This window comes from Capra hircus, chromosome 20, assembly GCF_001704415.2.
Source record: "Capra hircus breed San Clemente chromosome 20, ASM170441v1, whole genome shotgun sequence".
NCBI lineage: Eukaryota > Metazoa > Chordata > Mammalia > Artiodactyla > Bovidae > Capra > Capra hircus.
In genome coordinates, this window is record NC_030827.1 from 70,115,316 (window position 1) to 70,187,404 (window position 72,089).

Genomic DNA, 72,089 nt, shown 5'->3' on the forward strand with positions numbered 1-72,089 from the left:
AACACTGGGTTGAGTCACCTATACCTAAACTTCACAGCCCTTATTGAAACTCGCTACACGTCCAGATACAATTGAATGAGTGGGTTGCAACATCATACCTAGAACTTAAAAAGTGCATTGTCGGAATCAAGTTAATGGGACTTCCGAAGCCTTTGAGAGAGCAATACCCACAGTCCGAGTGGTGCCCGAGGGACAGCTCATCTCAACTGCTGCAGCACCTTTGAAGGAAAGCTACCCATTTCTTTGCCTGTCACCGTGAGCTCACAAGTTTACTGGGGCACCCTCTTCAAAGCACGGACGGGATCACTTGCAGGAATATCTCCCCTATCTGGGGTGGCCCTTCAGTGCGGTGCTGGGCGTGAGGCGGAGCCTGTCTGCTTCAGCCGGCCCCGTGCCCTGCAGCCCACAGAGGAGGGGGTGGCGATGATGCCATTTTCCCAGGTCCTCTCTTGGTCATGTCACCCTCCCCGCATTTTCCTGTGTTTTAAATTAAAACAATTGATTTAATTTTAATTTTACTTTTTTAAAATTGAAGTATATTAATAGTTGTTTATAGTGATTCAGGGGTACATTAAAGTGATTCAGTTTTATGTATATCTATATAGATAGATCGAGAGCACTTCCCAGGGGGCTCTAGTGGTAAAGAACCCGCCTGCCAATGCAGGGGACGTAAGAGGCTTGGGTTCGACCCCTGGGTCAGGAAGATCCTCTGGAGGAGTGCATGGCAAGCCACTCCAGTATTCTTGCCTGGAAAATCCCAAGGACCCAGGAGCCTAATGGGCTACAATCCAAGGCTCACAAAGAGTTGGACACGACTGAGGTGACTTAGCCCATATGCGTAAACTCTTTTCCAGATTCTTTTCCATTACTGTTGATTATAAAACATTGAATACAGTTTCCTGTGCTATACAGTAGGTCCTTGTTGGTTATCTACTTTATATACAGTTGTTGGTGACTGCTGATCTCATACTCCTGGTTTTTCCCTCCCCACCCTTGGGTAACCATAAGTTTATTTTCAATGTCTGTGAGTCTATTTCTGTTTTGTAAATAACTTCGCCTGTGGCATATTTTCAATCCCACATATAAGTGATATCATGTGGTATTTATCCTTCTCTGTCTGCCTCATTTCATTCAGTGCGACGACCTCTATGTCCATCCCTGTTGCTGCAAACGGCGCCACTCACCCTTTGTTTCGGCTGAGCAATATCCCAGTGTGTGTGCACATGTGCACACTGACTTCCTCATGGAGCCTTCACAGCCTGGCCCTCCCAGGAGGGGCCTACACTCCTGCTGAGCTCAGGGTGCATCGCATTTCGGGCCCACAGAGCCTCCGGCGAGCCCAGGACCCCAGTGATCAGTGGCATCTGACCAGAGCCTGTGTTCTGCTGTGCATGGCTGGGGCTCCTGATGGCCCGTGTTCTCAAAGGCCCCCAGCTGGGGTCACTGAGCACAGAGCAGATGCCCGGTACAGGGAAAGCAAGAGCTGAAAGGCACAGACAGACCCCCAGATGGGGGCGGCCGTTTCCTGGGCGCTGGCTGCAAATCCTCACCAGTGCACAGCCTGCTTTCAGGGTCAGGCTGCTCCTCGAGGAAGGGAACCGGTGGAGCACGGACCCCCGAGGGGCGGTGGTGTGGAATCCAGGAGCATCCGTGCAGCTCGGGACCCGAGCCCAGGCTGCTTCCACATGGAGCACCCAGGTTTCATTGTCAGGCGCTGTCTTTGGATTGATTTTGAGTTCAGTTTGCACACAACCGCCCAGAGCAATAGGTGCTGCCTGGAAGAAAAATAACCTGCCTGAGACCCGTTTTCAAGCTGAGTATTGCATGGCTTGTGGAAGGCAAGGAGCTCCAACCAGTCCATCCTGAAGGAAATCAGTCCTGAATATTCAGTGGAAGGACTGATGCTGAAGCTGAAACTCCCATACTTTGGCCACCTGATATGAAGAGCTGACTCATTGGAAAAGACCCTGATGCTGGGAACGATTGAGGGCAGGAGAAGGGGACGACAGAGGATCAGATGGCTGGATGGCATCACTGAATCAATGGGCACGAGTCTGAGTAAACTCCGGGAGTTGGTGATGGACAGGGAGGCCTGGCGTGCTGCAGTCCATGGGGTCGCAGAGAGTCGGACAAAACTGAGTGACTGAGCTGAGCTGAGCTGAACTGTGGAGGGCAACAGTGAAACCAGGCTGGAAGTGGCAGCCACCAAGCAGATAGACCACCGTTGAGTCACAGGCCCCCGTGTGGGTGACCTGAGGTCTCCACAGACACACTCGTGCCAGTCTGGGACTCCAGAAGCCTAGGCCACTTCGGTCTGTCTTGTGCTCGTTGGCACAGGCTGACCCAGGCAGATATCGGCCCCATGGGGCAGGAGGAGGAGGAGGAGGAGGTCCTGAACCTTGTGGTGAGCCCTGGTCTCCAGAAGATGCGCCTCCTGGATTAGCAGGGGTGCAAACACCACGTGCGGTGCTGGCGCGGGCAGCCGGGGTCCCCGCTGGTCCGTCCCCATCAGAGCGAGGGCCGCTTCCTTGTGCGGTGAGTCAGCACAAGCATAGTTCCCTTGCAAAGAGTATTTCATGGTAAGTCTTTAGAAATTCTCGATACACCTTTGCGGTACCTGCTGTTTGAACTCTGACTTACTGTGATGCTGCAGGTAAATAACAGTCCAGGCCAGAGGCTCCAGGCCCCTCTGAGCTTGTGGAGAGGACCTATAGGCACCAGAAACAGCAAGAGGGGAGGTTCTTTCACCCAGACTCCTCACTCCCGGAGATAACGGAGAAGCCCCCTTCCACCTCTGTAAGGACAGCCTGGGCTCACCCCACCACCCACGGGGGGGATGTCACCTTTTTCCTCCTGTGATGGGGCACCAGGGAGGGACCACACGGCTCCTCCAAGGGGACCACATGAGGAATGCCCTCCCTGGTTTGCACAGCTTCCTGTTAGCTCCTCACTAGTAAGTATTAGACACTGAAAACGAGATCCTGGATAAAGGAAGGTTCCTGTTCCTTCTGTGCCACCGTTTCCGGTCCTGCTGACGGAGGCACTCCCCTGAAGGGGAGTTTGTGAGCAGCCAGCAGAAGGTGGCCAGGCAGGAGCGGCTGGTCCAGGAGGCATGTCCACCCTCCAGAGGACCCTGTCCCATGGACCCCGCAGCGGAGCTCACACCCCATCCAAGCGAGGAGCCTCTCTAGCAAACCCCAGATCCTGGCTCTGCTTTGACTCTGTGGTCCCACGGGAGTTCTCTGCTGGGGTCCTGAAGCCAAGCAGGATCCCGGCAGGAAAGTGTGTTTGGAGCCCACGCGGGAGAGCTGGCCTGGTGGACTCGAAGCGCCTTCTTGTCCTGCTTCTCTGGTGGCTCGGAAGGTAAAGAATCCTCTGCAATGCAGGACAGCCAGGTTCCATTCCTGGGTCAAGAAGATCCCCTGGAGAGGGAAATGGCAACCCACCCCAGTATTCTGGCCTGGACAATTCCATGGACAAAGGAGCCTGGTGGGCTACAGTCGATGGGGTCGCAGTGACCAATACTTCAGTTCACTTTCACTGCCCGTCTGCAGCAGGAGCGTGATGGACGTGCGCACTCGCCAGCTGAGTCCAGTCGGGGGCCTCACCCAGGAATTTCCTGACTTTGCCTCTTAGTGGTTCTGCAACTGCCCAGTTCGTCATCACTCCCAAATGCACACCTGTAGGTCCCAGGACTGCCCTCAGACCTCTGACCCGACCCAGAGGTTGTATTTCACATTCGCCAGGAGTCAGCTGCGGTTTTCCTTAGCCTCAGTTGCATGCTCAATAACTCAGCTGTGTCTGACTCTTTGTGACCCCATGGACTGTAGCCTGTCAGGGCCCTCTATCCATGGGATTTCCCAGACAAGAACACTGGAGTGGGTTGCCATTTCCTTCTCCAGGCCCGAGGTATCCTTGTTAAATTGCACATTCAGTGAACGATCATTTAAGTGAATACTCAGTGTATGTATAATACAAAATATTGATATGAGTAAGTATGAAGAGTGTTTTTTTGTGTGTGAAACTTAAGTTTCATGCTTTGTAAGGATTTTATCAAGACATCATTTAAACATTCTTTCATAAAACTCTACAAATTAAAAAATAATTCTACTTGGTAATGACAGATTGCTTTGCAAATTATCTTAGCAAATCACTAGACTCTTGATGAAAATGAAAGAGTAGAGTGAAAAAGCTGACTTAAAACTCAACATTCAGAAAATTAAGATCATGGCATCTGTTCCCATCACTTCACGGCAAATAGATGGGGGGAAACAATGGAAAGGGTGACAACTTGATTTTTTGGGCTCCAAAATCACTGCAGCCATGAAATTAAAAGACGCTTGCTCCTTGGAAGAATAGCTATGACAATCCTAGACAAAATATTAAAAAACAGAAACATTACTTTGTCAACAAAGGTCCGTCTAGTCAAGGCTATGGTTTTTCCAGCAGTCATGTATGGATGTGAGACTTGGACTGTGAAGAAAGCTGAGCGCAGAAGAATTGATGCTTTTGAACTGTGGTGTTGGAGAAGACTCTTGAGAGTCCCTTGGACTGCAAGGAAATCCAACCAGTCCATTCTAAAGGAGATCAGCCCTGGATGTTCTTTGGAAGGAATGATGCTAAAGCTGAGACACCAATAGTTTGGCCACCTGATGTGAAGAGCTGACTCACTGGAAAAGACCCTGATGCTGGGAAAGATTGAAGGTGGGAGGAGAAGGGGATGACAGAGGATCAGATGGTTGGACGGCATCACCGACTCAATGGACAGGAGTTTGAGCAAGCTCTGGGAGTTAGTGAAGGACTGGGAGGCCTGGCGTGCTGCAGTCCATGGGGTCACAAAGAGTGAGACATGACTGAGCGACTGAACTGAAGACTTTCCAAAAAGAAGCTAGAGATCACAGATGCTGGTTCTTCAATGAGGCAATTCTTGTCCAGAGAAACATATTTGACTCTGTATTAAGATTGGTGATTGGATGGATATTTATGCTTTTACATGTTTAGGGCAAGTTTGCATCCTATATAGTTGGCTTGCTTTTTAACAACTAAACACGGCTCATTCCAGCAGGGTGGACCAAGATGCACCCTTGCGTCTGGGACCCTGTGAATGGTGTGGCTCAGCCATGGGGATGGACCCTCCCTCTGGCTCCTCTGTGGAGCCCCTCCCAGGCGATAGGCATGCATGTTTTGCCCTATTACATCATAGTCGTTTTCCTTGTAATTAGATGTGCGTTCTTCACAATGAAAGGTTAGAGACATCAAGAGCTTCCTGGCAGTGTAATTGACAGGGATGAGGAGAGAAAATCCGTGTACACACAGAGCGGGCAAGTCACTGTGTTTCAGGGATGGCAGATGCAAAGAGCAAATGTTAAAGGAGCTGTTTTCCAATATTGTTTGAAAAGTACATATCTAATTAGAGATGAATCTGTTTAAATTCACCAACAAAATAAGCTGATGAAAGGAAGGAAAAAAAAAAACTAGGTCAGTTTGAGATCTGTGTAAGTTGGGTCTCTAATGGGACAATCATTAAAAATAATTTCAATTATTCACGTTTGAATGACTTTTATATAAAGCTTTTTAAATAATGTGAAATCTGCTGTATGAAGCCTAAATGAAAGAATGGCCAAGTTAATCTCTGACATATTATTTGAGCTTGTACATTGCAAAAAAAAAGGCAGAGTAGAATGTTAAATTTCACATAAAATATTCTGGTTTCCTCTGGTTTATTTCAGAGCTAGGGTGTCATTTACGATTACATTTTATGAAAAGATAATTACAAGCAGAACTGCTTTTCTAAGCTTGCAAAAGGTAATCTAAACGCTAAGATTAACACATTTTGGGACATTAATAAGCTCAGTTCTCTTCAACTTGATGGATTAGTAACGTTCAATGGCAATGCAGCTGCTTTCTCTCTGGAGCCAGTACTATCCGCAGGATTTCCTCCCACTGGTGGAGAGGAAGACAGTCATCCTTGGCTCATCGTTGGGTAGATCCCCAAACTCTAATAGGGATGCTGGCAGATCAGGGTGTCAAGTCCCACAGAGAGTAAAGTGCTCTGCGAACGGTGTATGTCTTGTGGGTGTCTTTCGCTGGGAACACCAGTGATGTTCTACCCAAGGAAAGGGGTCGGGGCAGCAAACAGAAGGTTAGAGGTTTTCAGGACTTCCCTGGCAGTCCAGCGGTTGAGGCCCCGTGCTTCCACTGCAGGGGCATAGGCTGGATCTCTGGGCAGGGAACTAACATCTGCCTGCTGCACAGAGTCAGCTCAGTTCAGTTCAGGGGCTCAGTCATGTCTGACTCTGTGACCCCATGAATCGCAGCACGCCAGGCCTCCCTGTCCATCACCAACTCCCGGAGTTCACTCAAACTCCTGTCCATGGAGTCAGTGATGCCATCCAACCCTCTCATCCTCTGTCGTCCCCTTCTCCTCCTGCCTTCAATCTTTCCCAGCATCAGGGTCTTTTCCAATGAGTCAGCTCTTTGCATCAGGTGGCCAAAGTATTGGAGTTTCAGCTTTTACATCAGTCCTTCCAATGAATATTCAGGACTGATTTCCTTTAGGATGGACTGGTTGGATCTTCTTGCAGTCCATGGGGCTCTCAAGAGTCTTCTCCAAAAGCATCACTTCTTTGGTGCTCAGCTTTCTTCATAGTCCAACTCTCACATCCATACATGACCACTGGAAAAACCATAGCCTGGACTAGATGGACCTTTGTTGGCAAAGTAATGTCTCTGCTTTTTAATAAGCTGTCTAGGTTGGTCATAGCTTTCCTTCCAAGGAGTAAGTGTCTTTTAATTTTATGGCTGCAGTCACCATCTGCAGTGATTTTGGAGCCCCCCCAAAAAAATCTGTCACTGTTTCCATTGTTTCCCCATCTATTTGCCATGAAGTGATGGGACCAGATGCTATGATCTTAGTTTTCTGAATGTTGAGCTTTAAGTCAGCTTTTTCACTCTCCTCTTTCACTTTCGTCAAGAGGCTCTTTTGTTCCTCTTCACTTTCTGCCATAAGGGTGGTGTCATCTGCATATCTGAGGTTATTGATATTTCTCCCGGCAATCTTGATTCCAGCTTGTGCTTCATCCAGCCCAGCGTTTCTCATGATGTACTCTGAATATAAGTTAAATAAACAGGGTGACAATATACAGCCTTGAGGTATTCCTTTTCCTATTGGAAACAGTCTGTGCCCAGCATAGCCCACCCCGCTCCCCACCACCAAAAGAAATTTAGACATGTTCAAAAGAGTAAAGAGTGCAATAAAAAATAAAACCTCTCCTACTAGTGAAGATGAGGCTACATGTAGATTAAATGAATGAACATCATAAGCAAACTTTTAGAAATTTGGGCTCAGGGGAAATTCAGGTTTCTGGGTCTGCAACCCTAGGAAAAGGACTTCCCATTTCCCGCACTCCTGTGTCCATTGAAGTGTCATTCACAGTAGCCAGGACTTGGAGACAACACGCGTGTTCACCGACAGATGACTGGATGAAGGCGTAGGAGGCACATGTATACACATGTATATGTATACGACTCGGCCATAAAAAGGGAGGAAACTCTGCCACTTTTGACATCATGGATGGACCTTGAGGTCATTGTGATAAGTGAAATAAGTCAGATAGAGAAAGACAGGCATCCTGTGACCTCACTAACACGAGAAATCTAAAAAAACTGGACTGGAAGGACCAGTAGACCGGTGGTTTCCAGGGGCTGGGGAATGGGGGATGTGAGTGACGGTGGTCAGAGATATAAAAATCCAGCTTTCAGAGGAGTAAGTTCTAGCAATGTACGGTGCGGAATGGAGGCTATAGTGAACAGTGCTGTATCGCCTGTCTGCAAGTTACTGAGAGCGCAGATTTTTAACGTTCTCACCACACACACACACACACACACACACACACACACACCCCTATGTGAGGTCAACGGGACTAACTAAACTTCTTCTGGCGACTGTTTTGCACAATGTGCATGTGTGCACACCTTAAACTGACACAATGTTATACGCAGACTGCTGTTGTTTAGTCACTAAGTCATGTCCGATTATTTGTGACTTTAGGACTGTAGCTTGCCAGCCTCCTCTCTCCATGAGATTCTCCAGGAGTGGGTAGCCATTTCCTTCTCCAGGAGGTCTCCCGCATTGCAGGCGGATTCTTTACCAGCTGAGCCACCAGGGAAGCTCAGGAAGGTGATAAGAGCATCAGATAAGACATTCTAGCTTACTAATCGTTAACTTTACAAGAAGCCAGGATTTTCAAGCCCTCTGTCAACACAAATATAGATTCCCCATCAGCTGATGAGGGGGCCATGAGGGGAATGTGCTGTTCATTGCCCCACTGTGAGTCTTTGGTGACACCCAGCTGCTCCCGTGAGCCCACAGAGAAAGTTTAGGTGGGAACAAGGCTGTCCTGCCCTCCAGGAGCCACCTAAAACTCCCTCTGCTCCATCCGTGTCTGATCGCACCCGAGAAGGAAAGTGGTTGGCTTGACCCCTCACTTACTGTGTGTTCCCGAAGGGCATCTCAGGTGGGAACTGTGGCCCTAGGATTCTAACAACAATCAGTTAAAAAACCCTTTTGTTTTGTCTGTTGAAGAACGAACAAAGGCGTTGACTGCTTCTGCTGGAACTGTTGAGGCAGCACTGGGATCTTCATCATCACCCCTGTGATCCCTGAGTCTCCACTGCTTTCGGGACTGGACCCCGGGGGGCCTCACTCCAGGCCTGGTGGTCCTTGAGCTGACTTTGTTCCACGGGGTGGGCCAGGGGCCCCTGCTGGGACTCGTGTCGCTTGTAGCCAGCAGAGAGTACGTGAAGACTTAGGATCAAGGGCCTCCTATAAGCAGGAGGTTTTTAAGCAGATTGAATGTTTCCACTTTGGAGGATTTCTTTCTTTCTCCTCTTAAAATGTGAGTCAGCCTTACAGCAGCACTGCCAGCATCTTCAGTTTTGCCTCAGGAAGGGGATACTGAGGTTGGCAAAGGCTGTTTTCTTCTGCTTTGTAACCTCCAGGAGCCTCTGAGCCTCCGACACACATAACAGCGTATACATTAGGAGCTGAGCAACTGCACCTCTTCAGCTCTCACCCCAACTGCACCACTTCCCCAGAGGACCCCAGACTCTGCAGCCCAGACACTGTGATTCTCCCATCCAACCTCAGGGGATTCGATTGGTGCAACTTTGCTGTACACCAAATTGTTACAGAAGCTTGGAAACACTAAGGAAGATGATGAGAGCATCGGATAAGATGTTCTAGCTTACCCTCAATTTACTTTAACACTTATTATCTTAAGACTGGCAGTGGAAAACCAGGCTGCAATTTTTAACCACAAGGAGAAGTATTTTGAGTTTCTACTCTCTGCCATGTTGCTTGGTTCTTCGGTTGATTTCTCCCAACACATTCTGAGACGAAGACTTGCCCACGATGAGTCAGGAATGACTCTCCAGGTGTGGGGAGCTGGATTATGCAGGGTGAGAATCAGACTCCGCCTGACGCTGCGGGCATGTCGGGAGTGGGGGGGTCTGGTCCCAGGTTCCTTCCTCCTCAGCACTGGAGGGGGCAGGCGTCCCTCCTCTGGGTCAGCACCATGGACAGAGGGCTGCCCTGGGGCGGGGGAGGGTGGCTTTGGTCTTTGGGGCAAAGTGGCTTCAACAGTCTGTTGAGGTTGTTTCCGACTCTTTGCAACCCCACGGACTGCAGCACGCCAGGCTCCCCTGTCCTTCACTGTCTCCCAGAAGTTTTGCCTAAGTTCATGTCCACTCATTTGGTGATGCGGATACTGGAGTGAGTGGCCATTACCTTCTCCAGAGGATCTTCCTGACCCAGGGGTCGAACCCAGGTCTCCTGCATTGCAGGTGGATTCTTTAACAGCTGAGCCACCAGGGAAGCGCACGGAGCTCTTCAGACGCAGAAAGTCGATGCGGACACATGCGGGAGACACATGCGCTGCTTCTCAGGGCGGCTTCGGAGGAAGTGAACCAGCGAGCGGACAGTCGAGCACAATCACAGTATATTCAGGACAAGTTCAGCAGGCGCTCTGCAGTTTCCAGTTCTAAGAATTCATTTCATCAGGGGACAAAGGCGTCAGCAGAGGAAAGCCATTAATTTATGTTGTTGATACATCTTAGTTGATAAATGGACGTTTCTCATACTATAGAAAATGCTTTTGTGATTTTGCTAAGATGATAAATGTCTTTTAAAACTTTTTCAAAATGAGCTTGACTGTATCATGCTCATAAATAAACATAATTTGTGTTTCTTTGATTGTAAGAATGCATATGGAAAAACAACAACGTTAAAAAACTGGCCAATGTATTGCACTGATAGTTTTCATATGTCTCAACTCGGTATGAGTTGGAAACTTTGCGGTGATATTTGCTTCAAATCAGTTATTTTTTAAACCAATTGTGTATGTCGTGGGAGGAAGATGATGGCAGTGGAGAGAATGGAGCCAAGCACAGGCGAACGATCTGCCCCCTGAATAAAGGGTCCGTCTCCGACTGAAGCGCAGAGGATGAAGAGCTGGGTCATGTCTGAGCAGGTGAAACTTGGCGAAAGACTCAGAAGTGCAGACACTCCAGGAAAAGCTGCCCCGGCTGGCTGTCTCCCTCAGAAGCCCTCCTGTCTACAACCAGCTGCCTTCAACACCCTTCCTTACTTTTAGTCTCTGAAGAGATGGAAATTCCAGCATTTTAAAAGCAAAACAATTGCTTTCAAATCCCATAACTGCCTTAATCCTATGATCTCCCACCTTTCCGCCTTTATCTAAGAAATACATGTTACATTCATGTTTTACAAATGATTTTCTAGATGTTCTCTGAAGTTATATTCATAAGAATATAAAGTGAGTCACATTATTGAGCTATTTTCCTAAAGGGGAAATTCAATATTCACATTTTAACACATTTTTAAAAAATGGGTATGTTATTAGCTGCCTTAAATCCTTTTATGGAAAAAGTGTGGAATAAATAAATACAAATGTCAAGGCGTAAGCAAACGCTTTTGAGCCTTTTCTTGTTCATGTTGCATTGTCCATGCGTGTGGGGCCCCCCAGCACACACAGCCACCAGAAGCTGCGTCTTGTGCCCGGGGTGGGCAGGGTGGGGGTGGCCTTGCCTTTTCAGGGATCCGTAGCAGCACACAGCCCCCAGCCGAGCTCACACATGGGGTGCTACTCCAGGATGTCTTCTTATTGCTGATTACTTAGATGAGCACAGAGACCATTATCAAACTAGATCAAATCTGATAAATCCCTGGTTCTCCCAGGGATGGGGGTGAGAAGACTCAAATCTCAGAGTGTCTCCTTGTTCAGGCCAACCCTGGGCTTAACCCACAAAGTGGGGAGGGGGCAGGCTCAGGAGTGTGGACCCTAGGACGCTTAAGAGACATCCTGGTAAGTCCCTGACAAGCAGCGTTCTCTGAGGCAGGTTCTTTGTTCAGAAAAGCAGAGATGGTCCCGGAGACCCCAGGTGTAGTGCCAAGATCAAAGGTGGCATGAGCAAAGAGCACGATGCCAAGGTGGGCGCTGTGAGCAGCAGCATGGAGCCTGTCATGACCCAGATGTCACGGTCCTTGGCTTCCGGTGGGTGTAAGGAGGAAAAAAGTGAGACCGTGGTCTTCAGGAAGAGCCCTGAAAATACTCTAGGACTCGCTGAAACATCTGAGGTACTTCAGAAAGCAACAGAAATGCAGAAACACGGGGCTGTCTTTGTCATAGTCGATGACCCAGAATGGATGGCAAGACGGGTCACTTAAGATGGTTTTAAACCACAGAATTTCCTTTTTTAAGGGAAGCTGAAAAGCGCCTGTGATTTTACACTTGTTTGCAAATGGACCAAACATTATAAAACATTTCAACATTGAAAGTATGTATTTATAAACATCTCCATCCCTGGAATTGCTTTTCTAATAAAATAAAATGCTGGCTTCACAGAAATAACATTTTAAATTTTGAGCTAAAGAGTACCTCTTTTGAAATCTGACCTTCATGAAATCCAGACTGGCTGGAGCTGAAATTTCAGTCTAGGCCCTGAGCAGTATGTTACCCTGGGCAAACTCCTTGTTTCTGAACTTTCTAGTTTGTGGTCCTGACCCTGTGGACAACCCCCACCCCCACCCACATCCCCAGCAGGATAACTGGCAGGAGGACTCCGGAAGCTGGATCAATGGCCCCCACTTCCCACCCTTCCCCTGCCATAGCCTCAGTTGGATTTTGTTCGAAAGCTCACCTCAATCTGGAAATCTTTTTTCTTTATACATTTCTTAAAGTCAACAGCAGGTGTGAATGGTACCTAAATAATTCTCGGAGGTTACTGAAAATCATCAAAATTTGGTTAGCTAAAATCGAGAGAAGATTTAAAAACTTGCATATGCTTAAAGAATGAAAGAATCCATGTTATAAAAAGCTTACAATGCTTGTTGAATAAATTTCTCTGCTAATTAGGGATTCACACGCACAGAAAATCAAATGGTGTCAAATGACAAACGGTGGAGAGGGTGTGGAGAGAGAGCCCTCCTGCACTTTCGGGTGGAATGAAAAGTGGCTCCTTCTGCCGCTGCGGAGAACAACTGGAGCTTCCTTAAAAAAGTGAACACAGGGCCCGTATGGTCCAGGGACTGCACTCCTGGGCGTATACTCAGAGAAGACTCTTCATTCATACACGCACCCCAGTGTTCAGTCCCTGGCTTGGGAAGATCCCCTGGAGAAGGGAAAAGCTGCCCACTCCAGTACTCTGGCCTGGAGAAGCCCATGGACTGTATGATCCACAGCGGGGCAAAGAGTCGGACACGACTGAGCGACTTTGCCTTCACTTCACCCTAATGTCCACTGCAGCGGTCTCTTTGCAATAGCTCGCGCGTGGAAGCCACCCAAGTGCACACTGACGGAGGACTGACTAATGAAGAGGCACCTGCTTACACGGCGGAACAACACTCAACCCTGAAAAGACGGAAGCAACGCCTTTTTAGTATCATGGACTGACCTAGAGGGTGGGCTGCAGTCCATGGGGTCGCTGGGAGTCGGACACGACTGAGCAACTTCACTTTCCCTTTTCACTTTCATGCATTAGAGAAGGAAATGGCAACCCACTCCAGTGTTCTTGCCTGGAGAATCCCAGGGACGGGGGAGCCTGGTGGGCTGCCGTCTCTGGGGTTGCACAGAGTCGGACACGGCTGAAGCAACTTAGGCAGCAGCAGCAGCAGAGAGTGTCATACTAAGTTGAGTAAGTCAGACAGAGAAAGACAGTGTCATATGCTATAGCTATGTGTAGAATCTTTAAAAATGATGCAAATGAACTTATTTAGAAAACAGAAGCAAACTCACAGGCAGACAGAAGAACGGCGTGGTTACTAATGGGGAAGTGAGGGGTGTGGTGGGATAAATTAGGAGCTTGAGTTTAACACACACACACTACTATACATAGAATAGATAACCAGTAGCCCTACTGTGTCACACAGGGAACTATAGTCAATATCCTGCAATAAACCATAATGGGAAAGAATCTGAAAAAGAATGTATGTATGTGTGTGTGTATCTATCCATCTATATATAACTGATTCATGCCATTACAAATCAATTATACGTCAATAAAAGAGGAAAGTCAAGTGGTATAAGAAATATGAAGGGTATCATTTGCTTCAGGAGGATGCGGAATTGCCCTAAACCACACCTGGATCTGTTTTCGGACAACTCAGTCTGGACGGAAGCAGGTGATTCTACGGATTCCAAGGCCGCAGGTGAGCCCGGGCACGGATGCACCCTGGCCGGCTCCAGAGCTCAGGGGGGTTTACCTCATGTTTTGGGGATCTCTGCACATGGGGCTGGGTGGGAGCTCGGTTCTCAGTGGGCGTCAGGCTCAGGATGAACCAGAAGGCTTCTCACCTCATTGCGGGTACTTGGGGTCTGCAGAGAGCTGTCTCAGTCCACATCACAGCGACAACTCCATTGACAGAGTTTGACCCCAGAGATTTGCACCACCGACCACAGCCATAGAGAGGAGGCGTCTTGACCTCCAAGGCAACAGGGCACCACAGACCTGAGCTCTGTGCACGCCTGGCCTCTCCAGAGCCCAGGCTCAGCGCTTCCTGCACCGTGGAGACGGTGCCCCGTCCCAGCGGTTCCCTCGGGTGACGGTCAGCACGCGCTCCTCCGCGCAGGCGGGCTCCCCGCCCCGGGACACGCTAGTGAACGACAGACAAGACAACGCCCCTCTATCCACGCGCACACAGGTTAGCCTCAAAACCTCTGGACGCAGGAAGCTGTTCTCTCACGACAGTCAGTCCCCAGCCTCAGTGGCCTTTTTGTTTGCAAAGCTCATGTGACTATTCTCAGATTGTAAAGAGGGCAGTCGCATCCCTAACCATCAGCGTCATGGACGGCGGGCGCGCGCCCTGTACTCCCAGGGGCGGTCACAGCCGCGTGTTTCTATTTCCGGACAATTCTTGATAAGGAACTTCAGAACCTGCTAGTGTGACAGAATTATTTCAGGTGTACTGCTTTATAGGAACAGCGTTATTTTCCAAGATTGACTTAGGATACTTTTATATTTGATGCAAGGATTACTAGACCTTAATTGGCTCAGTTGGTAAAGAATCTGCCTGCAATGCGGGAGACTCAGCCCTGATCCCTGGGTGGGGAAGATCCCCTGGAGAAGGGAATGGCGACCCACTTCAGTATTCTGGCCTGGAGAATCCCATGGACAGAGGAGCCTGGAGGGATACAGTCCATCGGGTCACAAGGAGTTGGGCACGACTGAGCGACTCACACACACACAGTCCATTGCACAAGATGTGTTACTAGCTGAGTCATTTTCCTTGACGCCGCCTCTATTTTTTAATTTTCTTAATTTTTATTGATTTATTTTTGCCTCATCTGTTTTTAAAGTCACTCTCGGGGTCTCTGCCCCCTGACCCCAGGGACGTCTCCACGTGTTTGGGTCGCACACGTGCGGTGTATGGTGTGACCCTGGGATTATCTGAGAAGCTGTGTGTTCACCAGAAACATGAACAGCCTTTTGGTGGATGAACAGACTTTCTGAGACTGTAGTTTTAGCCTCCAGATTGGACGATTTTCTGTGTTTCCTTCAGGCGTCCACGTTACAGACAAGAAGCTGGAGACAAGGTCAGTTTTATTACCCCCTTCGAGAAGGATAATGTACAACATTTTATTTTTCTTCCCAGGACAATTATAGCAGTTTTCTCCATCTTCGTATCATCTGAAAGAGCTGTCTGAAATAGCCGAAGAGGCGGCGGTCACCGTCCACGTGTTGGGACTGGAGCGCTCTTGGAGCCTGTGACCTTGGCCCTCAGTGATGGCGGTTTTCCTCTGTGGCTGTGTCTGTTCTGCTTCCTCTCTCTTCGTCGGTGGATCAGTGGGGACATACTGACAGAAAGTAACTGGCGACTTGTCTAAAGGTGGCTGAAATGACCACGTGTCTCCCAGGGCACGGAAACTCAAGAAGGCCTTCCTGACCCCAGGCTCCTGGACTCCCTGACACCAGGCGAGAGGGGGCCTTTGCACTGGGGGCCCCGTTCCTGCCTGGTTCCTGCTGTGAGAATCTGCCCCCCCGAGTCAAGGGGCCCTTGAGTTCCTGTCCCTTCTTTGGCCGGTGTAACCTCCCCCAGGCCTCATCTACCCAAGGGCTGGCCACGCTGACCCAGAGGATGCTGGAGGGGTGATGTTGGAGGGTGTGTGTCACATGCTGACGTGCAGGCTGGGGCACTCCCGTGTGTGGACGGACCCCGGGCGGCAGAGAGCGGACAGGCTGGGGGCTTTGGCCGGCGCTCGAGGGGTCACCAGCTCGGGTTCCACTGACTATGGGGATGCGTTGGCCACACAGAAGGACAAACCCTTTCCTGTTTTTCTTCGCTATCAAGAGTGTTGGCTTGATTTGTAGCTCTTAGACACATGAGGCATAAGTAACGTGTTAACGCTGGCTCACATCGGCTGGCAAGACACAGCTGTTCACCTTTTCACAGTTTGTGAACCACTGGCAGCTTGACATCGGCCTGGAGCATTTCTAGTATGGAAGCTGGCAGCCATCAGAAAGCAGGCATTCTCCCCAGAGAGCTGGCCCTCCACTGCCAGAGGCTCCCCCTCTCCTCCCGCTCCAGCTGCGTGTGTTAGGGCTGGCCTGGCTCCCTCCCTGGGAGTTCCCCACTGGCTTCTGTTCTCATCGCTGCCTCGTGGTCACAGGATGGCTGCCACAACGCCTTTAAGCCTCACGCCCAAGTTCCAGGCAGGAAGAAGGAGGGAGTGAAGCGGAAGAGCGCTACCTCCTTGTCAACTCCGGCTGACGAATCGCTGGCTGTACATCCGCCTTAGCTGCACAGGGGCTCCCGGGCTGTATCTTTTTCTCCTCTCCACCTGCCGTGTGTGCAGGGAGTGGAAAGCATGAGTGGGGAAAGGGCCGGAAGTCAGTGCCCGCGACAGGATCACATGTGGACACACGACGCAAGCTCTTTCCTTCCCCTCCCAGGACTGTGGGCTTGGAACAAAGACTCAGGGGAGGGGCCCTGACTCAAGGGGAAGGGTGTGTGAGCCGGGGCAGAGGCACCTTCCATGAGCAAAGGTGTGGAGATGACAGGACCACGGTGGGTGTGGGGGTGGGGAAGCCGCTCACCGCTGCGTGCGGACAAGTCATCCACTTCCTGCTGTTAGTCTGTAGGTATGTCCCCCGAAGTTCCCCAGGCACCCTGGACCTTTGCAATAAGTTTCACATTTTAGCTTTACCCAACCTGATTTGCTTTCTGTTATTAGCAATAGGGGGCTTCCCTCATAGCTCAGTTGGTAAAGAATCCGCCTGCAAGGCAGGAGACCCTGGTTCAATTCCTGTGTCGGGAAGATCTGCTGGAGAAGGGAAAGGCTACCCACTCCAGTGTTCTGCCCTGGAGAATCCCATGGACGGGGTAGTCCATGGAGCCACAAAGAGTTGGACGTGACTGAGCAGCTTTCACTCTCAGTTCGTTAGCAATAAGAATTATCTCAGTCAATTATTTTTTAAAATCGAGGCAGACTTTGATTGTCTTTGTGCAGAATGAATGAACTCGCAAATGCTTGGAATGCCTCTAAAAGGGTTTTACTGAATTAAAAAGGCTTTTTCACTCCATGATGAAGAAGGAAGCATATAGACAAGCAGAAGACATCTGGCTTGTCAACAAAGTGAGACGAGGAGTCTCTGACTCAGAGAAAAAGCGTAATTCCCCAAACTTTTCAGGGCTATCTCAAAATATTCTCTTAGGCATATCCGTGTGCTGGTAACATAGAGGGGAAGTATAAATTTTCCATATTTAAAATTAAGCCTGGAAGAGAGATTGAAAAACATCTCGTCTGCCCCTGGGCCAGACTGTCCTGAGTCCGGAGATATGGTGCCTGGCAGGCGTCATTAGCATCACGGCCCATCACTCACCCTACAGCTGCAAGTCAGAGTTTCCATATTTAGGAAGACTCACATCTTGTCCAGATTGGCAGTAACTTATCTTGCAGTAACTTACCCTTGGACTGCAAGGAGATCAAACCAGTCCATCCTAAAGGAAATCAATTTTGAATATTCATTGGAAGGATTGATGCTGAAGCTGAAGCTCTAATCCTTTGGCCCCCTGATGTGAATAGCCAACTCACTGGAAAAGACCCTGATGCTGGGAACGATTGAAGGCAGGAGGAGAAGGGGATGACAGAGGATGAGATGGTTGGATGGCCTCACCGACTCAATGGACATGAGTTTGAGCAAACTTCGTGAGACAGTGGAGGACAGAAGAGCCTGGCGCGCTGCGGTTCTTGGGGTCGCAAAGGGTCAGATGACTTAGCAACTGAACAACACATCCTTCCCTAATGCCATCACAGATCCAGCCACGCAAAGTCGCGTGGCACGCCTGTAAACCGCAGCAGGCGCGTGGCACGCCTTTAAACCGCAGCAGGTTGCATTTAATGGCTGTGTTTGACGGAATATTGAGTGAGTTCTTTGGATAACAGTGGGTCCTCCAGGAAGGTAGCTTCAGGCCGTGGGTCCAGACGGTACAGCGGCCTGGAAGTCAGGGACATAACTGGGAGAGGGCCTCTCAGTGGAGGCAGAGGTCAACGTCACAGGGACCACACCTTCAGAAGCACATGGATGCCCCCAAGGGTGCACGGCCGTGTCTCAAGAGGAGGCCAGCTCCTCCGCTGGCCCTCTCCCTTCGCCAGCCCCCTCCACTCTAAGGGGACGATGCTAGTGGTCTTGTGGGCTTAAGTCACGCATCTTGAGCAGCTCAGGCGCTCGGGACCATGCCCACCCACCTCGAGGCATGAGCCGGGAAGCGTGAGGATCCAGAGGCTTCACCTCCAGAGCGTGTTCTCCCCCAGAGAACCCAGGTGTCCTTGGACTCCACCATTTGCTGCATCCTGGGGCTTCTGTCTCCTGGGAAATACAGGTAGTTTGGAAGATAAAAAAGAGAGGAAACTTGATTAGCAAATTGGCCCAGTAAGGAGGAGTCTGGGTAATCAAGGCCCTGTGTGAAGGAGGCACATTTCTAGAAGGTGCTCCTTGTGACCCCATGGACTTTTGCCCTCCAGGCTGCTCTGTCCATGGGACTCTCCAGGCAGGAATACTGGAGTGGGTTGCCATTTCCTTCTCCAGGGGATCTTCCCAGCCCAGGGACGAAACCCAGGTCTCCCGCATTGCAGACTGTCTGAGACTCCACAGAAGCCAGATCCTGAAGGCAGACTCTATGACAACCTTGTGTTGGAGGAACTGGGTGACAAGAATCTCGAGCTGTCTAAGGGTAGTCTGGCTGGTGATGCTGTTCAGGGAGGTGAGCATCTCCCATGATGATGGATTAGGCCAAACGAACGGAGGAAAAGGAGCCCAAACTCCAGGCTTTAGGAAATCCCCAAGCAGGCCAACAGACCAGTTTACAAACCGCTGCCACCCGTCGCTTAGGTGAAGAATAGATCCTCTCCTCCCGGGCCCGTTTAAGACCAGCTCCCCACTCGCCCTCAGGACGGGCAAGCCCAAACCTCCCAGGCCAGCCATCCAAGGCGGGGGCGCAGATGGGCAGAGGCAGCCGGAGGATGGGGGCATTGGCAAGCATCGCACTTTCATTCCATGTGGGCTTGTGTACTTCATCTCAGGTTGGCGGTGGAGACACTTCTCATTTAATAGATGAAACAAAGAGGTATAATATGTGTGCATGAGAGTGGGTGGTCTTGAATTCACTGAGGAAGGAGTTTAACATGAGATGAACTCCCTCCGAGGCAGAAGGCTTTCCAGACAGCATCCGTCAGGGGAAGGGAGGGTAATTACCTGGCTGTGCAATGGCAGCCACTTTGTGTTTAGAGAGGACACCGGATGCGCAAAGACTTTTATGTGAAACGCAGTGTGGCGGGGCAGAAGACCTCTGTGTGCTCCAGAGCAGGCAGTCGCAGCTGTGTTTCCTCTGTGGAGCTGAAGCCAGAGGCGAGGACTTGTCTCAGAAGAGCTCCAGCACTTATTCGAGGTGGCCACGACTTCTGTGCCCAGCGCCCACGGAGAGGGTTAGTGACCGGGGGGCGGACAGCGGCAGCATCTACTGGCCTGCGTGTGAAGAGATCGGTGGCGCTCACTCTCCGAGTGCCGGGCGCTTTCTGAGGACGTGCACAGTCAGCACGGAAGAGCCGGGAATGGCTGGGCTGCTGGCCAGAGAGGCCACCTGTGGGGCTCCTCCAACAGCGTCCGCTGAGCTCGGCCTTCCAGGCGTGTGAGGGTGGCTGTCTTGGGCTGCCCAGGTTTTTCAGGGCAAACCCCCTGGGTCTTCTTGGCCAGCACCGTGTGGGGCATGGGGAGCCCTGCCCGCCATCCTGCCGGCCAGCGTAAACCCTGGCTGGCATCAGTGAGGGCCCTGTGTTACCCAGCAGCCGGCATGGAACCCTCCTCACTGCCCGCTCTCGGGATTTTCATGGGTGTGATGGACATACCCAGCTCCACTTGCTAAATTCCAACACAATGAGTCGGGGCACTTAGCACGGACCCCTCCGTGTGCGTAGGTGGCTGGCAGAGTCCTTCAGAAAACTGGAGTGCTGTTTTATGCTATTCTAGCGACTTGGCCATCTTGGGCAGGTTTTTGAAGCTCCCTTCGGTTTATTCATCTGCACCTGGGAGACAAATGGCCTCCACCTCACTGGATTGTTGGAGAGATTAAACCCTGGATCACGTTTGCATAGTGCCTGGCATCTTAAACAGCCCAAGGCTTTGAGGAAGAAATACTGCAGAAAGTGTTTCCATAGCAATTCTTTCCCAAAATGAATAATATTCTTATTTGCATAAAGGAGACTGTAATTTCGTGTTAGGATAAAGATTTTGGATTCCTCTATAATATTTATCCCAGCATTTATTTTTAAAAAAAAAAAAACCTATTTATATAAATTCACAATAAAATCAATGAGGATCACAATTAATAGAGGAATGATATCAACGCCCACGTCATTTGTGCATTGCCCCCAAATTGAGTCAACTGTGCTTCACAAATGAAAAAACAAACAATGCAATCATTTAAAGGTCGTAGTGATTGCTAGGTAGTCAGTAAAAATACATAAGGCGGTAAAAAAATTATTCGAACATTAGAATTTTTGTGGGTTTCAGTTACTTGTTTCGTTTTATGGAGATGAGACTCCAGAAAAATATAAGGGAGCTCAGAGCTGGAGGTGATGTCCTCCACACTTGTTGTGGTAGGGAGATAGGGAGATGAAGGCTCGGGAACTGAGGTCGTGTTTGTTTCCAGCTGCGTCTTGCTGACGTCCTGTGAAGCCCCTGAAGCATCTCTGTGCCAGGGCTGCTTAGCTCCTTCCGGGAACGGGGCTCCACATGGCACCAGAGTTTACAGGTAGGAGGAGGGGAGACTGCAGAAGGTTCCAGAAGGAGAAAGAAGGAGGGAGTTGGCAGGGCTCCGCCCTGCAGACCCTTCCAGGAGGCAGTGCCTGGTCAGCCTGGGTGGCCCCACGGCGGTAGGGTGACGACCAGCCGGTGGGTTTGGGACAAGGCCCTGCTGTCCTCCTGCGCCCAGGCCCAGGGTCATCCCACTCATGTCACGGCAGGGCTGTCAGCTGGGAGACCCGGTGTGGGGGCCGGGGATAGCGATTTTATTCTGAAAGCTGGCGGACCAAGAAGATGGTGACTCCCGCCCCGGAGGGCCGCCTCCCCCAGGTTAGGATCCAGGGCCCCGGAGGACCGCCTCCCCCGGATTAGGGTCCAGGGCCCCGGAGGGCTGCCTCCCCCGGGTTAGGGTCCAGGCTGCTTTCATACTAAAGGCGGTATGGGCGGGGTGGCGTCCTGGCTCCGGTCAGACTGCGGAGGGGTGGTGATCCCCCCCTCCTCCCCATGGTCGGTCGCAGGTGGGCCTGGGCAGGAGGTTTCCTGTGAGCTGAGTGCAGTGCTCCTCCCTGGAGGCCAGGCTCTGCGACGAGCCGCCGTGTAGAGTGTAAGCTTCTGGGCAACACCCCTTTAGCGATGAACTTGGAGCAGAAGCAGTGGGACACGAGGTTAAAGTGAGAGAAACAGGTCCAAGCGGGGTCAGAGCTGCTCCTCCCTGCTACTCTCAAACGAGCCGGCCCAGGGGGTCTGGGTTGTCGGGGGAAAGAGCTGCGGAGAAAGGGAGGGGTGTCTGACCTTTAAAGGAAGGAGGGAGAAATGCTCTCACTGAGCTGCTGCTGCTAAGAGCTGAGGGGGCTGGGGACAGGGTCTCCCAGGGGCCCCTGGAAGGCCTCCTCCTGGCGTCCTCGGCTTGCCTGAGCCTGCTCCTCCCTCCGCTTCAGCCCCTGGCCCTGAGATGACCTCCAGTGTCCACCTTGAAGAGAGGTCCCCACCCTCATCCTACTGGAGGAGGGAGCAACACAGACTCCGTGACTGGTAGCAAGCAATGTGTGGGGGTTTGACGAGCAGACATTCTCCTTCCTCCCTGTCCAGTGGCGAGGCAGGACAGGCATGGACCATCCCTCCAGCCGGGGCACAATCAGGGCTGGGGCTCAGGGCCCGACCGCCCTGAGCTTGGGCCACAGGCAAGAGTCAGGGGTGGCATCTTATAGTTCAAGTCATGGCTGTCTTCCTTCTCCAGAGACCTGAGCTAGAAGATCAAGACCACGTGAGTGAGCAGGTACCACGGCCCCTTCTCCATAGGGTCTTTCCCTCTTGTTGAAAAGAGGACACTTTGTGCAGGAAGCAGAGCGTGTCTGGAGGATAGGGCAGGGGCAAGCAGGTCGGGCTTGAGGGACAGAGGCAGGACAGCATCAGCCAGCGGGCATAATGGTGTTGGCCCTCTGCCCCTCGTTAAGGGCTCACGCTCAGGTTCAGCCTCTGACCCCGGCTTGCTGGGAGGCCGGGGGATGTAGCGCTCTCTCCCTTCTTTGGTTTCACTGCTGACAAAATGAGATTCGGTCGAACCCCCCCGACAATTTCCAGGATTGTTCCTAGCTCAGGCGTTCTAGAAAACCCACCGAGTCTCTAACGGCCAGTTGCAATCTGTTTTCACACTCAAGCCAAGAGTTTATGAAATTTCGTATTGTCATTTTGGGATTTCACAAAGCTGAACCCAGACGTTGTCTGCTTTGTCCTTGTACATTATATAATCTGGCTGCGTAAGCTTGAGGGTTTTGATAGCTTTTAAGTAATACTGAGGATATTTATTCAGCAAACTCTGGGGACCAGACACAGCTCCAAGTGCTCCCTGCATGTCGGCTGATTTAATCCTCAGGATGAGTCTTTAATTAGGGGCAAGTGTCTTGCTTATGGGCTTTCCCAGCGGCTCAGTGATAAGGAATCCACCTGAGTGCAGGAGGTGTGGGTTCCATCCCTGGGTCGAGAAGATCCCCTGGAGGAGGAAATGGCAACCCGCTGCAGTGTTCTTGCCTGGAGAAGCCCATGGGCAGAGGGGCCTGGCAGGCCACAGTCCATGGGACAGGAAGCCTGGCGGGCCGCAGTCCAGGGGGCAGAGGGGCCTGGCGAGCTACCGTCCACGGGGCAGAGGGGCCTGGCGGGCCGCAGTCCAGGGGGCAGAGGGGCCTGGCGGGCTGCAGTCCAGGGGGCAGGGAGCCTGGCGAGCCGCAGTCCAGGGGGCAGGGAGCCTGGCGGGCCGCAGTCCATGGGGCAGAGGGGCCTGGCGGGCTGCAGTCCATGGGGCAGGGAGCCTGGCGGGCCGCAGTCTATGGGGCAGAGGGGCCTGGCGAGCCGCAGTCCAGGGGGCAGGGAGCCTGGCGGGCCGCAGTCCATGGGGCAGAGGCGCCTGGCGGGCTGCAGTCCATGGGGCAGAGGGGCCTGGCATGCTACCGTCCGTGGGGCAGAGGGGCCTGGCGAGCCGCAGTCCACGGGGCAGAGGGGCCTGGCGGGCCGCAGTCCAGGGGGCAGAGGGGCCTGGCGGGCCGCAGTCCAGGGGGCAGAGGGGCCTGGCGAGCTGCAGTCCAGGGGGCAGAGGAGCCTGGCGAGCTACCGTCCGTGGGGTCGCACAGAGTCGGACACGACCGAGCAGCTGAACACGCACACGGCACTCTTGCTTTAGGGAGGAGGAGGTGCCTAAATAAAATGCCGTGTCACAGAGTGGAAGAGGGAGAAGGACTCCAGCCCAGGGGTCTGCTTTGCCACATTAAATACCTTTTAGCTTGGATTTCTCTTTCCTCAGTGATCTCTGAGTTGGTTCCCAGATCTATAAAGCTGCCTCGTCGGCGATGCCATCCACCATCTCGTCCTCTGCCGCCCCTTCTCCTCCCGCCCACGACCTTTCCCGGCAGCAGGGCCTTTCCCAGTGAGTCGGCCCTTCACAAAGTCTGCGGTCGTGAGGTCACTGAAACGTGTCATCTCTCCCCTCGTTCCACACTTGCAGGTTAGTGACTCCAACCAGCTCTCTCCCTGGAAAGTGCTCAGAGCTTATTTTAGGGACGCTTCTTTCACTGCCCTGAGGACATTTCTTTCCTAGTCAGAGTTGCCAGAAAGGGGTGACATATTCCACTCAGCTTTGGTTTTCAAGTGTGGAATTTAACCTCTAAATTTCGAATGCTTGTAGCAGATGACTACAAGTACCATTCATTTAAAATTTTATTTTCTGTAAACAAGAACCTACAAAAAGACAATGGGAGATGTTCTCTATTTACTATATTTGAAGAAAATCCTTGGGGAAGCTAAACTTTTCTTGAATAGCAGCTCACACGTGGAGTCTTTGCTTCGTGGATGGGAACTCACAATTTGGTGGATGTGGCCGGCTCCTGGTTGGTCATCCTTTTTCGAGGTAAATCGTAATTTCTTAAGAACTGGCAGGTTGCCCTTGGAGAGCCAACTTCAGAAAGATGATTGGAGATGACTGTTTGGACACACTCCGGCTTCTACAGTCTGCACCAGGATGGATGGAGAATAGGAGTGACGGGTGGATTTCTCAGAATTCAGAAGACCACCTGAATTTTTAAAGATAAGGGAATGAATGAAATTCACAGAACAGAACATTAGCCAGCTTAGACTGCACAGTCCAGGGACACTTTGGCCAGGCACCACCGGTCTCCCTGGAAAGTAGAACTCGGTCACGTTGAGCGGTTTCTGCTTGGTTCCCCTCCTCCTCCGGCCTCTGGCAGCCGTGCCTCTTCCTTCCCTTTCTCTGGATCTATCTGTACTAGATATTTCACATCAACAGAAGCCCGCAGGTCTGTGCTTCTGGAGGCCGCCGTCACCCAGCCTGATGACCTGGAGGTCCGCTCACCTTGCAGCTCACGCTGATAAGTTTATAATTTTAAAGGATCCTCTCTGCCACTTTCATTGCTGTCTCTGGAGCTATCAATTTACAAGACAGAGAAGTGCACTCTGGCCACGTGAGCCCCCTACTGCCCACGTCCGCTGAGACCTGAGGGTGGCCGGGTGTGCGTGGCAGAGATTCTTGGTTTGGGCTACCCGCCCAGACACTGCTGCTCCATGAAAAGTAGAGTTGAAATACTGTCTCTGCTTGATCTGGGAAAGTCGCAAATGTGTCTGAGAAGAGAGCAGCCTTGTCACCTGGGACCAGGGATGAGGAGGCTGAAGGCCCTGTCAGCCCCCGCTCTGGCCAGCAGGGCTCTGGGTTCGGGGGGTCTGGGGAGCCTTGAGGTTCAGACGTGGGAAGCATAGATAGCTCTGGGGCCTCTCTGTGCACCCTGTCCCTGCCCGGCAGGCCCGCCCCGCTCTGGGGGTTCCCCAGGCTGCCACAGAAAAGCACCTCAAGCTGAGTGTGTTCAAACAGCAGAAACGGACCCCCTCCCACTTCTGCAGGCCCCAGCCCCCTCCCCGCCCTGGTGGCCTCGGGGGCCTCTGGGCGTGGACTGTGTCTCCCCCTCGCCTCCCCTTTGTGCTCGTCTATCTCTGTGCCCTAGTGTCCCCGGTCACTGTGTGAGGCCCCCACCGCGTGAGCTCGTCTTGCACACGACTGCACAGACCCTGCTTCCAGGGAGGGCACGCCCACTGGTGCAGAACCGCGACTGAGAACCCAGTGGTCTGTAAGTGACGGCGGAGGCCTTTGGGGCAGGGAGAGATGGGAAGGAAGGATCCGGAAGAGCAATTCTGTGAGATCCGAGCCCCAAAGAAAAGGGGGGCTGGGGAGAACAGCCCCCACCACTCCCCTCACCCCAAAACTGCTTCCCCCACGGAAGCAGCCGGCTCATCCCCATCTTTGGGGAGAGGCGTGTCTGGGCATTCAGGGGGTGCTCCTCAGCAGGATGCTCCGCCCACTGCCTCCCCTTGCTCCTGGCTGGGAAGTGCGTGGCTGCGGTGTAGACAGCAGGCCTTCAGGCAAGTGTGTCACAGCCCAGAAGGGCCAAGTCCACAGCCGCCCCGCATGCCCCTGCAGTCTGCTGATCAGCCTCCTGCGTGGCTGAGACGGACTTCAACCAGTGAGAATGGCGGACTGTTGCACGACTGTGTTGGACTGAGCTTTCCTTGATAAAATTCGATTATGCAGATGAGCTAAAGTATTTGACAAACGTTCTGCGCCTTTTGCAGTCAGGGCCCAGGGATCCAGAAAGTGCTCCCTGAATGTGGGGTGCAGGTAGGGCTGCACACTCTCCTCTGTCCAGCCCTGGAGGAGGGGTCTTCTGGTTGTCTTAGAGGGTGGCGGTCTTGTCAGGACTTTTCAGGGAGACAGATCAACAGAATTAGTGTCTTTATCATCTATCTATATCTATCGATTAAGTGAGAGAGTTTTAGTTTAAGCAATTGGCTTGTATAACGTGGAGCTGATGGGTCTGGAATCTACAGGGCAGGCAGGTTCCTGGAAATTCGGAGAACTGACGCTGGAGTCTAAGAGCTGTTTGCTGGGGACTCAGGAGGGTATGACTGTCGTGGTCTTGGGCAGAGTCGCTTCTCCTTTGAAAATCCTCTGCCTTTCTTTGTAAGCTCTTCCAGTAATTGGATGAAGCCCTCCTGCCTCACACAGGGTAATCTGCTTTACTCTGAGTCACTGATTTAAAAGCTAGTCAGTTCTAAAATGGAGAAGGAAATGGCAACCCACTCCAGTATTCTTGCCTGGAGAATCCCATGGACAGAAGGGTCTGGCAGGCTACAATCCACGGGATTGCACCAGTCGGACACAACTTAGCGACTAAACTACCACCTCCAGTTCTAAAAAGGACTCTCACAGAAACATCTAGACAGGAGTTTGACCAAATCATGGGGCTCCCGTCCTGGCCGAGTTGGCTGGTAACTCCAGCCCTCGGAGTGACCAGGTTTCCCTTTAGCTCAGAGGGGCCCTGGTTTCCGTACCATGTTTGTGTAATTAGCAGTCCTGTTCCGCATCCTCTAAAAGACATACAGTTCAGGAGACAGACCCGGTGGCTCAGATGATGAAGAGTCTGCCTGCAGCACAGGAGACGCAGGTTCCATCCCTGGATCAGGAAGATCTCCTGGAGGAGGGCATGGCGGCCCACTCCGGTGTTCTTGCCTGGAGAATCCCATGGACAGAGGAGCCTGGCGGGCTGCAATACACAGGGTCACAAAGAGTCGGAGACAACTAACACTTTCTTTTTCAGGAGGCAGACTCTCATCTCATGTTGGGGGCCAAGGCTGGTACTCCAGGAAGCTTAAAGAGCAGGTTGTAGGAAATTCCTACATGCTTGTTCATCCAGGTGCAGGTAACAGGTTCACAGGGGTAGCTAACTGAGTGTGATGCTGGTTTCCATGACAACGACTTGATGCGGTCAAGAGAGTTGGACAGTTAACCTCAGCCACCTGTGGTTTCCTGTAGCCTAGTCCCCGCAGAGAAGAACCTGTGAGTGTGCGGGACAAAGCTGGCTTAGCTCTGCCGCAGCCTGGGATCTTCCCGGGACCTGAGATGGAGCCTGTCCCCAGCCTTTGGATTTACGTTGATCTGAAGTGACCTCCGTGATAAATGGCGTGGTGTTCGAGTTGCTGGCGGGAGAGCCGTTGGTGGGTGGTGCTGGGACAGCGATGGGAGAATGTTTTCTTTCTGAAACTCAAGTCCAGCCACCCGACCTCTTCAGGTCCTCTCACAAGTCCCCTTCTGGCATCAGTGTTTCTCCAAGTGAGAGCCTCGTGCTTGCGGGATTGAGACACATTCATTCACCAGCGCCTGAACTCTGTCCTGCCCCATCAGAATGAGCAGGATGGCGGCCTCAGGATCCAGCCCGGGGTCCTCTGCCCTCCTGTGGTCCCTCCCCCATGGAGCCTGGAGAAGCACAGCCGTGCCGGACCATCGCTTCTGACGCTGCTCTGGAGACATGTGGCTCTGGGGAAACCAGTTGCCCCGTCTTGGGGACGCAGGGGCCCACGTGCCGAGGACCATGGTCTCCCAGGAGCCACTCCCGTAGCTGTGTGACGTGCCATCGGGGACCCGGCTCTCCCAGGCGGGTCAAGCTTTCAGGCTGCGCAGCCCCGGTGGGCAGACGGACGCCACCTTCCCGAGAAGACTGCAGGAAGAACCACGTGGTGAAGCTGTTCTTCAGAAGCTGTGAACGCGTCTGTTGCCTCCAGCGGCTGGCTTGGTTTGGGGCTGGCTTCTCATGCAGGAGTTGACTGCTACCAGGGAGAGTTGGTCTTTGTCCTCAGGTGACCCCCACGCTCCCCCGTGGTTGGGGGTCTCACCCTGGGCCGGTGTCCAAGCTCCTGAGACGGGCAGGTGAGGGGCCAGCCCCATGCTCTCGCCAGGCCTCCGTCTCACTTCAGGACCACGGTGAGGGCCTCTCAACTGCCCCCCCCCCATTTCCATGTGTGACTGAGCCTGGTTCTCCCCACACCAGCAGGCAAACCAGGGCCTGCGGCTCCCCATCTGCACACCTCCAGCAGCTCTCCTCATCCCCTCTTGATCTGCAGCCCCATTCGCAGTCTACAAGCCCCGTGGTCTATGATCTCCAGAGTCCTCCCTGACCTCGCTCCCTACTGCATCCCCCTCCTCCCCTTCCCTGCCTCCCTCCAGCTCCCGGCACGGGCCCCGGCCCCGTTGTGTGTACCTGTCTGTGAGGGTTGGTCCCCCATGGACCATCTGCACCAGGAAGATGTGGGCTGCTCCATGTGGTTCGTTGCCATCTTCCTGATGCCCAGAGACGCCCCTGACACATGGCCGTGCTTCGATCAATATTTGTGAAATACCTGGAAAAAAATGCACGCCTGGCAAGTCTGCCTTCAGGGCTCAGCTCCAGCACCTCCCTTTCCCACTGACTTTCTGTCCGTGGACCTCTCAGTCTGTGTCCGTCTCCCATGCTGATTAATTTCAGCTGGAACCGTGACACCATGCTTTGATATTTCCATGAAGACGATTAAAGTTAGAACTCATTGTGGGCTTCCCTCCTCTGGATGTTGTACGTCCCCGCGTGGGGGGTCACTCCCTTGGGTCCGGCCCCTCCAACCCCGGGCACAGCTCACGGGGACGTCCCACCTTGCCTTCGGCCCCCTCCCATCACTGGGAGCTCTCCTCGGGCAGGTGAACGCCTTGCATCTCTGGCCAGGGGTCACCAAACATTGGTCCACGGGCCAGGCCGGCCAGGCCCCTGCTCCTGTAAGTGAAGCTAATCGGAGCACAGGTGTGCACTAACCCACCATCTCTTCTCCCAGCTAACGGCGGAGCAGAGTGGCCACTGGCCCGGATGTAAGGGCTGAAAAAGTACGATTGTTGTTTGCTCCTTTTCGGAAGGTGGCCGACCTCTGACCCAGGACATGGCAGACACCATACAGGCTTGCGTCTCTGGAGGAATCCTGCAGAGGGTCGCTGTGAGAGGGAAAGCGCCACGAATATGGTCCAGCCCCTCACTGGGTTCCCTCAAAACAGGTCTATTTAAAATTACAATGTGTAGAAACAGGTCACACAGGGTCTGTTATCCCATCGTATCCATGCTGCAGAGTCCAGAGTTGGAAATTTCCGCTGTTTCTTTGTAATACCATCATCACGCCCCAACTCCACGCCCCAAGTGTTCTAAATGCTGTTGGTTTCCAATTAACAGGAGCTTTGGAAATCCCAAATAAATAACTGGGACAAACTTTGCTGTGAAATATATCCTATGGTTAATGGGAACTTTCAAAATTTATCATTTTACCAGGTCGTATTATTTTAATTTGCCCTTAAAATGGATAAACAGCCTGAGAAGTTTCCAGCTAGGGTGATTTTTATTTGACGCCAAGACTGAATATGTCCACTTAATATCCCGCAGGAGAAGTTAGATTTCTGAGGGTCTTGAGAACGAAGGTCTGGGCCCTCTAAGTCAGAGCTAGTGTCCTGATACAGTGCTCTTCAGAGTCCAGGCTTCTCAAAGCATGAACCTCTTTATGCACAAAAGGAGGCTTTTCCCAGTGAATGCGAGTGGCTTACCTGGGGTATAATCATTTATACAGAGTTGAAACTGAATTTACAAGAGCAGCAAAAAGATGAATATCAAAGGCAAGGTCATTAAAAATCATTAAAAACCATTAATTACGACTCTTGCCCTTCCCAGGGCACCCCGAGATTGGGGAGTTGGAGGAATTCCCATGGGAGGTGATTCTGGGCCGGAATCCGCCCAGGTGCAGGGCAGGGGAGTCACCTGGGAGGGCCTGGCCTGGCAGCAGGGGAGCGCCTGGGGGCTGTGTGAGCCGTCCAGAGGGCCTGGAGACAGACTGGCCTTGTGGGGGGCGGAGGCGGGGGAGTCGGTGTTGGAGCCAGCTTGCTCCCAGCTTCCCTTTAGAGATACATTTGCTAATACAACTCATAGCAAGATTGTTTTCTTCTCTGATTTTTAGGGATTCAGTTCAGTTCAATTCAATCGCTCAGTCATGTCCGACTCCTTGCAACCCCATGGACGGCAGCACGCCAGGCCTCCCTGTCCGTCACCAACTCCCCGAGCTTACTCAAATCCATGTCCATTGAGTCGGGGATGCCATCCAACCATCTCATCCTCTGTTGTCCCCTACTCCTCCCGCCTTCAATCTTTCCCAGCATCAGGGTCTTTTCCAGTGAGTCAGCTCTTGGCATCAGGTGGCAAAGTGTTGGATTATCATCCAGGAAAACGGAAACCACGCCTGTCATCCTATTTCTTTTCAGTTTCTCTTTCACACTTTAGTAAAGTGATATATTAGCATTAAAAATCATGTGTGTATTATCTCATGATTAATGTTAAAAATCATATGTGTATTATCTTATGATTAATGTTACTTTCTGGGCATAGTCGGACTTGTGAAAAATTTATGTAAACATTTTTTGAAAGGTATTTCTTTCATCTTCCTGCACATTTGGTATGCACACAGTCACTACTTAAAATGACATTGATTTAAAACGTACTCAGTGATCTGATTTGTGAAGGGGCTGTCGGCAGCTGTGGGCAAGCTCACCCATAACATAATCTCCCCTCCAAAATCCGTGTGATCAGATCTGGAGGTCTCTTATATACAAGAGAAAAAAAAAGTTTAGGGAGAGTAGGTCTATATTGAGGTGAATAAGATTAGGTAAAATCAGGAATATCATATGGAATAAAGTCATGGAATTTTACCCTGAAATAAGTTCAGGGTAAAAGCAGTATAAATCGCCATCACTTCTCTTTTTGTGTGATCCTTGTAACAATGGCAACAACTAATTCCTGTCTTCTGTGTGCACACACACACATTTATGGAAAACCCGTCCTATACTGTGGGCTTTCCGCGGCGGCTCGGTGGTAAAAACCCTCCTCAACACAGGAGCCAAAGGTCTGGTCCTTGGGTGGGGAAGAGCCCCTGGAGGAGGGCGTGGCAGCCCGCTCCTGTATTCCTGCCCGGAGCATCCCGTGGGCAGAGGAGGCGGGCGGGCTACAGTCCACGGGGTGGCAGAGAGTCAGACACGCCTGAAGTGGGCACATCCTGTACTGTAACAAGAAGAACAACAAGAAAACAACTCCACCAAAAACTGCAAGTAAACACACACTCTCTGTCCACTTGCCACACGCCAGGCTGAGGCACCGTCGTCACCTGGAGTTTGCCTTCTCATGAGGGAAGAAGGCAGCAAACGTGGGAATCGGTGAAGGGCCCGGCGTGTACTGCGGTGAAAAATGCGGAGGACAGAACTCGAGGCAGAGCCTGTGATTCTGAGTCTGGGGGCCGGGGGTGCTCTCTGAGATGATGTGTCAAGGAAGAAGTGAGCGATGAGCCCTGCAGATCCCTGCAGAGCGAGCATCCCGGGGCTGGAGAGCGGGTCCCGCCCAGAAAAAGCCAGGAGGCTCGCGCGCAGTCCCTGCAGGGTTAGCAGGGAGGGAAGACCCAGGTCCGGTCCAGCGGGCAAGCGCTGAGTCCCTTCCCACCTGGTTCCTCCTGAGGCTGCCAGGATGGCGGAGGGTCACACGCCCTCTTCCTCTCTCACCCTCGCCCCTCTCCTTCTGAACCTGGGGTGGATCTTCCAGTCATCTCACCCCGAAGCTCTTTTCAGACCATATGCTCCTGATTTTCACCTCCAGTAATGAATGGTCAGTGTGCTCATCCGCTCAGTCATGCCTGAGTCTTTATGACCCCATGGACTGCAGCCCTCCAGAGGACACGGACAGGCTTTTCTGTCCATGGGGTTCTCCAGGCAAGAATACTGGAGTGGGTTGCCATTCCCTTCTCCAGGGCATCTTCTTGACCCAGGGGTTAAACTCTGGTCTCCTGCACTGCAGACAGATTCTTTAGCATCTGAACCAGTGGAGAAGCCCCGCTGAATGGTGAGTGTCACCTAAAATCCTCGGGGCACGGCCTCCATTCTCTGAGAACAGAGCATGTGAGACAGTTTCCAGAGGTCTAAGATCGGCTCCGGCACTAACCACAGCAGGCAGACGGATTAGAGGCCACGGGCACTCACAGGGAGGCTGGAGGGAGGAGGCAGGGATGAAGGGGCCAGTACAAAAGTGACGGCCTCACTCCAGGCGGGTGCCCACGCTGACCATCAGTAACGTTGGGTTGTCTTCACGATGTGCTGGGCAGGGGGCTACCGCTGCTGATGCAGAGATAAGACACCCCAACCCAGGGGACTGAAACTCTCTCTCCTACGCTTTGACAGTGGAAGACAAAAAAAGAAAAAAAGAAACACACCCCAAAACTGGCAATGGAAACGCCACCGCCAGAGGCTGCACCCCGACTCTCTCCTCTGTCAAAGTCAGGCCCAACATGCAAGGGTGCTGTACGCACCTATGGAGTGAAGCATTCTTATGAATGAACAACTCAGGGTCCTATGGTCTTAACGACACCTACATTATGTGCTGAAAATCCCCTCTTCACTTCCACAAGGTGCCAGGCTGGGCCAATGGAATAAGTGGGTCCTGTTTACTTGCAACCCTGGTAGGCATTTGTGAACACTCTTGTGTAGATGCTGATATCCTGGAAGACTCCGAAGTGTGGACACTACCTTTATCTCTGCCAATAAAGAGATTTCAAAGCATTCATTCCAAGCTTTGCAAATCATACGGAGCACAAAAGACCAGAATGCTAGGCGTGGTCGATTCAACATGACACAAATTTATTCCCTTGGTCTTGTTGGAGTCTAAGGCATTCAGTTTTCTGCGTGGAGGCTTGTTTACTAGGAATATATGTTGGGTGGATTCTGAAATTCCCTGAAACCAGGTATTTTTTATGCAGAGGTTGATAGGGTCACATATAAGCCACAGAACAGACATTAGTAGTCACTCGCTGGAAACCATTATAGAAAAAGATTAGGAAACAGCAGTATTTTCTGTGTGTTTCATGCGCACTTTTATTTTTTTTCAAAGACCATTCATGCTCCGGTCACATCTTCCCCAAATGAGCCCAACTGCACAGGTTTTGGGCTGACCTGTAAAGCGTCCTTAAAGTGGTCCAGAAGGGCACAGTCATTGCCATGGGAATTCATCGCCACATCAGCCCAACCTTGCCACAGCCAGGAAAGCCCTTCACTTTCTTCTTATTTTAAAGTATAATTTTAACGTAATAGTGGAGCAAAGCAAACGGAACAACCAGCCCTAATTATGCGCGGCACCTTGCCGATTATCTGGAAGCTGGGCGCACAAGGCGGATGGGTGCATGTTGAATGCCTCTCCATCCATGCACTGGGAATACCAGAAAAGAAACCAGACAGGGCCCCAGTTTACACTGAGGATTAACAGGTGCCAGGGAGGTTTAGCTCCTCCCTACCCATTTCTCAGTTCAGGTCAGTCGCTCAGTCGTGTCCGATTCTTTGTGACCCCAATGACTGCAGCATGCTGGGCCTCCCTGTCCATCACCAACTCCCGGCGCTTACTCAAACTCATGTCGATCAAGTGGTCATGCCATCCAACCATCTCATCCTCTGTCTCCCCTTCTCCTGCCTTCAATCTTTCCCAGCACCAGGGTCTTTTCCAATGAGCCCATTCTTCGCATCAGGTGGCCAAAGTATTGGAGCTTCATCTTCCGCATTAGCCTTTCCAATGAATATTCAGGACTAATTTCCTTTCAGATTGACTAGTTTGATCTTGCAGTCCAAGTGACTCTCAGGAGTCTTCTCCAACAGCACAGTTCAAAAGCATCAATTCTTCAGTGCTCAGCTTTCTTTGTAGTCCAACTCTCACATCCATACATAACTACCCCAAATCTTCTGCACTGCACATAGGTTTTTCAATTTTTCATGGAAGGAACATGTGGGCTTTTACATTTTTTCAAATGACCTATATTCAGATAGACAGCATTAATGTCAGAGACGGTGAATATTTTCACTGCTACCTTACTGTCAATTTATCAGATCCTTCCCAGTCAGAGATCAATACCTCTGTGATGTTTTAACTTTCATCACCTTAATAAGAGACAGAACTGCATTTTGATCAACTAGAATGTGAGACTTTTTATTAGAAACTCCCCAGGCAGGGCACTCTGATGTCATTACTTGAACAAGAACAAAAACTCATTATCAAAATAGCTGCCTAAATGTTAGCTTTTGACACAGAATACATTCTACTCTGGGTAAGTAATTCCGTCCGGTGATCGAGTGTCTGCATGTTAATAGACAGCCAGCGCTGCCAGAGACCTAGAGCACTGCAGGCCGAGAATCAGAGGGGGTCACCGAAATGAGGACAGTACACAGACCACAGGCAGCACAGCTTGGGATGCTCGGAGGCTCAGCCTCAGCATCTTCCTCAAACCAGGAGAGCGTTTCCTGCGAGCTGTGCGTGTTAGCATCTGGAATCAGCACAGCTCGAAGTGTGAGCTGGGATCATCCATGGACGCGTGTGTGTTTCTGCACAATTTTATTGAAAATCCGCCACAAATGGTCTTTCATTGTGAAATATTTTCACAGTAACAAAGATGGAAAGCTTAAAATCATTGACTTATGTTACCAATTTGAGAAGCTAGGGGGAAGAAAAAAGAGTGAATTAAATGTAGTTCAAGTAGAAGGGAAATGAATAATAGAGCAGACATCAATAGAATTAGAAAACAGAAAAAAAATTAATAGAGAACATTAACAAAGTCCAAAGCTTGTCATTTGAAAATGCAGTTTATAATCTCCTAGTAGGATTTTTGAAAGAATGCACGGGGCTGTATGTCCTCAAGACATTAAAAAATCTAACTGGTGCACCTGTGTGCACTCAGTCGTTTCGGCTGTGACTGACTCTGGTGGACTGCAGCCCACCGGGCTCCTCTGTCCATGGGATTCTCCAGGCAGGAATTCTGGAGCGGGCCCCCTTGTTCTCCCTCAGGGGATCTTCCCAACCCACGGGTCGAACCCGATAGTCTTGTGTCTACCTGCACTCAGGTGGATGCTTTACCTCTAGTGGTGCCTGGGAAGCCTTGAGCGATGTATCATGGCATTGATATTTCTAGGGCATGTATAGGTACAGCTTGGAGATGTTGCAGGTTTGGTCCAAATTGCTTCGATAAAGTCAATATCACAGTAAAAAGAATCACAGCAATTTTTTGCCTTCTTAGTACGTATGTAATGGTCACATTTACACCACACTGTAGTTTGCTGAGTGTGGAACAGCATCACAGGTCTAAAGGACAATGGACGAGCGCTCATTTAAAATAGGTTATTGCTAAAAAAACCGCTAGCCATCACCTAAGCCTTCAGCCAGTTTTAATCACATATTGCTGGTGAGGGGCTGACATTTGTAAGGATTACCAAAATGTGACACAGAGACTTGAAGTGAGAAAACACTGCTGGAAAAGTGACGTCAATAGACTTGCTTGAAACAGAGTTGCCACAACCCTTCAATTTGTCAAAAAAAAAAAAAAAAGCATTATCTATGAAGCGCAATAAGGCAAAACGCAATAAAATGATATCTGCCTGTTTAAGGGTCTCTTCTCACATGGCAGTAAATTTTACAATACAGAGGAAATTGACTAATTACCAGAAAAGGATAAGTCATCAAAGCTGACTCATGAGGAACTAGAAAATATAAATAGTCCTATAGCTATCAGGGAAGTTTAACTTTTAATTAAAGAACAGAGAACACTCCAGATACACATCTTGCCACTGGGTGGGCTTCCCTGGTGGCTCAGATGGTAAAGAAATTGCCTACAAAGCAGAAGACTCAGGTTCAGTCCCTGGGTTGGGAAGATCCCCTGGAGGAGAGCAGGGCAACCCACGCCAGTATTCTTGCCTGGAGAATCCCATGCACAGAGGAGCCTGGCGGCTACAGTCCATGGGGTCACAAAGAGTCAGACACAACTGAGCAACTAACGTACAAGCTTAAGTCAACAGTTAATTAGAGAAGAAATCATACCAGTTTCATACAAATACGCTCAGGAAATAGAGAAAAGGTAGATTCTAAATCACTCAGTGAGACTAACAGTGAAATCTGAAAGTGACTTTGCAAAAATACAAAAAGGCACTATTTCTCATAAAGCCAGACACAATTTCTTTGTAATGGGTTGATAAGTTGAATTCAACAATATCAGTGATATTTTGGTAAGTTTTATCCAGAAAAGCAAGGCTGATTAATATCAGAACAGCAGACATTAAAATTCATCAACTCACGGGAAATAATCTATCTCTCCACAAGTTGTGTGGCCCCCACAGCTCCTATTGGAATAATGGACACACGTTTAAACCACGAAACATTTATCAATCCACTCTATTAGCAAGGATGCCTTTGGCTTCACGAAAAAAAAATCTAGAGAAAAACTTTGGGTATAGATAAATGGGCCACGAAATCCAGACTAAACACATAGGAGATTCTATAGTAACTGTATAAGAAGGTATTGGAGATTTTTGGTTTCACCAACCCTCGAATAAAGTTCCTTCTGGATGTGGGTTTGCTTATGTGACTTATTTCCTTGTTTTATTTGCCCTTGTGAATTTGGAGCTGATCCTTTTGGTGTGTAATACAACAGCTCCAGTTCTTCCTGGTTTCTCTAATCCAGAGAGGACCATGAGTCTGAAAAAGTAGGGGATGCCTAGCTCTGAGTCAGCCTTCTCCAAGAGACTTGGAACTAGACAGTTTAGTGATGGGGTTGCTGAGGTGAGTGACTTCTGGGGTCGACTTTAAAACACTCCTCTCGCCATGGCTGCCGGTAATCCCTACTACATCTAATAATCAAACTGGAATTCTAAAGCATAGGAACAAAGCTTTTTAAAATGGCATTTATATAATTTTTCAATAAGTAAGTGCTTTTAAAAACCACTATGTATTTCATTAGTTACGAGACTGTGTGTGTGTGAAGTTGGTCCAGTCGTGTCTGACTCTTTGTGACCCTATGGACCGGAGCCCACCAGGCTCCTCTGACCATGGGATTCTCCAGGCAAGAGTGCTAGAGTGGGTTGCCACGCCCTCCTCCAGAGGATCTTCCCAACCCAGGGATCGAACCCGCGCCTCTTATGTCTCCTATATTGGCAGGCGGGTTCTTCACCACAGTCACCCCTGTGATACAGGGGTGTGTGTGTAAGTGTGTGTGCCCCCTCTTAGACAAAGAAACAAATGCATACTAAGCCTGAAGAATGTATCTGCTTTTAATGCCGGAGCTGAAACCAGAGCACATGGAAATTGGCTACTTCGGCCCACGAAGCAGGCAGGTTCACGAGGTCAGGGAAGGCCCAGTTTATTTCGGGAATGATACTCAGTGCTGGTCTGTCATTTAGGACACAGTGGCTCTGAGCTGTCCATGCCAGGGTCGAATTGGAGAAGTACAGTAGGGAGAGGTCGGATGTGGGCAGCTGCATATAGAAGGCAGAATGCTCACGCCTGGTCTTGAGATCAGACTGCACCTTGAACAGGACGAAAAGAGTCTTTAGATTCTTTACTCGGAAGGGAGATCACCCAGTCGTCCAGCAAGATACCAGAATGTGCGTGTGTTTTTAAATAATTCATTTTAAATTTAAATAATGCACACATCGTTGACAGCTGTAAGTATGAAAAAGGAAGCTCTGCTTGGTAATATTTATGCATTTCCACTAATAAGTTTGAAACACAATACAGACTTACATAGAAAAAAAAAAAAACTGGTTTGGGATTAGGTTCATAAGTTTCCTTGTTTGATGTGTAGGAAATGTCTTTAAAGAGCTGAATAGTCACTTTTTTTAGAAGCAGAAATGTAAGCCCAGATGTCCACCATCCCTGCCTCAAAAACCAACAGTGATAATCAAAGGAGGCTAAAAATAGATTCAATGCAGGAATTCAGGAAAGGGTATCATCAGAATGCCAGAAAGTTTAATGACTTTCTTGTATATAAAGTACAGATGGGCCTAGATTAAAAGAAGCCCTGGGTCCCCACATGTGTCCTTCAGAGAGCGCACTCCTGCCTCTTGGCAGAACTCCCAAACTCTCTGAAATGCGTGTGCTTGGACAGGAAGAAAAAGGGCCCCACAGCTTCTCTGAGGACAGACGGATGGCTTTCAGAAGTAGCTGTGCTGGGAGCTCCGCGGGAAAGAGAGGTGACCCCGGCAGGTTCTCACGAGGACGGACTTCTTCTGGCTGAAAACTGCCCGAAAGCAGCTGAGGCTTTGGCCGCCTGGAGGGACTGACCCAGCGGGCTCGCACTCAGACCGTAAGGAAGCAAGGCCTCAGTGAACGTAGCTACACAAGAAACTGAGATACAAGGAACTAACCAGACAGTATCAGTCCCTGCAGCGACAGTCTCAGTAAGCACTGATGGAAACGCCCAGGAAGGCAGATGCGTTCGGTTCTATTCAGTCCTCCAGACTCCTTCGCTGTGTTGTTGCACCCCCGAGCAGGGAGCCTGGGGTCACTTCACCCAGCTCTCCAGTTAGGAATGAAGATCATTTGAGCAGTGTCCAGGGGACCTGTATAGAGAACCACCTGTAATGATGCACGCCGAGACATGCTTCTATTTGGCAGGAAAATGCAGGAAAGCAATGTGTTATGTATACATACATATATATGTGAAAATTCTACTGAAGGAAGAGCACGTTGTGTGCATTCAGAGTCTTTTTCATGCTCCCACTGAGAGTGAAGAAGTTTCAAACTATGAACTAAAAGATCAATGATGAGAGATGAAGGTGAAAGGAATCTGGTAGGTTCAAGAGAGAGAGAGAGAAAATGTCACCTTCGGCTGATTTAAAAGGCAAAGGGCAGGAAGGTTCAGGACCAGTGACAAGCACTGTATCAGGCTTATCAAAGAGAGACTTGGCAAGCCAAAAGAATGTGAATCGGACAAGGATGTGAGTGCCATTCAAGAGAAGAAGAAAACAGAGACACAAAAATAACTGGGCTCCTGAACACGAAACTTTCTCAAGATGGTTCAAGTTCCTCCTGCTCCCTTTTTCCTCTGATATTTCCAGTTCCTTTTATTTTTTTCTTGAGGAAATGAGTTTCCATCTTATGTCAGTCTCCTTAAATTTGGAGAGCTTTATTTAGCATTTCCTGGAATGAAGGGAGGCTGACAACTTGAGTTCATTTCCTTTTATCTGAAAAGTATCTTTATTTGCCTTCTTCTTGAGCAATGTTGATTGAGTTCAGAAGCCTGGGTTAACCTATATTTTTAGAATTCCAGCTCTTCCAGGTATTAACCCCCTCTCTTGAGACCTCCATCATCTGCGATGCTTCTGCGTTTGTATTTGATCTGAGTTCTCCAAGGGGTCGTTTTTCTCAGACTGCTTTAGAAATTTCTCTTCACTTTTAGTTTACACCAGGCTTCCTTGTAGCTCAGCTGGTAAAGAATCTGCTTGCAGTGCAGGAGACCCCGGTTAGATTCCTGGGTCGGGAAGGTCTGCTGGAGACAGGGTAGGCTGCCCACTCCAGTATTCTTGGGCTTCCCTTGTGGCTCAGCTGGTAAAGAATCCACCTGCAATGCGGGAGACCTGGCTTCTCTCCCTGGGTTGGGAAGATCCTCTGGAGAAGGGAAAGGCTCCCCACTCCAGTATTCTGGCCTGGCGAATTCCATGGACTGTATAATCTATGGGGTCGCAGAGAGTCAGACACGACTGAGCGACTTTCACTTTAGCTTACAGCAGTCTCTCTATCATATGCCCAGGTACGCTTTTCTTTGTATTTATTTTGCTGGTGTCCACTGAGCTTAATGAATCTGTTAGTGTATTTGTTCTGCCAAATTTGGAAAAATTCTGGTCTTTAAATATTTGCCTTTTCCTTAGCCTCCACTCCTTCCACTTTCAACCCCTACCACATGCATATTAGCCTTTTTATACTCCAGAATCACTGCAGATGGTGACCGCAGCCGTGAAATTAAAAGACGCTTACTCCTCGGAAGAAAATTTATGACCAACCTAGATAGTATATTCAAAAGCAGAGACATTACTTTGCCGACTAAGGTCCATCTAGTCAAGGCTATGGTTTTTCCTGTGGTCATGTATGGATGTGAGAGTTGGACTGTGAAGAAAGCTGAGTGCCAAAGAACTGATGCTTTTGAACTGTGGTATTGGAGAAGACTCTTGAGAGTCCCTTGGACTGCAAGGAGATCCAACCAGTCCATTCTGAAGGAGATCAGCCCTGGGATTTCTTTGGAGGGAATGATGCTAAAGCTGAAACTCCAGTACTTTGGCCACCTCATGCGAAGAGTTGACTCATTGGAAAAGACTCTGATGCTGGGAGGGATTGGGGGCAGGAGGAGAAGGGGACGACCGAGGATGAGATGGCTGGATGGCATCACGGACTCGATGGACATGAGTCTGAGTGAACTCTGGGAGTTGGTGATAAACAGGGAGGCCTGGCGTGCTGCGATTCATGGGGTCGCAAAGACTCGGACACGACTGAGCGACTGAACTGAACTGAACTGAACTGAACTGTAAAATCTTAATATCCTCCTCTCTTTTTTCTTTATATTCTTCAAATTTGATAATTTCTATTGATTTTTTTAAAATGGTGAGTTTTCTGTCATCTCCTATTGTTCAGCCCATTCAGAGACTTAAAAAAATTCTGACATTTTCATTTTCAGCTTGCACTTCTATTTTTTTTAATGTTGTTTTAGTTTATATTTCTCTGCTGAAGCCCACTGTTTTTATTTTCATTACAAACATGCTCTCCTTTATAACGTTGAGCAGGAACAGTGGCTACGTTCAAATCCAAGTCTGCTGCTGGTGACCTCGGGATCACACGGCTGATCCTCACTGATTGCCTTTTCTCTGGAGAATATGGTAAATTTCTCTGTTTCTTCATTCTGGATATCGTGAGGAGCATCCTGTGGACATTCTAGGCATTCTACACACTTTAGAAGGCATTTGCTCTGTTTTTTAAGCATGCCGTTAGCCTGGAAGGAGTCAGAATGCAAACTGCATCTCCCCTGGAAGGGACAGCAACTCAAGAATCCACACAGTGTCTTGGCTGGACTGCTTGCGTGGTTCCCGGCGTGTGCACAGTTAGCTGAGCTGCCCCAAATTTGGGCAAAACATGTGCATGGCTGTTGGCTCCCTTGGATCTGTTTTCTTAACAACACAGTATGAAATCGTAGCAGAGACAGTGGGCTTCGCATTGTATATGTGACTTCCATAGGAAAAGCTTTATAATGGTCAGGAATTGTCAATCTATTCCTATTCTGGGGTACTTTAATATGAATTGGGATGAATTTCTATATCTCCTGTTTTCTGTCTCTAAAGATGACCCTTAATTCTACTTGATGATTCTAGTAATATTGAACCACACTTACAGTTTTTGGAATTTCCTAAATTGGCCATGATGTCTTGCTCAGCATGCATTTTACACTTTTCTAAATACCTTTTAAAGAGTTTTTTGACTTTTGTATTTTAGAACAGTTTTAGGTTCATGGAAAAATTTCCTGTGTGTCCTCTGTCCCCACACATGCATTAGCTCCCCCATCAGACGGCAACGTTTCTTATAACTGATGGACCTGCACTGATGTATCATAAACACACGCAGTGCATAGCTGCTATCGAGGTTCACTCTCGGGGGCACGTATCCTGTGGGTTCAGATAAGCACGTAGTGACATGCTCACCATTACAGTGTCATGCGGGGCTTCCAGGTGGCACTGGTGGTGAAGAACCTGCTGCCAGTACAGGAGACGTGGGGCACGATCCCTGGGTGGGGAAGGCCCCCTGGAGGAGGGCAGGGCAACCGCCTCCAGGATCCTTGCTTGGAGAAGCCTGTGGACAGAGAAGCCTGGGGGGGCGACAGTCCACAGGGTCGCAAAGAGTCAGACGCAACTGAGCAGCTTCATGTGCACGCCCCACGCCTGCGTTCTGCCTGCCCACCCCTCTCTGCTTCCCTGGCAACCATCATCTTTCCTCTGTGTCTCCACAGCGTTGTCTTCCAGAATATGACACAGTTGGATTCAAACACTATGTGTCCTCTTCCGGTTGGCTGCTCTCACTTAGTAATAAGCATTTACTGTTCTGGAGGCTTTTCATGGCTCAGTAGCTCACTATTGTTTCAGCTCAATTCAGTTCAGTCGCTCGGTCGTGTCCGACTCTTTGCGACCCCATGAATCGCAGCACGCCAGGCCTCCCTGTCCATCACTATTTCCCAGAGTTCACGCAGACTCACGTCCATCGAGTCAGTGATGCCATCCAGCCATCTCATCCTCGGTCGTCCCCTTCTCCTCCTGCCCCCAATCCCTCCCAGCATCAGAGTCTTTTCCAATGAGTCAACTCTTCACATGAGGTGGCCAAAGTACTGGAGTTTCAGCTTTAGCATCATTCCCTCCAAAGAAATCCCAAGGTTGATCTTCAGAATGGATTGGTTGGATCTCCTTGCAGTCCAGGGGTCTCTCAAGAGTCTTCTCCAATACCACAGTTCAAAAGCATCAATTCTTCGGTGCTCAGCCTTCTTCACAGTCCAACTCTCACATCCATACATGACCACAGGAAAAACCATAGCCTTGACTAGACGGACCTTAGTCGGCAAAGTAATGTCTCTGCTTTTGAATATGCTGTCTAGGTTGGTCATAACTTTTCTTCCAAGGAGTAAGTGTCTTTTAATTTCATGGCTGCAGTCACCATCTGCAGTGATTTTGGAGCCCCCAAAAATAAAGTCTGCCACTGTTTCCACTGGTTCCCCATCTATTTCCCATGGAGTGATGGGACCGGATGCCATGATCTTCATTTTCTGAATGTTGAGCTTTAAGCCAACTTTTTCACTCTCCTCTTTCACTTTCATCAAGAGGCTTTTTAGTTCTTCTTCACTTTCTGCCATAAGGGTGGTGTCATCTGCTTATCTGAGGTGATTGATATTTCTCCCAGCAATCTTGATTCCAGCTTGTGTTTCTTCCAGCCCAGCATTTCTCATGATGTACTCTGCAAAGAAGTTAAATAAGCAGGGTGACAATATACAGGCTTGACGCACTCCTTTTCCTATTTGGAACCAGCCTGTTGTTCCATGTCCAGTTCTAACTGTTGCTTCCTGACCTGCATACAGATTTCTCAAGAGGCAGGTTAGGTGGTCTGGTATTCCCATCTCTTCCAGAATTTTCCACAGTTTCTTGTGATCCACACAGTCAAAGGCTTTGGAATAGTCAATAAAGCAGAAATAGATGTTTCTCTGGAACTCTCTTGCTTTTTCCATTAGCGCTGTATAATATTTCATTGCATTGAATATGGATAGACCATAGTTTATTTATCCATTCTTCATTGACTGAAAAATTTCTTTGTTGCTTCCAAATTTTGGCAGCTATGAAAAATGTTAGTATAAACATTTGTATGCAAAATTCTGTATGTACATACGTTTTCAACTCCTTTGGATCAATGCCCAGAAATGAGATTGCTGGGTCTTAAGGGCATGTTTAGTTTTGTAAGAAACTGCCAAACTATTTTACCCCGTGGCTGTACCATTTTGGACCCTCCCCAGAAGTGAACGATCTCTTGTTCCGATTTTGGCCATTCTAAAAGGTTGTTGCCTCTCATTGCTACTTTAATTCATACCTTCTCATGATATATGAACTGGGGCATCTTTTCATATGCTTATTTCCATTTGCATATCTTCCTAGGTGAGGTGTCTCTTGAAGGCTTTTCTCATTTTTTAGCCACGTTATTTGTTATTGTTGAATTTTAACTGTTCTTTGTATACGTTGCAGAACAGTCCTTTCAGATGTGTCTTCAGCAAATATTTCCCCCCAGTCTCTGGCTTATCGTCTGTTTATCTTGACATTGCCTTTTGCAGAACAATTATTTTTTTTAATTTTGATGAAGTCCAGCTTATCAATTGCTATCCTCGAGGTCATCTAGAATGTCTCCTATGTTATCTTCTTCTATGCTATGTTCCTCTTAGGAGTTTTATAATTTTGAATATCCCATTTAGGTCTATGATCCATTCTGAGTTAATTTTTAAGAAGGATGTAAGGTCTGTGTCTAGACACACTCTTTTCCTTTTGCGTGTGGACTTCAGCTGTTACAATGCCATGTGTTAAAAGACAGTCTTGGCTCCATTGCATTGACTTAACTTCTCCCTCGAAAATTAGTGGACTGAATATGAGCGTGCTTCTGGGCTCCCTATTTTGTACCATTGATGTATTTGTCTATTCTCCATGTTTCCTTGACTACTATAGTTTTATAGAAACTCTTGAAGTCCTACAACATCAGTCCTACAAAATTGTTCTTTGGTATTGTGTTGGCCAAACTGGATTTTTTTCCACTTCATATAAACTTTAGAATCTCTCTCTCTCTCTCTTTTTTGACATTCACACAAAAAAATTGCCTGGATCTTGGCTGAGACAGCACTTAATCCGTAAGCCAGTTTGGGAAGAACTGACACCTGACAATGCTGAGTCTCTCTGTCCACAGACGGGGAATATTTCTTCATTGTTAAGTTCCTTGATTTAATTCATTAAAATTTTGCATTTTTTCTCATATAGATCTGATACATATTTTGTTAGATTTATACCTAACATTTTAAATTGTGGTGCTGGAGAAGACTTTTGAGAGTCCCTTGGACTGCAAGGAGATCCAACCAGTCCATCCTAAAGGAAATAAGTCCTGAATATTCATTGGAAGGACTGATGCTGAAGCTGAAGCTCCAATACTTTGGCCACCTGATGCGAAGAGTCGCTTCATTGGAAAAGATCCTGATGCTGGGAGGGATTGAAGGCAGGAAGAGAAGGGGACGACAGAGGATCAGATGGTTGGATGGCATCACTGACTCAGTGCACATGAGTTTGAGAAAACTCCAGGAGATGGTGAAGGACAGGGAAGCCTGGCGTGCTGCAGTCCATGGGGTCACACAGAGTCGGTCACATTGAGTTACTACTGAGCAACAAAGCAACAGTAATGTGTGACATTAGGTGAGTTACATTGTGTCCAAGCATTTCACTTTGAGGGCTGATAATGTGAATAGTATTATGTTTTAAATTTCAAACCCCACTGTTTATTGATGAGAGATAGAAAAGCAACCATCTCTCCTTTAAAGATTTTGCATTAATATGCATAAGTTAGATTGCTCAGTAATTTTTCCTTTATTGTTCAGTTAACTAAATTTGTCATATTTTAGATCAGCGCTGTTCTTCATAAGATGGAATTGTAAGCTTTTCTTCTTTTCCTATGGTCTGAAATTATTGGAATCATAGAATCTTTAAAGGTTTGGTAAATGTCACCTGAGGAATCAGAATATACAGTTGCTTTTGTGTAGGCTTATTAGCTATTGTCCCATTAGACTTTGTATCTCTGTTGAAATTGATATCTATAAGCAGTATTTTTATATCTATTACTGGACGTCACAATTTTCTGTTTATTTTTCAAAGTGGTTCCCTGTGCATTTCTTAAACGGTCATTCTGGATGTCTCTTCTTCCATCTAGCTTTCCATTTTGGGCCTTATGGCCTCCTTCTACTTTTTCTTGAGCAAGGTAGGTGATTTTTTGACTTTTTTAAAAAGCCAATTTTTAGATTTAACTGCTCCACTTATTTTACCATTATTCTTACTATTTTTGGCCTCTTCAAGTCATGTGGGATCTTACTTCCCTATCCAGGGATTGAACCTGTGCCCCTACAGTGGAACACAGAGTCTTAATCGCTAGCCCACCAGGAAGTCCTTGTCCTCCTTGTTTAAAATTCACCAACCCGTTTGCTTTCATATCCCTCCTTATTCTTTGGTGCGATCTTCTTTTAATCTACTTTCAAATTCTTTCTGCTGCTTTTTCAATCAGGTCCTTCATTAAGCCACCCTTACTTCTCAGTGTTTATTGATACTATTATTTATTTTACTCTTTTATCTGACAGTTAGTTTAGCTGTGCCCTACGGATTATAATATTTGTGTTTTCAAAAGATTTTTTCTCTTCAAATTTTCTTTTGATCTATATTCATTTTGTGATTGTTTTTGTATGCAAAAGTAGAAGAACCTGCTTTCTTAGTTTTAACAGGTTTCATGGTATTTTTCTGATCAGAGAATTCTTATTTCATCTTTTACTGTACTTTGAAATTTCTTAGATTTTTCTTTGTTCTGAGATATTTTGCACTCATCTCACATGCTAGTAAAGGAATGCTCAAAATTCTCCAAGCCAGGCTTCAGCAATACGTGAACCATGAACTTCCAGATGTTCAAGCTGATTTTAGAAAAGGTAGAGGAACCAGAGATCAAATTGCCAACATCCACTGGATCATCAAAAAAGCAAGAGAAATCCAGAAAAACATCTATTTCTGCTTTATTGACTATGCCAAAGCCTTTGACTGTGTGGGTAACAATCAACTGTGGAAAATTCTGAAAGAGATGGGAATACCAGACCACCTAACCTGCCTCTTGAGAAATCTGTATGCAGGTCAGGAAGCAACAGTTAGAACTGGACATGGAACAACAGGCTGGTTCCAAATAGGAAAAGGAGTACATCAAGGCTGTATATTGTCACCCTGCTTATTTAACTTCTATGCAGAGTACATCATGAGAAACGTTGGACTGGAAGAAACACAAGCTGGAATCAAGATTGCCGGGAGAAATATCAATAACCTCAGATATGCAGATGACGCCACCCTTATGGCAGAAAGTGAAGAGGAACTAAAAAGCCTCTTGATGAAAGTAAAAGAGGAGAGTGAAAAAGTTGGCTTGAAGCTCAACATTCAGAAAACAAAGATCATGGCATCCGGTCCCATCACTTCATGGCAAATAGATGGCGAAACAGTGGAAACAGTGTCTGACTTTATTTTGGGGGGCTCCAAAATCACTGCAGATGGTGACTGCAGCCATGAAATTAAAAGACACTTACTCCTTGGAAGAAAAGTTATGACCAACCTAGATAGCATATTCAAAAGCAGAGACATTACTTTGCTAACTAAGGTCCATCTAGTCAAGGCTATGGTTTTTCCTGTGGTCATGTATGGGTGTGAGAATTGGACTGTGAAGAAGGCTGAGCGCCGAAGAATTGATGCTTTTGAAGTGTGGTGCTGGAGAAGACTCTTGAGAGTCCCTGGGACTGCAAGGAGATCCAGCAAGTCCATTCTGAAGGAGATCAGCCCTGGGATTTCTCTGGAAGGACTGAGGCTGAAACTGAAGCTCTAGTACTTTGGCCACCTGATGCGAAGAGTTGACTCATTGAAAAAGCCTCTGATGCTGGGAGGGATTGGGGGCAGGAGGAGAAGGGGACGACAGAGGATGAGATGGCTGGATGGCATCACTGACTCGATGGACGTGAGTCTGAGTGAACTCCGGGAGCTGGTGATGGGCAGGGAGGCCTGGCGTGCTGTGGTTCACGGGGTCGCGGAGAGTTGGGCGCGCCTGGGCGGCTGGACTGAGCTGAGACATATTTTGTAGATGGTGCTCGCCATCTCACAGAGGAGTCCCCTTCTCTGCTCTTGGAGACCGGGGTTCACTATGTGCTCGTGAGATTTCCTTATTGAGTCAATTATTTAAAGATTTCGTGTTTCTGCACACATTTTCCTCGCGTCATGTCTGCTAAATGAATAAAAATGCGTCAGATCCTACTATCTTCATGTGCTTTATTTTCTTTCTGAATCTCCCCTAGTTTTTGCTTTGTAAAAATTGTTACCGAGGCCGTAAATATTAATTGCTATTTTATCTTTCTTGTGCTTGCAGTCTTTATTAGTGTGAAATGACTTTTTTTTCTTCAAATAAAAAAGTGTCTCTACTACTTTCTATTTGTGTGTGCGTTTGTCTGATATATCTTTGTCCATTTTCTTTGTAATCTTTCTGAGCATTTAAGTATATCTTTATGATAAATATAAAACATAGTATTGGATTTAGCTGTTACTTTATTTGAAAAAATATTTTTAATAGATGAATTAGGCTGATAGATACAGATATAAGCAATGAATTTAGTTTCAGTTCTGTCATCATGTAAAATATTCAGTTGTATTGTTACAGCACACAATCCTTGCACATAGTTACTAAACGGCCTACAAGTTTTGCCTTATCTTTCTCTCTCTTCTTAGTCTATGTTTTGAATTTGCATTTGGTTTGTGTTTGTGTTCTAATTGTCATTATACCAACTGTCATGCCAATCCCTTGATAGCATAGGTTCTGTTTTTTGCTATGAGAAATAATAATTGAATTAATTATAAAGTCTCCCTCACCCCTCTATGCTCTTAATCTTTCTAGCAACTGGTATGAAGCAATATCCTTTTTTCTCTCATTAATATATTTAAGGCAATGACAAGCTTATTCTACTTTTCATATGATCTCCTCATCACACCTCAGTTTTAATGGTTGCAATTTATCCACATTTTCAGACCTTAGAGGCATTCCATGTTGCAGTCTAGATGCTAATCATCATTTTTCTTTGTTCTGCAGTTAGATATCCTTTTAATAATCACAAATATATATAGACTGCCTTTCATAACATTGGCTTTCTGAAACTGATTTTTGAGTGTCTTCAATGCTCAAGAGAATAGTTCACCCTGAATTCTTGCATGCCAGTAACCAATTTAAAAATGCCTTTTGTATTTAAGCATCAGCTGAGCTAATGTAAAGTCCTGAGCTCGCTTCTTTCCTTTGAATATCTAAAATGTGTTAGCATTTTCTGGCATAAAGCATTGTAGTCAGAAAGTCTCAGAACACTCTGATTTTCTTTATGAGTGATTCGTCTTCCTGAAGAATCTGTGTGTTGCTGTTTGCTCCTAGAGAGCCCAGGGGCTTTGCGGTAAAATGTTTCCTTGTTGACCACCAGGACTTGCTCTCTGCTTCCTACGAGTGCACGCCTGAAGGATCCAGTGGAGAGAGTTTCCTTTTTTCAATTTCAAAACCTTTTTACAGACGATAGGGTTCAGTGTTTGTTCTGGCGCATTTCTCTGTGAGCTCCTTAACGGCTGTGTTAGACTGGCCAGCCCCGGTCGCTGGCCCCTTCAGGTCCTTCTAAACCTTGTCTTGAGCTGGTTACTGTTGATGTTGTTTCCATTGCTGCTCCTGTTTCCTTTCAGCCACCAGGTTTCTTAACCCTTGTGCCACTTGTAGCTTAGTTCTCTTTTCAAAAATGGGTGCTTCCTTTTTTCTTAGTCTTTCTTGAATTCTATCACAGTTTCTAAACTTTTATAACATTTGGTTTGTTCTATTTTTTTTCGTATATTCTATCATCTCCTTGATGTTTTAGCTTGTTCTGAAATTCATTAAAATACATGCCTCACACCTAAAACTACCAAAGCAAAAGCAAAAGGAAACAGCCAGCTGGGAGAAAGGTGTTTGAAACACACTTATTTGTGACTAATAGTCTAAATATGTAATGAGATTTTACGGATAAATGAGAATAATTTTAAGAAACCAATATAATGAAAGATGTATACAAACAATAATCATAAAAATATTAGGCCAATTTTTTCTTTCACACTGGCATATGAAAAAGAAGTTAAGTGTTGGCAAGACTGACGATTGAATAAGGATGCTCAAAATAGGGACAAATATCCAAGAGAGGTGTATTAGTTTCTATTATTTTTAGAAGACTGATAAAAGTAAAAATTGACAACATTTTTCTAGAAAATATCCTTTGTGCCCTATGAAAGGACTGAGCAGCTAGGAATTTAATATAAAAATCATCAGAAATGAAGACAAAGTTATTTGAGTAAAGATGATATTAACTTGTATGTTTATTATAAATAATTAGGATCCGCCATAGAACGTTCATGGGCTTGCCTGGTGGCTCAGACAGTAGAGAATCTGCCTGTGGTGCGGGAGACCTGGATTCAGTCTCTGGGTCGGGAAGATCCCCTGGAGAAGAGAATGGCTACCCACTCCAGGATTCTTGCCTGCAGAATCCCGTGGACAGAGGAGGGTGGCAGGCTATAGTTCGTGGAGTCACAAAGAGTTAGACACGACTGAAGTGACTTAGCACACACATACAAACACAGATGCTACTTGAATAATGTACCTCTCTATCCTCTAACTTAGCTGTGGCGCTGGAGAAGATTCTTGAGACTCCCTTGGACAGCAAGGAGATCAAAACAGTCCATGCTAAGGAAATCAACCCTGCATATTCATTGGAAGGACTGACGCTGAAGCTGCAATACTTTGGCCACCTGATGAGAAAAGCCAGCTCACTGGAAAAGCCCCTGATGCTGGAAAACTTGAAGGCGGGAGGAGAAGGGGACGGCAGAGGATGAGACGGCTGGACGGCACCAGTGACTCCATGGGCATGAGTTTGAGCAAGCTCTGGGAGTTGGTGATGGACAGGGAGGCCTGGCGTGCTGCAGTCCATGGGGTCACAAAGAGATGGACATGACTGAACATCAGCTATCATCTAACTTAAAAAAAATCTAACCTGAAGGGAAAGCTTAATTGGGGCACTATTTTTTCACCCTAAGTTTCTCTTTTGCCAACTATTTCTGTTGAAAGAATACAGACATTTTTATACCCTAGGATTTAGAATAAAAGCTTCTATGTGAATCAGAACATGCAGCTATACTTATTCATTTTGTGAGTGTGAGTGAAGTGAAAGTCGCTCAGTCGTGTCCAGCTCTTTGCAACCACATGGGCTATACAGTCCATGGAATTCTCCAGGCCAGAATCCTGGAGTGGGCTGCCGTTCCCTTCTCCAGTGGATCTTCCCACCCACGAATAGGACCGGGGTCTCTTGTATCCCAGGAGGATTCTTTACCAACTGAGCGGTGAGGGAAGACAGGAAGGTGAGTGTGAGCATTACATCATTAACATAGGAATGCAGGAGAGTCACGCCGCATTTTCAGATAAGTGGCCGCGTTGTTAAGGCTGCTACCTTTTCCTTAATTAAAAATACTCCAGGAACCATAATTAGGACTGAAACTGCACTCACCCCTCCCTCTCAGTCACATTCATCACATCACGGTTACCTGCTGAACAAGAAGGCGGTTTTAGAGGGAAAGCTAAGAAATATTTTGGCTTGAATGGAAGTGATTCCCTTTACAGTCTGGAAATGCCAAGACCTGAAGTTACCTAAATTTACAAGTGAAGCTTAAGTCACAGGGCCACGCGCTGAAAACAGTTTCTCTTCCTTCCTCCCGCGACCTCTGACTGTTATGACCACATGAAGAAGTGAAGTCACTCGGCCCTGTCCGACTCTTTGCGACTCCATGGACTGTAGCCCGCCAAGCTCCTCATCCACTGGATCTTCCAGGCGAGAGTACTAGAGAGGGTTGCTATTTCCTTCTGCAGCAGATCTTCCCGACCCAGGGCCTGGACCGGGGTCTCCCATGTTACAGGCAGACTCCTTAACGTCTGAGCCTCCAGGGAAGCCCGGTGCAGCCGTGGTTGTGTCGGGGCGGTGGGGGGGGGGGTGTCTCAAGAGGGTGCTTGTGAGGCTCTGCCTTTCAGAGCTCCCGCGGGCTGTGGGCTGCGGCCTCGGGGTCGTCTCCTCGGGGCCCAGCATCCCTCCTCACGTGTCCTTCCCCCTACCCGCAACCCCCTGATGGCGCGACCTCAGCCAGGACCCGTGCCCCCTCCATCTCCGCCTCTGCCTGCAGGAGTCCCTAGCCAAACCCTTCCCTGTAAGCCTTGCTGATTTTTAAGTAAGGACATCACTCAAGGAAGAAGTGGTACCCTCTTGACTCCTACCCAGAGTGTGCCGCTCACTGCTGAGCGGCGAGGGCTCTCACTGTCTGCGGGGCCTGCTGGCTGAGGGTCCCAGCCCGGCTCCCGCTCCTGAGACAGCTGCTCGGGGGACACGGGGGCGCCCCCGCCTCTCTGGATTTCTGTTTCACACTCTCACGCTGTCGTCCCATCACAGACTTAATAGTGAGGAAGTTTATCGTGAGGTTTCTACGTCCCTCCTCCCGGTCTTTCTTATGTGGAAAGTTCATTTTTTCAGGGAAAAAAACCCACAGCCCCACCCATAGGAGCCATTTCTAGTTCTGTGAGAGCAGAACAGCATCTTCCCGGGAACAGATGACACCGATTGCCTTGCAAACGGCTCTCATGCGGGCTTCTGTTCGACACGGTCAAGCTCAGCTACCCCAGGTCTACCCACGTGCGCAGGGGCAGCTGCTATGGGTGAGCAGCCTTTTCTTGCCTTAAACAGACACCGCACACACCCACACTCACTCCACACTCCAGACACACACAAAGACAAAACACACACACATAGTCCACACCCCAGACATGCACAGTCACACTAACACCACCCACACATTCCATCCCCTAGATACAAACACACACACAAACATCACACACACACTCCACACCCCAGACACACAAACATCACACACTACACACACACTGCACACCCCAGACATGCACACACACATAAACACCCCAGACACACACTCCACACCCCAGACACACACTCCACACCCCAGACACGTACACACAGATAAACACCACACACACTCTACTCCCCAGACATGTACACACACATATCATATATGCACATGCTTTACACCCCAAACACACAACATCACACACACACATACTCCACACCCCAGACCCACACACATCACACAGTACACACACACTCTACACCCCAGACATGAACACACGTATAAACACCCCAAACACACAACATCACACACACACATAGTCCGCACCCCAGATATACAAACACCACATACACAGAGTCCACACCCAAGACATCCACACACACACAAACATCACACACACACACACTCTACACCCCAGACACGTACACACAAACGTCACACACACACATGCTCCACAGCCCAGACACACAAACATCACACACACACACACACACACACGCACGCAGCTCATACACAAATGCACACAGGCTTGCTCTGAGGTGAGTAGATTTTGAATGGCAGGCGCTGTCATCTTGGCCTGGACCATTTTCTCCTCCCCGTAAATTACCATCGTTTCAATTAAGGAGTGAGTTGAAGCTGTACACCTGTCCCCACATTCATCGTTTCCGAGCGCGCTGTCGTTAGGGAGCTCTCACAAGATGCCCGTCTGCTGGCACTGCTGCTTGTTTGGTTTAATTGAGGTGTTAGATGAGTTGGTGATGACATCACCGGACAGAAATGGGTGAGCCGTTGGAAGTGGGTCCACGCTTCCTCTCTGGAGAGAAGCGCCCGGGGGCCTGGCACTGCTCATCTGCTAAAGGTTTATGTGTTCATGCAATTACAAGAAACCTCGAATGGGAAGCCTCCACACCCTGACGGCAGGCTCCTCCGTCAGGCTGAGCTGCGGCGTGGAGCACGCCGCGAAACGCAGCATTCAGCAAGCCTGCGATGCGCCTTACGGTGCAGCCAGCTTCATCTTTTCTGCGGGAGCTCTCGAAGGTCATCTTCTCGGGATCGGTTTTCACTGCCTTATTTGTACGTGGAGTTTATATCACTTACGTTTAAGGCTTCAAACCACTTTCTTGTGGCCTAGGCTTTATACAAAACCGTGAACTGTACTACCCATGAGTGGAGGAAGCTTCCTTCCCACCACAACGGCCAGACATCGCAGAACCGCACTGATGGGCAAGCCCCGGCACTTCTCTGCCTCAAAGCCTCCCATTTAATGCTAAGAAGACGATGCTGCAGGTTGCTTCAGGATAGAGGGGCTTCAGACACATCCCGGGCGGGGTGGCTGAGCCCGCAGAGCTGAGGGATGGAGGCAGGGGGGTCCTGGGGCGTGGCCGCTGGCTACCTGGAAGGGTGCGCTTACATCGCTGACTTAACAGAAGGCTTGAGCTCCGCACTGGAACCAAAGGCGGGGCTGCGGGGGCGGGGACTCAGGCAGTTCCAGCCGAGTCTGGAAGGGACCCAGGCAAGTGGGTGGGCCCGGCCCTGCCTGACAGGGAGCGCCGCGCAGGTGTGCTGCCCGGGGCGGCCCTCCCTGACACCTCTTCCTAGAACCCTCTGTACCGGCTTCTGTGCCACATCGTCAGCAAACAGGTCTCCTTCCCCCGCTGCGTCTTATCTCCGTGCCCGTCTGCATCCACAAATGAAGGGGCTCCCTGGGTCCCGGGTCCAGGGGCTCCTGCCCAGAGGCAGGACCTGAAGCGTGTGCGAGTGGCGTCCTCTGCTCCAGCGGGTGGCCGGGCGAACCGGGGAACGGGGTCGCCCAGTGTGGGCACCTCGCGCTGCTGGGGGTCTGCGAGCTTCCAGAGCGTGCACTGGGGGTGGTTCGCGGGGGCCTGTCTACGCAATGACTCACCTAAGCCACCGTCTTCTGGGTCCTGGAAGAGACAGCCCACCACCCCTCCCTGGTGTGTAAGTTCAGGGGTCTCAGTCCCCGCCCTGAGAAAGGATCCCAGACGGGCAGGACCCTGAGCTCACCCTGTCTCTCCTTCCCTCCCCACCTCCTCCGCGTCCAGCCCACCTCCGATCCTGCAGATTCAGCTCCAGGTGCAGCTCAGACAGCTCACTTCTCTCCCCCTCTGCCCCTCTGGTGCCTCCTCGGTCCACTCCACCTCCTACTGGGATCCCCACGCCCACCCAGGACTGTCCTCCTCAAGTCCAAGCCTCCCCGCCCCCAGGGCTTCTCCACCATGGGCTGAAAGGTCTTTGACGGTGATGGTGTCTCCCAGCTGTTTCAAACTTGCGGTGGCCTCCCCACGATGGCGGGGGCAGACCTGAGCTCCAGCCCTAGGCCTCTGGGCTCCCTCCCTCACAGCCTCCAGCCCCACCTGCAGGTCCAGCCCTGAGCTCCCGCGCCTCCTCCCCTGTGCTGGCGGCTCCGTGTGGGGGACCCCCTGGGACTGGAATCAGGTTTTTAACTTTCCTGGCTTCGGTCTTGGCGTAGCCCCCACTTCCAGGCCTGGACCCACGCCTAGACTTCCTCTTTCTTAACTCTTGCCGTGTTTCCCTTCATTCTTTTCCCTGGGAGCTTCTTTCTTTCAGCAGACACAAGTGTACAACTATTAACTGCGTCTCCCTCGTGTGTAAAGTAAACTTGCACACACGCACTCACATGCAGACACGTGCACACGCACGTGTACACTCCCCACTGGCCACTGCTGCCTGCACAGTTCTCTCCTCCATGAGTAGCTTCTTATCCTCACGCTTCCCATCTTCACCCCAAAGTTCCACCCCCACAGATCAGCTGAATACTTGATAAAGGTCGTCCCAGCTTCCTAATCACCAAGGCCCACAGAGAACTGTTCACGTCTGATTTTCAGGCTTGATTTGCACCATTTGCCCTCCTCACTCTCCCTGTCTGGAAACCCCCTCTGGTTTTCTGGGTGCCTGCCCCTCCTGCCCTGCTCTGCCTCTCTCTCCTTTCCTGGCCCTTCTTGGTCTCCCATAGGGCCTCCCTCTTTGTCTACACCTTGGTTTTCTCTGCATCCCTGCAGGGCTCCTTAGGCCTTTGTCTCTTTCTCAGGGGCTGAGTTTCTTCCTGGGGGATCCACAGGGAAGAGCCCACCCTCTCAGCTACTTGCAGGACAGAACGGGTCCAGACCACTGATGGGGCAGTGGAGTCAGGCAGAGAGAGGAGAGGTGCATTTCTTGAGGAAGTGGCAGCAAAGGTCAGTTCAGAGGAGAGAATGGGGATAAGTTGCACATGACCAAGTCTTAGAAGACGGAGGTGACACCTCCCCTTCCCCGTGTGACTCACTGCCTTGAAAGCTTAGGGGTCGTGTTACTTTCCTGTTGCTGCCTGGGCCCATCACCCCATGCTCCCCACGTCACACAGCACCCACTCATCCCCTCCTCGTCATCTGGGTCTTGCTCCAGTTCCCCCACTAGGTGAGGTCAAGGTGCCACTGGCTGGAGCTTTATGTGGAAGCTCTGAGAGGGGGTGCGCCTCCAGCCTCATTCTGATGGTTGGCAGAATTCAGTCCCTTGTGGTTGTAGGACTGGGGCCCCATTTGGATGGCTGAATGATGGACAGATGATGGGTGGATGGATGGTGGATGGATGGGTGGTGGATGGATGGGTGGATGGGTGGATGGGTGGTGGATGGAAGGATGATGGATGGATGGATGGATGGATGGATGGATGGGTAGATGGGTAGGTGGATGAATGGATGATAGATGGATGGATGGTGGATGGTGGATGGATGGGTAGGTGGATGAATGGATGATGGATGGATGGTGGATGGATGGGTGGTGGATGGATGGATGGGTGGATGGGTGGGTGGATGAATAGATGGTAGATGGATGGTGGATGGATGGATGGATGGATGATCAATGGGTAGATGGATTATGGATGGATAGATGGTGGATAGATGGATGGATAACAGATGGACGGATGATGAATGGATAATGGATAGATGGAAGGATGGATGAACAGATCATGGATGGATAGATGATGCTTGGTTGATAGATGGATAGCTAGGCGTGATGGATTTGAGGGTAACCCCAGACATGTGACTTTCCCTTTCATACCCTATGTCCTCAGGAGTCCTGGGAGAGGTCAGGCCTGCTCAACAGCACTGACTTGCTCCAGTGAGCACCTTGCCTCTTTGGAGACAGGATGCAGTCATGATCTGTAGCCTCGGGGACTGTTTCAGTTTCTTTCTACTCTAGATTCTTTCTTTCCTTGCACTTGCTTGGAAATCACTTGCAGTCCCACAAAGTATTCTTGTTGTAGGAGCCTCTGGAAGCCATTACGGGCCACACTAGAACTCCTGAACAGCAAAGAAAGCCCAAACCTCACCTTCCTTATCTGGAGAGGATTCCCCTGGCGTGGACTGAGAGCGCAGTGCCCTGTGTGGGCTGCAGAGAAGGGGCCCCTGTTCCCTCCCATTCTCTGCACCAAGTCCAGCTTTCTTTCTGGTTGGTGGTTGGAGTGCATGTAGTGGGTTGGCAGATAACGTTCCCTGTGTGGGAATCAGGGGCCTCTCAGAGCAGCGGTCAGGTGCACAGCATGGGGAAAGGGCTGTGTTCTGGCCCGGCTGGCTGTGTGGTGATGGGCAAAGAGTCTGGCTCTCTCACTGCAGGGAGGAAAGTTGCCATCTCCTGGTCTATGAAGACTGAGGGGCATGGTGCGTGTGAAGTCCTGTGTGTATAAAGCATCCATTGATGCCAGCCGTCCTTAATCCTCCAGGAGCCAACAGCACCCTGATCATGAAACTGAGACCCCAGGATGGTCCTTCGAGGGAAGAGATTCAGGTGGGGAGGTTGGGCTCTCAGCCCGAGTCCACTCACCTCCCACACTGTGTCCTTCCAGTGGTGAATTTGGGGGCGGAAGGAAAGAGTTAAGATTTTGCCTTTAAGATTAAAGTGGACACACACCTCTTCCTCCACCCCTCTTGGAGGAATTGAGAATAGTCTCATTTTCCCAAAAGAGCCCTATTTAATGATACTAGAAGGAGCCACCAAGAAAGTGATTCTGGAAAACACAAACATTATTAACACCAGCGGTTTCCGGGAGATGGTTTCGTAGCTGGGCAACTGGCTGCAGGTGTGGGGGGTGCCTGTCCTTACCTTGTGCCTGACACCCTTCCCCTCTGGGTGGACTGCGATTCCGCTGAGCTGCTTCCACCCATCACCCCAATTTCCTGGCTCCTCCACAAGCTTGTCTCAGGTGCCTCTTGTCTGCCAGTACTCGGTTGATTGGACTCAGACCTTGTCCCACTCACGCCACCTGAGAACCTTCTAGAAAGCTCCCAGCTACACCTTGTTCCAGTTACACACAGAGGGCATGCCTCTTCCAGAAGCAGAAGGAGAGAGGACAGGAAGCCAGCAGGGAAGGGTTGCAGGTCACGAGAATCTGAGCTGGAGAGTTGGGGGGCCTGGGGGATGAAGACCCCTTCCTTCCCGGTCTCAAGGACGGGAAGTCAGACCCAGGCCCTGCAGAGCCTGCTGTCGTCAGACGTGGCTGCGAGCTGACCGTGCTGTGAAATGTGGCGTATCACAGCTGAGTGCGGGCGGTGGGGTGGGGGGGTTCCCAAGCCCACCGATGGACAGGCGGACCCCACATCCTGTGCGGTTAAGACCCCAGAGCTTCTGTGACCTTGTGCCCGCAGATGGAATGTACTGTCTCTCGGGCTGGAGGCTGGACTCTGAGATCCAGGAGTCCTCGGGGCTGGTTCCTCCGGGGACCCCGGGGGCAGTCCAGGCCTCTCCCAGCTCTGAGTGGTTCTTGGGGGTCCGCAGTGGGTGGCTCCATCGCCCCAAGCTCTGCTTCTCTCTGTGTGTCCCCTGGCCCCTTGTCCCTTCTTATGAGGACCTCAGTCCTGATCACATACGACCTCATCATCACTTGAGTTCATCTGCGAGGGTCTTATTTCCAAGAAAGGTCATATCTGATGTCCCAGGTGGACCTGAATGGTGGGAGGAAACCCTTCAGCCCACCACAGGAAGAGTTTGGAGACTAATAGGATTATTCCTGTGCAGATGATACCACTCTAACGGCAAAAAGTGAAGAGGAACTTTCTTCACTTGATGAGCCACTTGATGAGGGTACAAAAGAGAGTGAAAAAGCTGGCTTAAAAGAAATTAAAAGACGCTTGCTCCTTGGAAGAAAAGCTATGGCAAATCTAAACAGCATATTGGAAAGCAGAGACATTACTTTGCTGACAAAAGTCCATATAGTCAAAGGCCTGTATAGTCAGAGATATGTTTTTTTCCAGCAGTCATGTATGGATGTGAGAATAGGACCATAAGGAAGGCTGAGCACTGAAGAATTGATGCTTTTGAACTTCACTGTTGGAGAAGACTCCTGAGAGTCCCTTGGACAGCAAGGAGATCCAACCAGTCCATCCTAAAGGAAATCAATTCTGAATATTCATTGGAAGGACTGATGCTGAAGCTGAAGCTCCAATCCTTTGACCTGAAGGTCTGACTCATTGGAAAAGACCCTGATGCTGGGAAAGATTGAAGGCGGGAGGAGAAGGGGGCAGCAGAGGATGGGATGGTTGGATGGCATCACTGACTGACATGGGTTTGAGCAAGCTCTGGGAGTTGGTGATGGACAGGGAAGCCTGGCATGCTGCAGTCCATGGGGTCGCAAAAGTTGGATAGGACTTAGAGACTGAACTAAAAGACTCAGCACGATGCTGCACTGCACCAGGTAACTGTTTTGGTGACTCACGCTAAACTGAATGGAAACCCTAACAGGATGAGTGCGTTCACAGGTGCTCCGTCGAGGCACCCAGTAAGGAGCAGCAAACACTATTAAGCTGAGACTTACAGGGTGATTCTGTGTAAGGCTTATCACTGCACGTGCGTATTGTGACGCTCGGAACATCTGACCTGCTGGGGGACATTCCGCCGGTGCCTATTACAGCTGGATGACCTGAATCCGCACACAGTTATAATCCAGCGGTAGCTGGAGAAGAGACCCAGGACACCAGGAGCAGGCTTCCTAGCCACGCCGGGTCCCTGTGACCGCCCCCGCCCCGCCCCGCCCCGCCCCCGGTGCACACAAGAGCGGTCGTGTCTGCTGAGAGAAAAGTGATCCCTTTGATTTTTATTTAGTGTGTCTTCTACAAGGGCCTCTCTCCTTCTGGTTATCGAAATGAAATATTAATCGTCCGTCTGTGAAGATGCTTTAAACTCGCCTTTTCCCTAGTTAGTGCTTGACCTGCCGTCACTCACCATTAGCTCGGCTGCCCTGATGTTCCGCAGGAGCCCGCGGCAGCTGTGGTCCAGGCTGGGAGGCTCCCAGGGAGCGTGGCCCACGGAGAGGGTTCTGCCTTGTGAGCCTCAGGGGAAAAGGGGTGTGCCGTTTGGTGTGAAGAGGGCGGTGGGAACACAGATGCAGTTGCCTCACTCCAGCGAGACACAGAGGACAGAAGGCCACGCTCCCAGTTAGCCCGGGCCTGCAGAGGAGCCGCTTCTGTGGGGCAGCGTGGCCCCAGTGCCCACCACTAGCCTGTGGGTGGGTGAGGCTGGTGTGTACTTGTCTTTGAACTAAAGGGTGGGCGTGTCATTTAATTTATAATGCGGCTCAATCAGGTCCCCTTGACCTGCTGCCAGAAATACTCTTATTTCCCTCCGCAAGTTCACGCCCACAGGCAGTTAACCCAAGTATTTTATTAAGCAATTTCTAAAGCATTCTCAGCTTTTAAGAGTTTTCTCTCTCCGTCTTTCAAGCACAGCTTCTGTTGAGAGTGCCGGGCGGTGCCCTCTACTCGCCTTCTCCGAGTTTCTGAACACGCCACGCCCTCCCAAAGTTACACGCTCATAATGTACAGCAGCTCGTCCATCTCTGATAACAATCAGACGCAGTTCCCACACCAAGCATGACTTCACGTTCTTCCTGTTTATTAATTAGCCTTCAATTTGTTCTCAGTGCCAATTTCAAACCTCCTTCATTTTTTACCCAGTCTTTTTTTTTTTTCCCCTTTCCATCAATCAGCGCTTCCCCAGATTTAATTAAAAGCACTTGCACAGCTCTGTGAAACACGCTAAGACACACAGGTGAGGGGAGCAAGAAGGTCGCCTCGGGTGGGATCCAGAGCGCACCGTGAGCACCCAACTTCTTTTGTAAACGGTGCTACTGATCAGAGGAAAGTCTCGAGGCTGACTGAGTGAGGGTCGAGCCGACCACCAGACCTCCGCAAGCACTGAATTTCTAAGAGGCATCTCCAGAGTCTGGAAAGTTCCCTGCAACAATCAGGAGAGGCGGTGAGGAGCAATCTCTGCCATCCTGCTGCAGGACATGTTCAGAAGGCTGACCTTGTCGCTCTCCCCAGCTGATGCAAGCCGATTCATGAAGAAAGGATTTCACAACCTCGCTGCTAAAGACGCGCCGGTAAGCCAGCTCGCTGGTGTAGGAGGGAAGCCGGCTCTAAGAGATGGGTCAGGGCATGTCCCCGCTCCCCGGAGACCGTTGGGCAATGAGGTGAGAGATGTTCTGTCTCCCGGATTACCCCGAAGACCGCCCAGGGGTGTGGGGAAAGTGCAGGAGCTGACCGGTCATCACGCCGTGAGCCTCCTTACCTGTTCCTTGCGACCTCCTTTCTATACACAGCGTGCGTGCGCTCGGTCAGGTCCGACTCTGTGAGCCCCTGGACTGCAGCCCGCCAGGCTCCTCTGTCCGTGGGATTCTCCAGGCAAGAATCCTGGAGTGGGTTGCCGTGCCCTTTTCCAGGGGATCTTCCCGACCCAGGGATCGAACCAGCGTCTCCTGCACCTCCTGCCCTGGAGGCGGATTCTTCACCAGGGAGCCGGCGGGGAGCCCTCTGGAGGCAGAGGAACGGCTTCAGAATACTGGCTTGAGGAGAGCACGGGCAGGTCCGGGGCTCGGGTAGGGGCTGGTCCTTCCGTTCCCTGTAAAGGAAAATTCTACAATCGGTGGAGCTTAAAATACACATGCTGAAAATAAATAACAGTAAGTAAAAGTAAGCATGCCAACCTCAGAAATCATTCACATTTTTGAGAAAAGCGAAAGCAAACGTTATTTGCGGTTTAATCTAGAAATTATTCAAAGTAGCAAACCTAGTTTAAGAGACCCAGAGACGCACCAGCTGTCTTATCACGCCGCCTGCATTAAAAATGATTTCCTGAAACACTTACAGACGGTCTTGCACAGCAGAACCACTACTCTGACTCCTTTTTTAAACGCCTTCCTCCTCAGCAGCACACACATGAGCACGCACACGGGCACCCCCGTGCGCACACCTGCCTCCTCTGGGAACTGCCCCCCAGCCACCTCCAGCCACCAGGGTTCCTGGGAGCCACCTGCGGGGTCTGAGCATCCCTCCATCCTGGCACAGATGTCTGGTCCTGAGAAGTCACGTGACCCGGGTGGACCCTGAAGAACCTTCTCTGGGAATCGGAAGTTGCGAGTCAGGAGTTCTGGCTCTGTTCTCTAGAAAGCATGAGCTGTGACCTTAGGGGGTGTGGGTGACCCCCTTGGCGCCCAGGTGTCCTGGAAATCAAGAAAGAAGGTCTGGAACAGAAGATGGTGGGTTGACAGGCTCAGCGGGGGCCGGGGTGGGGGAGGTCCCCACTGCACGCCAGCCCAAGCTTTTCTCTTACTCTGAATTCTGAAGGGCACGCAAACAGCCTTTTATAAACTCTTCTACGGCTTTAAGCCAAGTCAAATGAGATTTCGCTCACCTCCATCCACTGGAATCCTCACTGAAACCATGCAAGAAAAAGAAAATTCACCAGAATATTCACAGTGAGCGTTTACTTCTAATGGAATTGAAGTGATTTTTATTTTTTCTTGGCTGCATGGCAAGAGATTCTTGAAGTTTTCATTTGTCTTCTCGCAGTTTTAGTGGAAGAAGAAAATCAGAAAAGCAAATGTTTTTCTAAAAAAAGAGAGAAAATGATTTTAAAGCCATTGAACACATCGGCCATATAGCTTGTATGTTACAACGCTCATTATTTCATCACAATTATTTTTCCATCAAGTAACCAGACAGAACAATTAGTATTGCATGGGACAGATAGCGTTTACTTGAGAATATATAATGGAACCGCTGCATAAGTACGTTCTCAGGCTAGAGGAACATCTATCCTGGAAACAGTTTGGCGTAAAATGATTCAATTGTTCTAAGGAGAGAGAAACTGGTGCCTTACGACCAGGCAACTGGAAAGAACGTTCTGGAAGGTCTGATGCTGGAAAACCCGGTCTATAGCCAGAATCAGTTACAGGGTTTTTGAATAATTTCCAGAGGTTGGTCTGAAGATGCAGCAAGGTGAGATGCCTCAGGGAGTTTGCAGAGAGACAATGGCGTCTATCTACGGCAGCGACGCGCTTGCTGCTGTAAAATTCAACAAGCTACCTTTTCTTCCCAGGTGTGAGTATGCAGAGACGACGCACGCCGATTCAGAGGGAAGAGTGCCATCTACTGAATGTGAGACCTCATTTCCGGCAGCCCCACAGCAGGTCCTCTGAGACCTCCCACCCGGGAACCGGCTGGGCGCACAGAGCCGAGACAGCAGGAGGGTCCGTGGCCAAGGCGTTTGCAGGGGAGCGAGCACCCCGAACGAACGGCTGCTGTTCGCAGGCTCAGAGGACGGCTGTAGTCTCTGATTTGAGAAGACACACCCATGCAGGGTCCCGAGAAGCACTCAGGAGAGAGGCGTGCCCGTGGGCCTGGCATATCTGGGAGAGCCCGAGCCCCAGGGCACAGCCCAGGTTGAACAAGTGGGTCACGGATGAGACAGGCTGTCCAGGGAGCAGGCGGGGCCGCATGGTGACTGAGGTCCCAGCTCCGTCCAGAATGTGTGTGTGTGTGAGTGTGTGTGTGTGTGTGTGTGTGTGTGTGTGTGTGTGTGGTCTTAGGTGTAACATAGTGCCTTTCCCTTACTTTCTCAGGGTGCAGATCACAGGTGATAAACTACCTTCCACAGCCTTGCATCACTAGGTGGAGGTTAATTTGCTCTGCTTTAAAAGGTCTTTGAAGATGCTAAGTGTGATTATTATAATTGCTACATAAAGTTCCTGAAAGAGCGTGAGGGCAGCCTGAACCCGATTTGTTCCACTTTAGTTTATGCTGTGGAACTTCCCGTCCTCTTTAATTGGCTCAGCCACAGAACGTCTGGGATAGTTACTCCCAACAGAGACGCAGGCTCTTCTGTATGGTTGGGGATCTGGGCGTGGGGCTGTTTACAAGTGTGTGTCCACAGCCAGAGGGTTCTGGAGGGGTGTGGAGGGGAGAAATTCATTCATTCATTACGAACCTCCCTGATTTTCTGGACAGTAGGACTGAGTTGGTCCCTGGGTTGGGAAGATGCCCTGGAGAAGGAAATGGCAACCCACTCCAGTATTCTTGCCTGGACAATCCCATGGACAGAGGAGCGGGTGGGCTGCAGTCCATGGGCTCTCAGAGTCGGACACGAGTGACCAACACTTCACTTTCCTTTTTTCAGCATTGAGTTAGTAGAACGAGAAAATTGGACCAACATGGGACACACAGTATCTTGGGAAACAGCCCCAAATCCCTGCTGGAAAATGCATGAGGAGCTTCTCCCCTGAAGAGAGGGCGCAGAGGGGCCCGCCTGCTGGGCTTGGATGCAGGGGCAGAGGCCCCCGGGTTCGGGGTTTGGCTGTTCCCTTCTCTGGTGAACCTCCGGGAGACTGACGCTAGCTCATGCCTCTCACACGGATGAATCACACTTCAGTGGCAAGCTGGCCTTTGGTGTTCAGAGGAACACTGATGGAGGTGGCTGGGGTGTCTGCAGCTCAGGCCTGCTATCATGGGGGTCCTGGGGTCCAGAATGGGACCATCCTGAGATATGGCCATCAGACGACTGTGGGCACCTCTAAATTCCAGAGAGGGCTCATTCGTTCGTTCACCCGGCATGCCATTGGTGAGTGTCCAGTAAGTTGCTGGGGACAGCAGAGACCCGGCGGAGCTGACACTCCGGCTGAGACACAGGTATTTTAGGACCGATAGAAAACAGTTATTGAATTGCTAGTATGGTAACTTTAGGCTCCCCACTCCAGTGTTGTTGGGCTTCCCCTGTGGCTCAGCTGGCAAAGAATCCTCCCGCAACGCGGGAGACCTGGGTTCGATTCCTGGGTTGGGAAGATCCCCTGAAGAAGGGAAAGGCTACCCACTCCAGTATTCTGGCCTGGAGAATTCCATGGACTGTATAGTCCAATGGGTCACAAAGAGTCGGACACGACTGAGTGCCTTTCACTTTCAACTTTCCATAAAAGAGAAAAAGGAGTGTTTTGAAAGCATTAGACAGGATAGACCTAGTCTATTCTTGGAAAAATCTTCCTGGAAGGAGACTTAACATGATGGGGAAGGGTGCGACAGCTGGTGCAAATGCCCCGAGGTCATAAGGAGAGCACGCGACCGAGCAATGGCAAGCCGGCTAGTGTTCCTGCAGAGACGGAGAGTGAGCCCAGATGGGACTGGGTGCAGCCAGGAGCCCGATGATCAGAGGCCTGCAGCTCAGGCTGAAGACTCGGTGTTCATGCAGCTGCAGACAGGCTGGACAAGCCTTCAAGGGGGCTTCTGGAGGGGCAGGCAGGGCGTCGGAGAGGGCAAGGAGACCATCGCACGGTCAGGAGACTGCAGACGCGGGGGCACTTGAGAATTCAGAGGTGAAGTTGCCATCACCGCCTCGTTCCTGGGGTGAACACAGAGCTCATCTCCGGGGAGACAGGAGGAGAAGGGGCCGCAGGCCACGCCCTCGCAGGGCAGCAGGTCCCGAGCAGCCCCGGCCAGGCTCTGCCTCCTCTGCTGCCTCGAGCATCTCTTCTTGCCGCCCCCCAGCTACTCATGGAATTGAAGTCCCTGCCCCTTCTTCACATGCCTGTTTCTTCTGGGACAGCTGTGTGTGATCAAAGGCAGCTGGTGTCTCCGATGCCACAGAGGACACCGCACGTGATGCTTTTTCCCTTAGGAACATAACTCTGTCCCTGCGCCCCGCCCCCTGGCACCTCAGGATGCTGCCAGGGGCTCCGTCACCTCTTATTTGTCTGTATCCCACACATACCAGATGCCTCATGATACCGCTGCTGGGGCGAAAGACAGAGCTTCTGAAAGCCGATACTGTTAAAAGTGCACTCTGAAATGGCTTCACCCTTCCTGTTTTTTCACTGAAAGTGTGCAAAAAAGCTCATTTCTCTGCAATCTTGCCAACACTTGCCATTATACAGTGTTAAAAAATGCCAATCTGAAGGGTATGGAAGAATATAGACATACAATCAATTTACTTTTTCCTGATACCTGGTGAAGCTGAGCGCCTCGTGTTAGGTTTATGAGTTAATTTCATTTCCACTCCTGTGAATTTCTTTGTTGACATCCCTGCTGCCTGGATCATTCACCTTTTCTAACTGACTTGTTCTAACTCTTCAGGTACCGTGACTATCATTTGTTTTGTCTGTTACATGTATTGTTTTCTTCTGAATGTTTAATTTTATTTATGATGTGTCTCTTATTTAGAAGTCTTTGCTTTTTTTTTTTTAATCTTAAAAACCAGATATGTCCATTTCTTACTTCTTGGGTTTAATATTTCACTAAGGAAATCTTTTTCATCAAAAATTACTAGAACAATCCTTTACATTTCCCTCATCTATATCATGCATGCATTTGCTTCTCTTTATAACAGGGGTGTCCCAGGGGGCCCTAGCAGTGAGGAACCCGCCTGCCAAAGCAGCACACTGGGAGCCTCGGGTCCGATCCCTGGTCGGGAAGATCCCTTGGATGGGGTCTCCCAAGGGCGACGCACTCCAGTGTTCTTGCCTGGAGCATCCCATGGACAGAGGAATCCGCGGGGTCACAGAGTCAGACACAATAGAACCACTTAACACATCGCGATTTGCTAAGGGAATACCAGCTTTGGTTTACATATATTTGCGTTCTCCTTGTTCATTGATTTACATACTCCTTGATGGACCACAGTCAAGCCCTGTGGCAGCTGCGGGGACAGAGAATCGCAGCTCTCGCGGACCCTAAGATTCATCCTGAATCAGAGAAAATAAACAGCCGAGCCACGGATCTCTCAGGTGCGACTGGACCCTAACACCAGGCGCAGACCCGGGGTCGGGGGGCGGCGGGCGGGAGGCTACGCGGGTTCTGCGGAAGGACACGGGAGCTCCGCCGTGATGCCCCGCTGACCCCGACCCCGACCCCGACCGTGGGACAGCAAACCCTCTGCCCGGGAGAGTCTCGGACGCACTGCAGCCACTGTGTAAGCTATGCCACTGCGCTACGAATGCCCTCGGTGCCCAAATACTCCAGGTGGCTGGGGCCGCCCTTGAACGCCGGGGCGCTTCGGGGGACTCGGATGAGAAGCCGCAGGAGGAAAAGGGGCGCGGGGAGCCCGGCTGGAGGGCGGCGGGGGCTAGAAGGACGCGCACGCGGGGCGGCCGCCGGAGGACCCTCCCCGCGGAGGCTCCGAGGCCTCCCTCGGCCTGGGCCTCGGATGGCGGGGGAGGCCCCGGTCCCGGGGCCGCGGGTCCCCAGGGCAGCCTCTGCCTGAGACGCGTTCTCCTATCCACCGCGGTGAATCTGAAGGGAGGGGCAGGGCGGGGCAGGGGGCGAGGCTGAGGGAGGAAGGGATGGCCGGGGCCTTGGGGGCTGGGGCTTGGCCCCAGTGAGTGTGCCCGTGAGCCCCACCACGTGGACTCCCCACCCCCAACCCGGGCGGCCCCTGATGCCCCCGTGGTCCTCCAGGAACGCGCCTCCGCCCCCGGGCGTTCCGGAGCGGCACCCTCCAAAGTTTGGGCTCCTGGAGGCCTTTTCTTCGCAGCTGTCTGCTGGGAATTGCCTTCCGGCCCCGCGTTTCCAAGGTCCGGTGTGTGTATGTGATGTTAAGTCATATATGGTCATGCGTGCACACGTGTATCTATGTTGTACTCACATATATGACTGGATGCTTCCCAGCGCGCTCTGCAGGACTTCGGTTTCCTTCTCTACTTCGCTGGTCTGTGGGTTGTTCCTGAGCCCAGGAATAAGCCGGCAGCTCGCAGAGCCCCAGCTCAGGCCGGCTGGACTTTAGGCACCAGGGAGATGGGCTCAGAATTCAAACCCTGGAGTGTACGTCCCTCCTGGTGAAGCAGGCAGGTCTGTGAGAAGGGAATTCAATGGGAACCTCAGAATCCACATTCTTGTTTAGACTGTTTCCGTGGGAGCCTCCATTTACCCACCTGCGGGTCTCCAAGTCTCCGGGAGAGCAGTGAGCCTGGTCACCTGGGGCCCGATGAGGCAGGAGCAGCCCACGCCGGCGACAGCGGCCGCGTGTTGCGTCTGTAGGTAAGCACAGGTGTCTGCAGCATCAGCCAGGTCTGGGGCAGGTGTGCCTCCGGGGTGGGGGGGTCCGGACTGTCCCTGTCAGCAGAGGTCGGCCCGGAGGTGACCTGACTGTAAAGCTAGTGGAGACCCTTCCAGAATTCTAGATGTGAATTTCCACTCCTCAAGTCCATCTAAGGAATGTTGACAAGATATGGGGGGCTTGGGGCATGAAGCAAAGAGGCTCCGTGCAGTGGGAATGCTGGGCCCAGGCCACAGAGGCGGAGGCAAACGGGATGTCCCCCAGGGCAGCTCCGGGCTGTGCCTGCAGGCCTGCAGAGCCCACACAGGGCAGAGAAACAGAGGAGACCAGAGTCCCAGACCAGGGATTCCCAACAAAGCCAGAGCTCCCTGGGAGGCAGGAGCTGGGGCCGCCAGCACTCACACAAGGTGCAGCGACCAGGTCCTGCTTGCAGGCCCAGGCTGTGGGCCACAGTCACCCTTTGTTACCATGTTGGCACGCAGGTGGCCTTCCTCCCCGGTGTCCTCATGTGGTCGTCCCTCTGTGTGTGTGTCCTGATCTCTTCTTGTAAGGACACCAGTCACCTGGACCAGGGCCCACCCTCCATGAGCCAGCTTTGACCAAATCACTTCCCCACAGGCCCCCGTCTCCAAATTCCGTCACTTTCTAAGGTACTGGAGGTAGGAACTGGGGGACAGCTCGGCCCAGAGCAGCAGGGACAGCGGCAGAGTGAAGTGGTGAGTCGCTCAGGCGTGTGCGACTCTTGAGACCCCACGGACTGCAGCCCTCCAGGCTCCTCTGTCCATGGGATTCTCCAGGCAAGAATACTGGAGTGGGTTGCCATTTCCTTCTCCAGGGGATCTTCCTAACCCAGGAATCAAACCTGTGTCTTCTGCTCTGCAGGCAGATTCTTTACCAACTGAACTACAAGGGAAGCCCTGAAGTGAAGTGAGACACGTTTAATTTTATTATCCCATTAGTAGCAGAATGTGACAGAGATTCTAAGTTATTCCTCCAGGTAAGGGACCTAAATAAGAAAAGGAGACAATTTTTTGCATCACCAAACTCTCATTACATTTTCTTTGATGTTTTATTGCTAAATTCTTTTTTGCATGGTGGTGTTCTGATTTAAGAATTCCGAACAGTGTAGGGTGCCACGGAGAATATCGCCAAGCTGCTGTGAATATGTTGGCTAATATTTCTCTTTCCAAATTATTTCGGTGGTAATTGATGTGTGCATTTTATAGTTCACTGCATCTTCAGCCAGATGAAGTTCCCAAGGAAAGGCGATACTGAAATATTTGCAGTGGTGAAGCCTTCAGCCTTGGTAAACTGTTAGGCTCATTTCAAACTTTCCAGAAGTGCATGAGTGCTTCAAGTCTCTCCCTCTGATTCAGTGGCTCAGTAGCCTGTAAAAATACGCAAATCAGTTACAAGCCAAATAATTTGGTGAGAATTCTTAGCTCATAAAATATCTTTTCCCCTGGAATCTACCGACTATTTGGAATAACTCATCACACGGGAGCAAAATAAATGCTTAGTGTTGCAAAAAGAGATAAAAGTCATTGAGCTGTGTGCATAAAACATCTATTGCAAAGCATCCACAGTCTTGGAGATAAAGTAGATGGCATTTGGATGCTGGGAGGGCGTGACGACTCTCCGCACCTGCCTGGGTTCTCCGCTGCCTGCCGTCCATTCTTCGGAAGGTTAGTTGAGTCAGATTAATTTGTCTCTTGGAACTCACAGTCAGAAAGCTTGCAAACAAAACTGTGCGTTCTACCTTTGAAGGGTTACCTCGTGGAGGAAAGTAATTTTGAACAATCTGGACATCACTGGGCCTCACTTTCTCCTGAAATGTCCTGGGGAAGGTGTAGCCAAGATTTGGGGGACAGCTGACTGCACAGACCGGGGCTGGGGAGGGGGCTGACCTTTCTCTCAAGGTCAATGGGCTGCTTTCCCAGCCCACATGCAGCTGGGCTCCGGGGGCGGCTGCCCCTGGCAAGGACAGGGAAGCGGTGGCCAGGCTGGCTCAGGGTCCTGCCTGGCTCTGCAGTGGCAGAGACCTGCCGGTAGAAAGTGCACCAAGAAACTGGCTTCACTTCTCTCAGGGGAGGCAAAAAAGTGATATTGGGGGTATTTGGGGGAATTTCAATTCAACACGCAGTATATATTTTCAATGCAGGACCTTTGTTATTATCAGATACTCTGGTTATTCGGTGCCTTTTCCCCTGAAGCATCATTTCTTTCTCTTTTTTTGGCTGCACTTTATTTGGCTGCACTGGGTCTTTGTTGAGGATCTTCGTTGCCACGTGCAGGATCTTTTCGCTGTGGCACGTGAACTCCAGTTCCCTGACCAGGGATCAAACCCCGGCCCTGCTGAACCACCAGGAGAGCCCCAAGCATCATTTCTTAAAGGGACGAAAGACTTTGAGGTTCATGTCACCAGCATGCGTTCCACCCACTGGTTGCCTGCAGCGCGGCTCTCCTGGAATCACACGACAGTCTCCCGGGTCTCCATCCTGGTAGCGTCTCTCCAATTCCTTCCCCAGATGACCGCGAGGGGGACTTCGGTCAGTCCTGTGTGCCGAGGTCTGGTGTCTGTACCATGACATTCATCCACCCTGGGGGTGCCATGGGGTGGATTTCGACTCGTGTACGTGACCCGGTGACCACCACCACTGGGTAGATGGCAGCACTCCTTCCAGCCCCCAGGTCACCATGTGCCCTTCTCCAGCCGGTCACTGCCCTGCCCTGGGCACCCCTGACCCGCTTGTGTCTCTCCACGCTTGCTCCTTCTGGAATTGTGCGTGCAGCCCACCGTCCTCTCGTGCCTGGATTCCTTCACACCACCCGCGTGTTGCTTCACCACGTGGCAGTTGTTGCTGGTTTACCCCGTGGGGTGGCCAAGCTACAGCCCCTTGTGTGGGCGTGTACGTCTGTGGGCGTGTACGTCCGTGGGCGTGTACGTCACACTCTGTCTTCGCGTTCGCCAGGGGAGGGGCGTGTGCATCCTTCCAGTCTGCGGGTGCTGAGAATAAAGCTGGTGCTGAGGTCCAGGATCTGGGTCCAGGGCTCCGTGTGGTCACATTTGCTTTCGCTTAGTCACGTCTCAGGACGGGGGTTCCTGGCTCACGTGGTGAGCGTGCCTGTGTAACTTTGTGTGAATCTGTCAGCCTTGTTTCCAAAGTGCCTGCCCCCTGACGATCCCCACCTGCAGTGGATGAAAGTTTCTATCAGCCCATTTGTCACCAACATTTGGTGTTGATAGACTTGTTAGTTTTTGACCTTCAAAAAGTGATTTTAGTTTTCATTTCTCTGAAGACTAGTGACTTTAGACTCTTTTTTTTTTTTTTTTTGCTTATTAACCATTTGAACTCTTGTTTAATATTTCTTGTATTTTCTGACTTTGTTTTTTTAATTGGATTCTCTTAATATTGAGTTGTAAGAGTTCTTTCTTTTCCAGGGAGCAAGAGCTTTCAAAAATATGGTATATGTTTTATAAATATTTTCTCCTAATCTGAAGTTTTTTACTTTGCATTTTTCCTAAAAATGTCTTTGACAAAGCCAAGTTTTAAAATTTTAGTGACTTTGAAGGTCATAACATCTGCAGACATTTATTATTCATTCAGCGACTACTTACAGAAAGCCACTGTGCCAAGGATGCTTATATATCCTGGAGACAAGACAGGAACCAAAAGTGGGTCAAGTCCCTGCCCCTGGCCCCTCCTACCCTGGGCTCACACTCTCTACGGGAATATCCATAGGTAAACCAGCCATTTGAACAATTTCAGATCGTGATAATCGGGGTGAGAGAACGTGTGCCCTTGTCCCCTCTGACGTCCAGTGGTGCCCTGTGCAGCGCTGATCCCGGGTCACTGCGTGGTGACCGGAGGCCTGCGTGTGCTGTGAAACGCTCCCTCGGTAGGTCTGCTGAGCATCTGCCCCCGCAGAGTTATCAGTGATATTATTGGCCGTGTTGCTTATGCCGTATTTTACATCCCCTGGGCTTGTTGACTACATAACTGGAGGCTTAAATCCCCTTCAAGGGGATAAACGTTTAAAAAGAAAAGCAGGGAACTGGAAAAGAGAGAGGTAGGGTGGGAGCCTGTGGAATCAGTGTTGACTAGGGCGACCCCGGTGGGCTCCCTGGGGAGGGGAGGTGCCTCTTAGCTGAGCCTTGAATGTTGAAGAGAAAGCTCCGGGGGCAGGGGGTGGTAAGGGGTCCTTGGCAGGAGGAACGGCAAGCAAAAGGCCTCCAGGTGAGATGGGATGTAGGTATCACGCAGCTCAGGGACCGGGGTCCTAGGCGGCAGAAGACGAGGTTGGAGGGACAGCCGCACTGCACTCCTCTGCTTGGTTCCTTGTGTGCAGGGACACCTGGGAGACAGGGGTCCAGGGACGTCTGGGAGACAGGGGTCCAGGGACACCTGGGAGACAGGGGTCCCGCCTGGTTGCAGTAGCTCGTTTTG